Raw genomic sequence first — 69438 nt, forward strand, 5'->3', positions numbered from 1 at the left:
TTTGGTTTAAATAATTTACTTTTTAAGAAGTAAATTTTTTAAGAAATAACTTAGTTGAGTTTAAAAAAAATAAATTATTTTATGTGAAGTGAATAAAGGGTGAGTCTTAACTTATCAAACAAATTAAGTATTATAACCAAATAAATAAATTAAATTAAAATTTAACACTTTTTTGAAAATCTAAAGTTCTTTAGCTGAAGTAACCTCAATCAAACAAGACCTTAGAACCATAGGTTCAGGGCAAGGGATGTTCAAGGGTTAGGTGATTGGTGGGACCAAATGCTTGGATAATTTCTATATAATATAATAGAGATTAATTAGGGCTAAGGATATAAGTTATTGGGATGGGAGAAGAGGTGGTCCTTTTCTCACTTAGTTGTCACAACTCACAACTAGTTGGCTTTGTATATAAGACAGCCTTCATTTCTTTGTGTAGATGACCTTCCTAAGGTTGCCTGTCATTCATGTTTCTTAATCTTACTGTAAGGACCTGTTTGGTCCCCCTTTCTTTTTATATTCATTTTAGCTCAAATTTCTTTATGCAAAGATGTAAACAATCAACTATTACCTATTTTGAGAATTTAAAAGTCAACAACATGATTCAAATCTCTTTACAATCTCTTTTTGTACTCAAAAAATTATATCTCATTTTGAGAATTTTTTAATAATTTAATGTTTATTTTATAATATGAAATTATATATGTAAATATTAATAATTTTTTAAAAATATTTTTTATTTCAATTTTCACCATTATAATTTGTTTAATATATTGTATATGATAAATTATGCGTTTAGAATTGAAATCTTTTATTGTAAAAATAAAAAAAAAAATTGTAGTTAAAATTTTTCTTATAAATAGAAGATAATGGAAGGGGAAGCTGAGGATTAGAAATTCTTAATATTGAACTGAGCTTTTTGAGTTGATTTTAGAATTATAAAGTCTCATAAGTCATTAAGTTGTTTTAGGACAAGTCCAAACACGCCCCATAACTCTGCTGTTGTTTATATCATTTTGAAGTATTTTATGTAATTGTTTTCTGGGATCCATGGTGATGTGTAAGCTGGTTTGGCAATATTTAAAGAGATGAACAAGGAACAGAAGTATCTTTAGTCTTCAGTCTTCATATTGCTTTGTACAAGAGGAATGGTAGTGGTATGAGAATTGGCCTGCTTTTCTCTCTGTACCCATGCCTGATTTACCTTATTTTATACATCTTCACCTTCTCTCTCTAAAGTCTCTACTGTCTTCTTTCTCTCTCTTGATTGTTTGCTTCTTGAAGCCTCAATATCTAAGCCAGCCAAGATAGAAAGAAAGAAAGGAATAATACAAAAAGAAAGAAATCAATAGTGATGATAGTCACGTCCTACCAATACACACAAAAACCTTCCTTCAATCCAACTCTAAATGCCCACATAGAAATCTTGACCTTTCTTTCTCTTACAATTCCAAATAAAAATCAAGAATAAAAAAAAAACCCGAAAAGACTATTTCTTGTTTTTCAATTCTTTGAAACAACATTTTTTTTCTTTTCCCATAACCAACAATGACTGAAGTAATCCAATCATCCCCATCTCACTTCCCTTCTCCTTCAAGCTCTTCTTCCACCCCACGTGTCAACAATGATATCCCACACCAACAACTTCCACATAGCCCCACTAGACAACAAGAAATAGACCAAGAACAAGTACAAGAAGAGGAAGAGGAACAGGAACAGGAACAGGAAGAGGAGGATAGGTCCATTGAGAGGAAAATAAGGGAGAGAGAGAGGGATCAGCTGTCACTTCTTGAACTTTTGGCGGCTGCTTTTAGGAGGTCCGTTGTTGGGTGTAGTATTACTGCTGCTGGGAGTAAGGAGCTTTGCAACATGGAGATTGGGTTGCCCACTAATGTTCGGCATGTTGCCCATGTCACTTTTGATAGGTTCAATGGGTTTCTTGGCTTGCCTGTTGAGTTTGAGCCTGAGGTCCCCAGGAGAGCTCCTAGTGCCAGGTCAGTTTTGGAATGGAACTTGGGACATTTTAATAATTCTGGTTTCGGTTTTTGTGATGAATTGATTACTTTCTATGTTTGTTGAGATTTATGGTTTGGTCTGTCTTTTTCTTGAATTACTTGGGATGACTCTTCAGTCTGTCTTGAATTGTTTAGGAATGGGGTTGGGATTACAAAACCAATCTCAAATTTCAATTTTGTTTTCCTAATTGTCACCAAAATTTGATTGCTTTGCTATGGCCCCTAGTATTTCTTTTGCTTCAATGTCCAGCTTCCATACAGCATCAGTTATCCTTTTTGGTAGAATGTAAATTTGAGTTTATTTTTATTATTATTTTTTTTTATAAATTTGAGTTTATTTTTATTAATTTTTTTTAACAAGTTTTATTTAATGCAAGCTTTGGCAAAGCATGGATTTCCCATGCTCTTCTTCAGGCTCAAATTTGAATTTGTAATTATTGTTGCACCATCTTTCCCACTCGACCCCCCTCTCCTAAAATTTGAAATCCTCTAGTTATTGTAATTGCTTCATATCTTCCTTCATCTTCGTAATTAATATATCAGAGGAAACTTCTCTGTATTACCTTCATCTAATTTACAGTTTTTCTTGTTTTTGTTGATGTCTTTTTCGTTTGCTGACTTGCTTAATGCCATAGGGCCAAATCTTAATTTGCAGCTGGATTAGCATTATTTGATTATGCAATAATTAAATTGGTAAAATCTGTTGAAATTCATATCTGAAACCTTGGTTTTAAGTCACCTTCGGAGATTGAATATTGTCTTTCCTTGTAAACCATTTGTAATCTTGCGACATTGTCCACTTTCTCCCCATATCATGGCCAGCTCATACAGGATCTTCATTTGTCTGTTCGGGAAATACAATTCCTTCTCTGCTTACAATAAGGAGGCATTGTGATAATAATGAGCCATGCCTTCTTGATAACACCACTATGTCCACAACAAGTACTCGTCCGTGTTTGTCACACATTCTCACTTTGTTGAGTCACCTATCGATGTTCAAGAGGCTGTGAAATATATGTCTATTTCATGGACATAGGTGATTGGTTGACTTTTTCATTTCATGATGATAAATGACTACTGCTAATCCTTATATAATAACAGATACATCTCCCACATCAGCCTTCATACCGTAGAGTTCATTCATGTAGGTTGCACTAGAATAGATGTAGTTATTTTTGTGTGTTATTTTTTGTTGACTCGTTTTGATTTTATTTTCTCTCTAATGTCACAAGTAACTTGTATTTATGTATGTGCAATATATCATCAACTGATATAAATTTGTATCTGTGTATTGTTATAGAAAGATTACTAAGCTAATTGGATGTATTTCTATGTCTTTACAAGTATTTCAGAGATGTAGAGATTGTTCCTTCTGTCTGACTCAGTGTAACAGCCTGAGCTATTGTCTAGTATTGACTAATTGCCTCTTATCTGTAGTGCAACTGTTTTTGGGGTTTCAACTGAATCCATGCAGCTTTCTTACGACTCCAGAGGGAATAGCGTGCCCACAATACTCTTGAAGATGCAAAGACAATTGTATGCTCAAGGAGGTTTACAGGTATTCTTATGTCTCCATGTTTGCCAGCTGAAATTATAGAACCAACTAGCTCCTGGTGCTTCATATAACATCATTCATTTGGTGTGGAAGCTCATCTGTCGTGCACTGTTTGGTAGTTTGTAGGTTATGTGAAAACTCGGTTGCTAGTTCTTTTGGATAAAGAGAAAGAGAGAACTGAGTATATTGGTCTAGGAATTGTATAACTATCTGAATTGAAATGAACAGGAATCAACTTTTGAATTTATTGTACAGGCAGAAGGAATTTTCAGAATTAATGCAGAGAACAGCCAGGAGGAGTATGTTAGGGAACAATTAAATAGGGGAGTGGTCCCAGAAGGCATTGATGTGCATTGCTTGGCAGGTCTTATAAAGGTATGACTTGCTCTTCAAATACTGTCTTCTGAACAATGTCTGAATTAAACCATTGAAGATTGTGTTTTTGGCTTCAAAGTTCACCCTATGTGCTTTTACTCGAGTTCCTGTGAACTATATGTTGACAATTCACCCTGGTTGACATGATTTGCATTAATTTTGTATATTTGTAAATTTTGTAGGCTTGGTTTAGGGAACTCCCAACTGGTGTCTTGGACTCTCTTTCACAAGAGCAGGTAATGCAATCTCAGTCAGAGGAAGAATGTGTTAGGCTAGCGAGGCTTCTTCCTCCAACAGAAGCTGCTCTGCTGGATTGGGCAATAAACCTAATGGCTGATGTTGCGCAACTGGAACGTCTGAACAAGATGAATGCACGCAACGTTGCCATGGTTTTTGCACCAAACATGACTCAAGTGAGTGAATGTTGTAAATTGCCCAAATTTGTCAAATGTAATTGTCCCACTCCATGCACTGCATTGTGCTTATTTATTGTTATCCTAACCCCAGTAAGACTTATGTCAAAAATTGATAATATATGCATTCACCATCTTCCTGAAGGATTATCTGAGGGATAAGTGGAGTTACTGCTTGTCAAAATGTTATTGTTAGAACATACATCAAAATACTGATTTTCTTCAAATCTGTTTGTCAGGTCTTCTCCACTAAAATAAAGTTTGATCAAAATGTAGTGTATTGACGGCATTTAACCTTTTCTTATTGCAGATGTCAGATCCATTAACTGCATTGATGTATGCTGTCCAAGTGATGAACTTTCTCAAGACTCTTATTGTTAGGACACTTCGGGAGAGAGAAGAATCTGTTATAGAATCAGCTTCTGCTTCCAGCCTTGAGCCCTCCGATGAGGATGGGCACCAGAATTCTCATCCATCTTTTATGGAGGCTAATGACGAATTCATTGAAGGGGAGAAAGAATTTGTTTCTGAAGAACCCGCAATTGGGAGCCCTACTCAAACCTGTCAACATGATTGTACAACTGAAAGTGGAAGTCATATTTTCCTGACATCTATAGAGAACATTCCAGGAGTAAATCATTCTTTGGTTGATACTTGTCCTTGTGAAGTTGCATCTCAAGTAAATGCATTAACAAATGAAAAACTAGAGGGTGGCTTTGCAAATAAGAGTGGAAGAACTTCCAAGAACAGAACTGGCCAATCAAGTAATTCAAATATCAAAAAGGGATCCAAAAGTGTGACTGAGCAAGCGATGAAGGCAGCAGGACCTGTACAGAAGAGCAAGGGAGTTGGTATGGTAGGTAGTATAAATCCTAGGACAGAGCTGTTCGAAGCTTGGCGGTGAAGGGCTTCAATGTTACCAACCGATGAAACAAGTTGGCATGTTGTGTGTTTTCCTTGGGAAATATTGTGTATGATTTCTGAGTGTTTCTATATGTGTTTATGGGTGTTCATTAACCGTGAGCTGCTTTTTCACGTTTAATATACTTAAAACCTGTTCTAACATCCTCTTCTTCATAGGAGAGCATCAGCATCTAATCTTTTCACCTTCTTATTGCAATATCTTGAACACATAAGCTGAATTCCAGCTTTGAGCTGTTGTAGCTCAGTAGATGTATAGTATTTTTAATATTTTGACGAGTAGAGTCATCCATTCATTTGGTTGTGCAGAGACTATGCTCTTGGTGACAATATTGCAAGATCATATATACTCAAGATATACGTAAGCGAGTCTCAAATCTTAGGTTGCTTAATGACTCCACCTAAAAGGCGAGTTACTGTTTGTACTGCATGGAGAATCCTCGGTCGATCTTTATATTCCATTAATCGCACTGCAGGAATATTAAGAATATGCAAGAAACAAGAAGGATGGATGTAGGCTATTTCATTGGCAATTGGAATATTCAGAATATCAAGAATCATCGGACTTAGACATAAAGACATTATCTTGGCTAAATAATAAAAAAAATCAAATGTCCTTTGCCTGATTTACATCTGGGGGAGGTGGGTAAACTCCATCTTTTTAACTTCTTGGGAGAAGTGATGATGGTGATCTGTTTTAAATTAGCGTAGAGGCAGCGCACTACAATTCAAGACAGATATCAGTGGGCAAGTATCTCATGTAAAACAAGAAAAAATTGAATAGAAAAAGTAATCTATATTATAATTTTTTTTTTATAAAAAAAAATATTAATGATTTGATTAATTCAATAAAATGGAATCTACCAACCAACTTGATGCAACAATTTTATTTATTTATTAATAACACACAATTATAAATTAGGGATGTGTAGTTTGAATTATTTACAAGAAATTGAACTTAAATCAATTTTTTTAGAGTTAGAATTAAATTATTAAATTCTTATTTAAATTATTTTTAACTTATTGATCCGATTAAATAAATGAATTATTTTATGTTTTATTGATTAAATGGGTCAATCCAATTAAATTCTTATTTCTATAATGTGTCAATTGAACTATTTATGTTAAATTCAAACCTATTTAATTAGGTGGTGTCAAGTAGTTGGATTGTGTCAAGAATTGCCAGCTCTAGCTCATAACGTGGTCAGATCTTGTATGAAAGTGGGCCTGGGCTTTCATGAGAGAGAAGCTTCGAGTTGCCGAAAACAAACAAGCCGTGAATCTTTTAAGCCCAACCAGACGAGTGTAGAAGAAAAGGGCTTCTGCTTCGTTCAAATTTCCTTTTGTTTTCACCGTCGACAACCAACTTCCTTTCTAGCTCCAGCAAAACCAGCAACCTCAACGGTACTTCTCTACCTCTCCATGAATTTTGGGCTTTCTTTTCTTTTCTTTATATGAAACAAAGATTGCTTCTTTCTCGCATCCATCACTTCGATGTGATTGCTCTCAAAGCTCTCTTCTTCTCTCTGTAATTGTTGAAACTTCTTTGGGAATGTAATTTTCTAAAATATTTAGCTGAATTCAAAGAAATTAGTTTAATGATATTTTCTTGTGTTTGAAGTTTTCTTGTACTACCAAAATTAGCATTCCTTTTATTTTTTTCTGGGGTGATTCATGATTCTGTTAATCTTTTTTTTTTTCACCTTTAAATTTTTTAGGGAATGATGTAGTACATAGCCAGTTATGTGAAGTTACTGCATGTTCCCATCTCTGCTTAGAGCATATTCCCCCATGAAAATGCGCTGCTGCTTTCAAAGGAGTATCTGTTCTGCTTCATCCTCTCTGGTTCCTGTGCAGCTTCCTTCTCCAATGTATGTGACATGTTTTCTAATATTATATTCATCTCTGTAAATTGTAAATGCATCAAATGCTTTAGGACTATTCTGTAATTTAACGGGTATCTCAATGTATCCAGTTTTATGCTTAAGTGTACATTTTAAGACTTAAATCATTTGTGCTACATGGTTGAAACTGAGATGTGGTAGCTTTTGTACTGAGATTTTGTAGGGAAACTCATTTTTGGTATGTTTTGCCGGATCAAGTCAAGAGTGTATCGCTTTTAAATCAATACATGGGACTTCTATCTCCAATTGAGAAAGAAAATGTTCTATCCATGCCTGGACACCAGCTTCAGAAAAGGGCACTCCTAGCTCGTGCCTTGGTTCGCACCACCATTGCCAGATGTACTTGTCTGATTTATCCTTTCTTTCCTTATTTCTTTTCTGTATTGATAATCTTTTGTTCTTAAGTTGCATAGATGTCAAGAGCTGATCAATTCAATGATCTTACTGTTATATACCAACTTAGATGTTTTTAGTTATAAGTGCACATTTTCTGCTTGATGCTTCATCTGCTAACCAACAAGTCACTGACCTGATCATAGCGTGAAGTGTTTGTCCATATGCTATCTGTTAGGCAGACCTGAAAGCGTATAATTTTGCAGCTGATCATAGTCAATAACCATTAGTTATCCTTCAAAAATGTATACACTTTCAGTTGCTGATCCCAATTGCATTCCTACACTACTCTGGCTCATGCAGTTTTGATTACCTTTGATCTTTATGCTTCTTTAAAGCAATACTATACTTAAAAGTTGCAAGATTTACCAAAAGATAAGCTAAATGGAATTCTTTAGGACTTTCAATAAATGCATATGATGACATTGCAGGCTAATATAAAGTGCACTCAAATTTTATGTTTTACAATGAGTAGTGACATCGAATATAAATATGGCATATGAATCATTTGCAAATCATATTATCTTTACTGAAGTTGGCTTTGGATACAAACCTACAAAACTTCATTTTCACTTTTATTTATGTTGAAAATCAGTCTATCCATTTTCAATATCAATTAGACATTGTTTATCCTCAGGATAATCTATTGACTTGTAATGTTTTAGGAATTTGTGTATACGAAGATTATGTGGGGTTTTTGAATAATATTTTTCATTACTAGATCAGATAAATGGCCATGTTGATCCAAGATCTTTGAAATTCAAGAAAAATATACATGGGAAGCCTGAGGTTAGTTTGCCGTTCTTTCTTTCTGTTTTTTATTAGATAGATATGCTTACTCTCCATTCACATTTTTTTAATCTCGTTTTTATTGCTTGCATAACTTTGACGTTTTCTCATAGCATAGGTGGTGTGGCAAAGTGAAGATGGCTGGTGCCAACCACATTTACATTTCAACATTTCACACAGTTCTTCTATGATAGCTTGTGGAGTAACTTCAAATTCACGAGTATGCACTAGGACAATTTTACAATATTTTTTTTGCTGATGCAATGCCTTTTTACTTTGCCTAATTATTTATTTTTGTTTTCATTATTCATACTTCTTATTAAGACAGTAATGGGAACCTGTTTTAAATTGCAATTGTAGATTGGTATCGATGTGGAAGAGAAGCAACGGAAGATAAAAAACAATGTCTTAGCTTTTGCACGGCGTTACTTCTCTCTCCATGAAATGGAATATTTAAGCAGTATTTCGGACTCTGAAGTGCAGCACCAGGAGTTCATAAAATTATGGACTCTCAAGGTGAGCACGGTGCCAAAATTCTATGTACTTCACTAATATTAAGGAACATTATTTTGTGGAAAATACAGGAATGCATTCTTAAATAGTTACAATTCCCTGCAACATTTCTTAGATCTCATTCCTGATGCTCTATAGAATTGGAATTTGAAAGTTGCATTTGATATTTTCTTCTCTTGAGAGAATTTTATGCACCCTTTTTTTCTTTTTGAATTCTGTTCCTGTTTTGAATTTTCCCTTTTGATGGATATCATGTGTAGGAGGCATATGTTAAAGCTTTGGGAAAAGGCTTCTCTGCTGCACCTTTCAAGACCTTTACCGTTCAAGTAAAGACTGACTCTAAGAGAAGCTTTGTTCTTGCTGAGGATTTAGTTTTCGAGGTATGCCATGCATGTTATTTGAGCGTAGATCTGAATAAAAATTAAGAAATTATCGCAGAATCTTAACTGCTCAAGCTGATGTCAATGTTAAGAGGTGAAAAACTATACTGCTCTAGATTATACTTTTAACCATGGATCTTGTCACTTAAGCCACTGTTTACAATTCATTCTTAATTGTGCAATCAGGCATCTGAGATAATGGTAGAGTCTTTAAATGATCCCAAGAGCCTCACAAGCAGTTGGCAGTTTGCCCTATTAGAATTGGCCGGTTCTCATTATGCTGCTATTTGCATGGAAAAAGATAAATCCATCAAAGTTGGGATGAAAGTTCCAGTAAGATTAACCGCATGGAAAACCATTCCATTTGTTGAAGATGAGTGCGTTTCTGGAACAGATGCGGTCATGCCCATTGGAGGCTTAATCAAACTCTGATCATATGATTGCCCTTTTTCATCTTTATTTGTGGTATGTGGAATTGTGTTTCTATACTGTGGCACAGTATACAATTTCAAAGAAAATTTTCCTTTCTTTTTTCAATTAGCAAACTACCCCTTTTCCATATATTTATAACCTTTCTCCTTTTGCTATGCTGTACTGTCCTAAATTTTCTTCCCAAATTCTTAATTATTCGTCAGTTCTTCTTTGGCCAACATTTCCAATATAACATTCTGCAGATTGTCTTTATCAATGAAAAATTTTCTTTAAGGCATTTTCGTGTTTAAAATCCTGGAGCTGATTGCTGAGCAACTGGAGTTAGCAATCCCAAGGCTCAAACTTCAACTGCAACAAATTACAACTTTGAACCAGATTTGGCAATGTAAAATTACTTATATGTTAGTATCACCAATAATCTTTGCAAGAACATAATCCGTTCCTGAAATGGTGGAAGCGGGATGCATCCCTGACAACAAATTGATGATTCACAATTTTGCTGACCAACTTTATAAACAAATGACAATCTACACATATCCTAAGATTCTTTATCACAACAATCTCTGATCCCTCTGTGCTGTTCAGGAGCCCAAATGCGATTGCCAACTTTTCACTATGCACGCCCCTGCCATTTATCGATTCTTCAGTTCTTCTTTCTCGACCATTCTTGCTAAGCTTATCAAGATCCTTAAACAAAATTTCTAACTCATCTAACGTTTTGTATATTTCCTCAGTTTGAGGATGATTTCTATCTCCAGCGAAGAAGACGTGAACTCTCCCATTAAATTCAACATAACTACAGCCTGGGTCCTTTTTGAGGTTCCTCTTCTTCATCATCACTCTAACTCCTAATATCCCCTCCAAATTCCCAGCCTCGGTATATATATTAGATAACAAAACGTAGTAACCAATATTTGTAGGTTCGTGCTCAATGACCCGTTCGAAAGCCACCTCTGCTAACTCTACATTTTTATGGATTTTGCAAGCACCTAAAAGTGCTCCCCACACGGCACCATCAGGTTTTGCTGGCATAGATTCAATGAGCTCCCGAGCCTCATTTAGCTTACCTGCCCTGCCTAAAAGATCCACCATGCAAGAGTAATGTTCTGGACCAGGCTGCAATCCATACTTCCTCTGCATCATACCAAAATAATCAAATCCCTTGTCAGTCAGTCCCGCATGACTACATGCAGATAAAACGCTCACAAAAGCTGTTCCATCAGGTCTAATGCCAGTCCTGATCATGTCATCAAAGAGCTCAGTAGCAATCTCTCCTTGTCCATGCATTCCATACCCTCCTATGATTGCTGTATATGAAACTACACTTTTCACAGGCATGCCATTAAAGATAGCTCTAGCCTTCACCAAATTACCACACCTAGCATACATATTAAGCAAAGCATTGTTCAGTAATGGATTGGACCCAAATCCACAAACCTTTATTTGCTGTTCTATCTCCCGACCAACGCTATGTGCACCAAGATGAGCACAGGAAGAAAGAACCCCAACAAGTGTTATAGGGTCAGGAGAAACCCCAGTTGATTTCATCTCCCTGTAAAGATCCAAAACGTTGTTAGCAAGCCCATTTTGGGCGTACCCATTAATCATTGCATTCCAAGTGATCAAACCTTTTTCTGGCATATCGTTAAATAACTTTCTTGCAGAATCGATTTCCCCACATTTCACATACATTGTAAGCAAGCAGTTCCCAATAGACAAATCCGCATCGAATCCAAGCTTCGTACAACAAGCATGAACAGACATTCCCAGTTCCAAATTCCCAGGAAGCCCACATATTGGAATCAATCCCAACAATGTAACCCCATTAATCTCCACACCCATTTCTCTCATTTCGCTAAATAATGACACCGTCTCCTTAACTCTAAGGTTGAATGCATATCCAGATATCAAAGCATTGTAACAAACCATTAGCTTACTAGAATGGGGATTTTCATCAAATACTTTACGGGCATTGTCTATTAGGAAACATTTACCGTACATTGATATCAACGATGTCTGGACAAAGGGTTCAAATAAACACCCAGTTTTAATGACATGGCCATGGAGTTGTTTTCCGGTGGTAGGAAGAGAAAGGACTGCGCAGGATTTAAGGGCAAATGGGAAAGCGAAAGCGTTAGGGAAAGAGCCAGAGCGGAGCGTTTGAAGGTAGGTGAAGAGCGATTGGTTCCATGGCGATGCATTGGCGGAAGTGGAGGTTCTGGTGGTGGACGATTTGAGGTGTTTGTATAATATCGTCTTAATGGCCATATGTTGACATGATAGAGGCCGGAGCCGGAGAAACGAGCGAGACAGAATAAGCGAGTCACGTGAGATGCATATCTCGGCCGAGATATATTTCTTGCAAAGATGGGTAATAAAATATTGAGAAAAAGATTAAATATTTTTTAATTTCTATATATTTTTTTAGAAATAATTTCTTTATTTTTTTTTGTTTGAAACATTAAAAAATTTGATTAATACGAATATTTTCGTGCTCAAAGCTAAAATTAAATTATTTTTAAGAATGTTATTTTTTATATTTTGATAAAATTATTAAAATATAATTTTTTTTATGAAAATATCACACAAATAAATAGTCATAAATCATTATCACATAATTGTGTGATGGCTATTGATTTCGCTCTCGAGAGTAGAACTCAAATTTTATTTTTGAATAAGACATTATTGTAAGAGAGCACAATTCTTAAAGATAAAATGGATAAAAATAACAATTTTCATTAAAATTAAAAATGCTACAAAAATTTAAATGCTTTAATCATTTGGCTTATTTTATACTCTTTCTGTCTATAAAAAATAATCATATTTAATTTTTTTATTTTATCTAAAATTATTACTTACATTTAAAAGATTAAAGAGAATTAACTTTTTTTTTTAATTATATCCTTTATCTCTATAAAATATAATAAATATTTATATAATTTTTTAAAATTAATATTACTATCTCATTCTTAATTAAACTAGCTGTTTGTCACGTTAATATTCATTTCTTTAAATTTCTAAGAAAAGATATTAAGTAAATTACTAATATTTTTTTATGAAAAGAAGATTATTTAATCATTTTCTTAATTACCGTGAAAACTTTAAATATGATTATTATTTGTGGACGAAGGAAGTAATAGATTGAAGGATAAAGTTCAAGGAAAAAAAAATGTTCAATTTGTATATAGGTATGATATAGAAAATAAAATTGAAAAATAAAAGAAATTTTGAAAAAATATATGAAGTTAAAATAAATTAAACATAATCTTAAAATTTCATCCAAATACATGCGTTAAATTCATTGTCAATACAACTTCGATTTGATATTTTAGACTTAGAATTTGAATAAGCTAAAACAAATTGGTTTAGTTTAAAAGCACAGTCTTATAACTTTTTTTTTTATTGCTCATTCAGTATTGTTTTACAAGTTGCAGCACATAATTTTTAATAATTTTATATTATAAATTTATTTTTCAAAATTATTGACTTTTTAAAGAAAATTTTATCAATACATAACACAGTCATGTTGAAACTTTATTTTTCAAGATAAATTGTTAATGAAAAAATTTTAAATGATAGTTATTGTATATGCAAACAGAGAAATGTATTAATTCTTCAATGATTTTTTTTTTTTAAAAAAAATTGGAATAAACCCAATTCAAATTGCAAATAGAAAAAAAAAAAAAAAAGAATAATATCCATTAGAGAAACTATGGTGTCATTTAAGGTATGAGATCCTTTGAATTCAAGTATACCTTGGGAATAAAATGCCAGGGGACAATGATGATCAGTGGGAGCACTCATAGCACTTAGACTTGTCTGCAGGAGGAAGAAAGACTTGTCCTGCAGGAGGAAGAAAGTGAGAGAAAAAAGAAAGGGGTAGAAGTGGAAACACATCAAGAATAAAGATGGAAAAAGTATACAAGGAAGGGGAGAAAAGGACATAGGACCACTATTCCTAAGCAGTATTGCTTTCTTGCTTCAGCTTTTATATATTACATAGATACGGACAACTGAAAATGTTGAGCAAAACTTTTAACTTCCAGTATGCTGAAAATGCCTATGCCTATCTAGTTAAAAAAAGAAAAAAGAAAAGCTTATATCTATGTATGTACTCTTTACTGCCTGTGCCACATATTTCCATGCCCTCAAACCACAAGTCCAGTCGATGACCCAGAATTGCTGTGACCACCAAAAAGATTTGAGCTAGTCAGCTCCTCAAGTTTGCCACCATCTAAAATGAATACTCGTTTAGCCATCATAACTGTTTCCAACCGATGAGCAATCACAAGCACCTATTCACATATAAACCTAGTTAAATACATGTTCAAGCCGAAAAAAAAAAAAAGGGCAGCGAAAACATTAATGCTTCAACACAAAGCATGAAAAATCATGCTTAAGGTTTTAAATAAACAATTTACCCTTGCGCCAGGTGCAGCACCGAATTCAAGCTAATGAATGGCTCTGAATGTAACGACTGCTATGGTGATCTCATCAGATAAACTACATAATGACATTTTAATGTGAAATTCACAGTTTCTATTGTCTTCATGCCTCCCCCTTCCTCTCAGACGCTAGAAATCAACTAGGATTCAAATTCAAGATTAAGTTTCAAATGATGCATTAGAGAATTGGTTTCATTCCACTATAGACATCCATTATGATTACGAGTTTCTCATCAGATAAACAAACTGTAGGTAGGTAGCAGATTGTTGATACTAGAATGTTTGCACATGCATGGACAGGTCATTTTGGCTATAATATAGAAGGGTTGATTTTGGAAGAAGCATCGCTCAAAACCGGAGTTAGCAGATACAACATGCATAGACATCTGTGTGTCATGATCTGACTTAGACTTGGCTTAGTACTTAATTACTTATGATAATACTGCCATAACAGTATACCACAAAACTGAATCAGAGTCTTTACAGTGGTTGCTACATCTATTCCTCAGCAATGAAGAAGTACCAAGGAAGAAAACTGTATGTTAAGCAGATAGAATGAGCAGTGATCCTTACAGTATGATTTTCCATTAAATGCTGCACAGCTTGCCTCACTAATAACTCAGACCTGCTATCTAGAGCAGAAGTTGCCTCATCCAAAATCAGTATGGAAGAATCCTGATAGAGTGCCCTTGCAATAGCTACTCTGTGTATTTAAGTAAACGAAACAAGAGGAATAACGTTATTCTGAAAGTCAACTAGTCAACTGGTTGTATTAGACCAACTGGCAATTCATATGTATCAGAGATAGAATCAAGAGTTTGGATTAGAAGTTTCACCTTTGTTTTTGGCCACCGCTTAAACTTGACCCCCTTGGTCCAATATATGTTTTGTACCCTTTGGGAAGCATTCTAATAAATTCATCAGCATTTGCAATTCTTGCTGCCGCCTCGACCTTCTCCGTGTCTATTTCTGTCATCAGATCCCTATATCCAATGTTTTCAGCAACCGTTCCAGAAAAAAGTGACTGCAAAAACAAAAAGTTGGTTAAATGAACCACTTGGAGCTAATTCAAAGAATTACCAATTTACCATGTGTGTTCAACCACTGCATTTTCAAAAACATTTTTCATTACCAACCACCCCGAGCTATCATTACAACGAAATACACAAAAAATTTCAGTAGAACTTCAAAAATTGCAAGTCAAAGCTGGAAGCTTTCAAAGTCAACAGAACCAGCAGCACCATGTGTGTGATTGAAAACAAATATCCAGCTACTCTAGGTGCAGAAGTTTTTTTTACTTCTTACATATGAAAGATTAATAATGATAAGGAAAAAACAAAGAAAGAAAGGAACTCTGAGCAATTCCCACTTGAAACAAAAGAACTACCTGTTTCTCATTAAAATTGGCATCATCATGTTGAATAAAAGATATTGACTTCAAATCCATGCATCAAAGCTCCCCTCCTTTTTTTTTTAAATTTATTTTTCTCTTTTGGGAGAAGAAAAAGGGGTATTTAAAAAAAAATATTCAGAAAAGTTCAAAAGTTGCTCACTATATCTTGAGAAACCAAACCAACATGCCTCCTCAAACTTTCCAACCGGATGTTTTGAATATTTTGGTCATCAACAAGTATACAACCTGTTGACATGGGAGGATCAGACAATTGCATACTGTACTACTGTGAAAAGAGAGAGTTTTACAGCCAAACATTAAATGGTAAAATGATTATATTGGTTTAGAAATGAGTGACATTGTAAATTATGGCTCACCAGATAAAGGATCATAAAGTCGAAGAAGCAATTTAACAAGGGTTGTCTTTCCTCCTCCAGATGGGCCAACCAGAGCTACTGTCTCTCCAGCTTTAATATGAAGGTTCAATGAGTTCAAAACAAAAGGCCTATTGTCACCATACTTAAATGAGATATCACAAAATTTGATATCTCCTGTAACATTGGCCAGATCAACAGCATCTGGTTTCTCAATCACCTATATTAAGGAGTGAATTAATTTGAGATCACAACCAAACAAATAATAACTTACAGAAATAATGACTAACCATAACATAAATAAACAAAAGTGGCAACTTCCACCAAGATGTTCCGGCATTTATTGTACATTTAAAAATGACTACCTGAACTACATATTTCATCAGCAACTGCCAACTGCTAAATAAATGTATTAGTATCTTGACAACACATGATGCAGTTTTTAGAATGTGCAGTATCAGCATGGCCATGTAAAGCATGAGAGCTTTATGGACGTTCAAGAACTCGTAAAACGGAAGCGAAAACAAAAGTAAGAACACACACACACACACACACACACACACACACATACACACACAAAATAATGAGTAAAATTGTTTGAGTATTATGCATACCGACATATTTTTTTTTTTTTTTGGTTGCAGTAAGAAGCCAACAGTTTAAATATACTTCAACCACATAAAATTTCTGAAAACACAAAGATGTCAGAAATAAAACAAATAACACAATTAATTAGGCATAAAAGAAGGCTTAAATATCTCATGCAAGCAGGTATGTAACAGGCACTCAATTCAGTTGGAGATGGCAGGAAGTTTACTTCAGGGGAAAAAGAAATAAACTATAAAAATTAAAGTGAAAAAAAGAAATTCAAAGGACAATTTTCCTTTGATAAAGCAGCGATTTACCTTAGATTTAAAACTGATCAAATCAAACAACCGTTCAATAGCTGGTTCCCCTTGCTTCCACTCATTGTATGCTTTTCCAACATCCTGCACATTTCTTCAAATTCAGATATATTACTTTAAGACAGATCTAAAATAGACTGAGCACAATAACTCATAACCAAAAATTACCAGAAAGTTATCAGCATCTTATTAAAAATTATAAATGAACTTTTTCATCTAGTCATTGGAAAAATCCATATAAGAAGAGAACAATAAATTCCTCTTTGAATAATCTTCTGAATAGATGTTACCTGGATTGGCTCAATCAAGAAAACCAAAGATGTTACAAAAGAAACCAAGCTACAGCCATCAAAACAACCACGCGAAATCACCAGTGATCCACAACAAAGAGTAAATAATGCTCCAAAATAAATAATCTGTATGATCTGGGGGATAAGCGCCTTCATTTTCTTCTTTTTAAGATGTTCAGATAGGTCAGCATAAGCAAGCCTTTGAAACCTGGCACTCTCACATAGCTCTGCATTGTTTGCTTTCACAAAAACAATGGCTGGGAGGACCTACAACATAGAAAACACAAATGAAAAAATGTACTGGCCAACGAGAATTGACAAAAGAGGTGTTAACAAGAAGAAACATGCATAATAAATTTATAGAGTATATCCACTGGTTGTGTGTCTGTGCATGCATATGTGAGAGATTTCCACCTATATTAAATAATAGGATACCAGAAATAACACAAACAAAGAAGTTCACACTAATAACGAATGTATTTGAGAATAGGGTATGAGTTAAGCAATCCAAGAACCATATCAAATAGAGATTTTGGGTGATGAAATGGGTTATAGAATGAACCTCATTCAGGTGAGCTGAAAGAGTTGCAATGCTAAGATGTGCCTTCTTTGATATCTTACGAAGCCTTTCACCAAGATATGCAATAACAAGAGCCATACATGGTATTACCTACAGCAAGCAGGCAAAATTCAAGACCCAAGATCATATATATAGACACGCACATACATAGTAGCTGCAAAATTAATCCCTTACCGTGGCTGAAATCAGGGATAGGACAGGGCTGATAGCCCACATCTGTGTTGCCATAGCTGATAACTGCAGAGCGCTAGGCACAGTGGTCTGTGATGAATATTAACTGTTAGAACAAAAGCATATTCACTTTGTTGGGACAAGCTTTAACCAAGCCACAATCACCAAAATTGAATTACTTGTCCAAAAAAATAGCAATTAGTAACAACAGATTCCACTTATGTACGGGGTTTATACAAACAACTTCTATACCCGTTTAACGATTAGATTTGTAGTTTTTGGCCGTCAATAAACACATACAATATTTGGGGGCATAAGCTTGTTCCTAAAATAATCCTAACCCTTCCAAAAACCCAAAAATAAACACTTGCTCTTGCATCCATATACACAAATAAATTACTCACATTGAGAAGCGCATACAAAGTGTCAGCAACATCCGCAGCTTCAGCAGTAATTCTGTAAGCAATATCACCAGTTGAAACCCCACTCCCTCCCTCAAAAAACCCCAATTCCCTATGCAAAACCCTCTCGAAAGCATGAACCCTGATCTTATAACCAGCATTAAGCGCTGCCTCCCACAAAAGCGCATGCTGCCAGTACGTGGCAATCAGCTTGGCCAATAAGAGAGCAGCGAGCACCAGCCCCTCATTCCTGAGTGCAACGACATCGACTTTCCCAATGGTTGCGGAGAATTTCCCAAACTTTGGGACGAGGTTGGTAAGGGAGAGAACAGAGACGAAGCTGCATAGCCAGCCAAGAAGGATGAGCTTGTGCTGGGAAAGAACATAGGGTCTGATTGTGGAAAGAGAGTGGAATGTGTGGGAAATTGGATTCGGTTTGGGATTTTGTTGGGTGAAAGGGAGGAGAGAGGGAAGGTTGGAGGAATTGAGGGGTTTGAGTTGGGTGTTTGAAGGGAGTTTGAGAATAGGGTTATGGGTTCTGGAAATGGGAGGAGAGGAAAGGGGCTTTGGTTTGAGGTGGAAGAGACGAAGACGAGGGAAAGGAGTTTTCGGTTGAATCTGAAGGGACAATGCTTTCATATTGGAGTTGGAGCGAGAAGACACTAGACTCGAGAGGGAAAACGACGATTGCGCTGTTATACAGTTGATCAAACGAAATGTCGTTTCTCTCCTGTCGTCTCCTGTGATTCCTTTGCCGTTTAATCAAAAGACGAGTTCCATTATTTTATTATTATTATTTTTATCCTTCTAGCTCGATATTCCGACAAGAAAGAGATTTTCAGCGGATAAAAAAGCAGCGGAGACACTTACAGTAACAGAGCTCGGATATGGAGGCCGTAATGTCCTTGACCGTTGCATCCCGCCATTTCTTGTCTACCTGTTTCTCGAGAAACAACCACAGAAGCTTTAGCGTCTCGAAATGCAGGAGAACTTCCTCTGATTTTTGTTCTTCATGGACTGGTTCTTGCAGCGTCGCTTTTCCCTTTCTTCCACAAATTTGTTTGCTGTAAGTGAAGAATCACTGAACTTTTATTGTCTTTTTAGACTTTGTTGCGTTTATTCAATGCTTTCGCTGTAAACAGAGGGAGATATTGGGCTGGTGAATTGCAAGAGTGTTATTGTGAAAAGAGATTTTCGTGGCGTGGTAAAGGCGGAAATGTTTGGGCAGTTAACTAGCGGCCTTGAAGCGTCTTGGAGCAAGCTCAAAGGAGAAGATTTTAACTTGTCTTTTCATGGACCTTGTCTTCCTCAACTCGATGTTCTTTTTTTTTTTTTTTTTTTTAAATGGCTTCCCACTGGAAATTTGACAGGTCTTCTTCTCCGGGGACCTTCATAGTTTTGTCATTTAGCAACTCAATTTGTGTCGTGGATGTTAAATACATTGCAAGTAACCAAAGTCTGCTTTGGGAGACAGATTATGCATTGGCTGATTCTTAAGTTGATATTGATTTGATACTTTCGTGAATCCAACTGAATGTCTACATGGTTAATTGTAAATCCCTTTTTATCAGATGTACAGGATGTAACTTTCTTATTTTTATGTGAGACTGTTCTAAAAATCTGATCCTTGAAAAAGCTTTCTAATTTCTTGTTTATTTACAGAGGAAAGAGAGAAACCAGAATTGTTGGCAGAATCTCCTGCAAGGAGGAAGAGAATTGCTCAGGATTCTGGGAAAACAGAGCAGCAGGTATGTATGGTTGCTACTTGATATGGGTTTATATTCTGATTTTATTGTAGCTTCCCAGGGAGGTAGGGGAGTTCTGTACTTTTTTCTACTTGTAAATATTAGCTCTTCCCATGGAATTTAAAGTGTGCCTATGGTATTAATATTAGGTGAGTCAACTTGTTGCTCAACTATTCCAAATGCGTGTTCGTATGAAGAATCTGATGGGCGTAATGGAGGGTATTCCTGCTCTGAGTAATCTTGAGAATGCACTTAAAGCTGAGCAGAAGGTATGCGTGCGGTCACATACATTCTTTTTTCTGTGTGCTTGTATTCAACTTGCAGTGCAATGCATGTTTTACTGTAAAGTTCATTGGTAAAGGATTGTTGCTGATTGGGTAGAATATGCTAATTAATTATAGATAGGATAGAATGTGAATGCTGTTCAGTTCTTTTATCTTGACCCACTGCTATTAAAACCTTATTATTGCTTAAATCCATTATAGAGCTGGGAAATTTAGAACCTATATCTTGATACTTGTCTTCAGTCCGACACTAAGTTTGATTTTCTTCTTACACCAGAATAGATGTTGGCCCTTTAGTGGCAGACGACTGTTGGCCCTTACAGGACCATCAATGTGCGCAAAGCTCTATCAAGGCTAACACTTAGAAACCATTAATAGTTCCAAGGCTTTTGCCATCGTCAAAATTAGATGAGTTCAACTTCTGATCAACAACATTTTTGTCTGACATGAGAAAATGGAACGTCTTTATTTCTATAACGTAGCTTAGAAAAGAATATAGATTAGTGGATTATAAAGGACACTGTAGACACTAGAGTCTTCCCTCATAGGTAACATGCAATGCTGGTTTTAACGTATTTGAGTACTAGGCAATGGGCGTTGGAAGCATCAGTTTTCCTGATTTAGTTGGGTTAGCCTTTCAGAGGGTAGTGATATCTTTAGAGTCAGATTAGGGAGAATGAAAGGAAAATTTCTGATCTCCCTTGCATGGCATTCCTTTCATTGAGATAATGAATAACAGGAACAAATTGAGCAGAATTTCAACCTTACGTGTTCAAGTCATTTTATGCGCATAATAATTTATTTGTTTTTCATATTTTTTGGATTTCTTTTTGTAATCATTGGCATCTAAAATACCATCATCACATAAATTATCTTGTTTTTTAGGAAGAAGTTTTATGGAACTTGTGAACTTTTCCACTCTTTCTGTTTTGTTAAACTTATGCATCTTCTCTGCAATTTTTGGTATGCTAATGGGCCATAATAACTCGCTGGGTTATGTATTCTGTATGCAAGTGTATACATATTGCATATTTAGATTGCTTTATGCATGTGCTATAGCATAATCATTTGATGTTTTGGGTTTTCTCCTGGATAAGGCTCCTCCTGGTACTGCAAGAAGGAAGAGGAGGTCAGAATCAAGGAGGCAATTTGCAGACTCAGCATCATCAAGGCCAAGTCCTCGTGGTTTTGGGTCAAGAAATTAAGAGCTTAAGGTGGTGGGCTCTGGAACCATGAGTTCAAGCCAGCAGATCATAGACCTCAAATTTGTTACCTGCTTACGAATATCTCTACTATAAAGGTAGAGTTAAATGTTCCTTAAGCTATGATAACTCATTATCTTGCCATGTTTATTAACTATTAAGACCATGAATTTTGCCAGTCACCATAAACCGATACCATGTATTAATGTCTGTAAGTTGTTTAGGAATTCAACTGTATCATTGAGAAACAAAAACAGTAGATTTGTAACTGGTTGTTCAAGACTATGTAGCTTAAGATAATTTATGATTTTTTTAGAGCCAGTTTCTGTGGTTCTTAATGTTGTGCTTGATGATTAGTAACTATGCAAATCCAATCATTGATCAAAGAAGCCAAGCACCACTGTAATTATGCAAGAGAGCTTATTTCGCACGAGCTTTCAGCCATCTGATCAAGCAATTTCACTTGATCAGATGGATGTTATCTCATGTGCATGGTGTGCATCTGCGCACCAAATCATTCCATTCTACAAATACGATACAAATGTCTAGGAAACAGTTATTTCCAACAGATTTTCCTTGAAGTTCTAAACAGAGAGTCGTTGAGACCCATAAAACAATAACTACCTCTTAGCGTTTTGACATGACACTTGTAGAAACTAAATTATTTAAAAGCCAAGTTTTGTAGGTCTCTTTTTTTTTTTTTTTCCTCTCTCTTTTTCTTGGACAAATAAAGAAAGACACAAACCTTGGTAAAGAAGACTTTTGAAGTGAAAGAAAAATGGCAACAAATGTAGGTTCAGAAACCTCAACATTTCCTCCTGCTGATGTTGACAAAGAATTGCATCCTGGCCATAACAAGAAGATTGAAGTTGATTCTGTATCATCTGATATTGCTACTTCAAAGCATCTCAAGGTAATTAAAAAAGCAAAAACGCATATTCTCTGCCTTGCTTTTCTTTTCTTTATTTTTGACTTTTTAATATTTAGAATTCTCTCTGGTTTTATTATGTTCATACCAACATATTATACTTTCATCATTTGCATGGATATTTACAACGTTGGCATTTGAGATGCTTTGATATATGTCTTTGCTGTCAATAATCTCAAAAATAGTTTTATATCTCTAACAAATTGATTCCTTATAAATTTAATTATTTATCTTTTATATAAATTTTAAAATTAAATGAAGATATAATAAAAAGATATATTTAATAGTATTAATAACGTTATAACTTCGATACTTTTCAAAGTACTAGATATTGATATTAAAATTATATTTTAAATATATTTTAATAGTATTTTATAATTTATTTTTATATTTGTTTTAATTCACCACTAATTGTGATTACTCCAAAATATGCCCAAGATAGAAAGTGAATAAAAATCATAATTCAGTTTTACTACAATTGAGATGAATAGACTATGGAAAGTATTTGTTGTGTAGATTATCAGATCATAAATAAATAACAAAAACAAAAAAAAATTATCATATATGCATATACGTTCACTATGGATCTTTAGATTTCATGAGTTGCTAAATAAAACATAACTAATGAGTTTTAATTTAGTGGTATTAAAATTGTCTCTACGTAAACAAATACATCTCCTTTTTTCGTTCATACACTATTTCTGATCTTCTGTTTTTGTACTGCTAAGTGCTAATGTTCTTCAATTTCTGAGCAGATTTTGCAGCATACTCTTGCATGGCAATGGTGTTATATATAAACTTTTAATTTTCATTTTGTAGGAACAAGAAGAGGCTAAACAAAAGCAGAAGGAAAGGGACAAAAGGGATGCCATGCAGACGCTGAAAAAAACTATCTTAGTTTCAGCAGTCATTGCTGCTGTGGCCGGAGCAGCTTTTGCCATTACCAGAAAATTGAGAGAGAAGTGATCAACTTATTCTCCAACTGGCCTTCGATGGTGTCTGGCAAATTTTTTTTTATTAATATCTTCATTCTTTTTTTTTTTTTTCAAATTATTATGAGCTCATAGGCATTCACATTTCCACTTTATTATTGTTCCCCTAATTTAAATATGTTATAATAATGGAATGAAGCAATTTAGTAAATGGCAATTAATTTATGTGTTAATATTTAAAGAGAAAAAAAAAATCCTTATAAATGGTGCCAACCGTTACAATACGAGGAAAAAAAAGTCTAAATAAATAAATTTTAAAATTCACTCCAAAATGAAAAAGTAAAATGAAAACTATAAAATTAATTAATTAATTAAGAATAATGCATTTAATGTCCAAATTATTTCACCTGTCTATTTTTATTCATCCTCTAAGATTTTTCAAGGTAATTAATGAAGTAATTAAATTACATACTCTTTAATTTAGCGGATAAATTTTAATAATTATTTATGAATTTTTATAGTTATAATATTATAATTTTTTAACTTTAAAATGTAATATAAAATTTTTTAATTTTTAAATTTTACACATTAAAATTTTTCTATCTTCTAATTACTGATTTTTCAATTAGATGTTAATATAAATAGATTCAGCGTGGCGTTTAGTCAGCGTTTTTCTCTCATCTTTTATACAAAGCGTAAAATTATTATTTCTACATGTGAAAAATTATTTTCTCTATAAATAGGAGAAATATTTCATTTACACAGATTCAATTTACATATGACTTGAGAGAGGAAAAAGAAATACTAACTAAGTATCACATTAGAATTGTTAAATTAGTGTCGAACAGAAAAATGGGTGATTAGAAGTTAAGAGATTTTATTGTGTAAAATTTTAAAATTGAGGAGATTTTATATTACATTTTTAAGTTAATGAACTGTGGTATTACAATTATATAAGTTCATGGACGATTATTAAAATTTATTTTTAATTTAACTAAATTACTTTTTATCTTACATAGTTATTCCAATATCAATAATTCTATCTATATTAATGTGCCACTAAAAACCTTTTAAGGGAGAGGGTAGGTAGTGAGAAGATGAATTTTAAAAAATAATTATAGTAATTATGAGTAAAATTAAAAAAAAATAATTTAAAAAATACAGATAAAAATAAAATAAAAAAAATTAAAAGCAATAAATTACAGGTACCAAGTTGTCACATAATTGATCACTTATCACTAATTGAAAAAGCCACTAAATTTCAGGTACTTTTTTTTGTAATTTCCAGACATTTATATGTCGAGAAAAAGACTAAAAAACCCGCGCCCTCGCATTGCCATCGCCCATTGACTCTCTGTGTGCTCTTATCTTTCTCGAGGCAAGCTTCTCTGGACAATCGGGTAAGGCTCCGAACGCTAAATTTTCCTTTAATCACCGTTTGGTATCTGAGAAAACATCGAAATCTGAATTTCCTGTTTAAAATAGCTAATTAAGCCCTAACACAACTTTCTGTTCCGATCCATTTCTCGTCACTTTTGATAATTTCATATACAGAATATCTGAGATTTCATATGTTTTATATCATTTAGTTGGATTTCTTCTAGCCTATGGTTCGATGCCAGTGAAAGCGAGTTTGCAATTATGTTTGATGAGCATTTAAGCTATCTGTTTGATGTTATGCATGAAAGAGGGGCTAGGTTGAGATAGCTTTATGCTAAGAATTTATCTATATGGTGTGCTAGGCCCTGCCCCTTTCAGCTTCTTGTGTAAGAGTAGCCGGACAAGGGGTACTCATCAGCTTAATTGTCTGTGTTTTTATATTTGAATGAGCCCTTTTGTTTTAAAAGCAAAAAAAATTAAAATAAAAAAATCTGTTAGTTATTTGTATAGGCAGAAACAATCTTCCAAATAGAGCAAGGGAAGAGGAAAAATTATGATGGTATTTAAAAATCCTAGTTGGTAGAGGTGATTCATAAAATTGAATTAGGAGTCCATTCATAGCAGATCTGACTTCTGAAACTACTTTTAATAGATTTAATCTCATACACATTTGGAAAATATTGAGGTTTGACTTACTATGTCAATGTAAATATTGTTTGTGACTTTGTAGGGTATGGATACATCAAAACCTGCAATTTTTGTTAATGGAGGACTGTTGCCCATGCATGTGCGGAAGAGGGTCCGGACTGTCGTTCAGGTTATCGGATCTGATCGTGGAGCTGTAATAGGAAAATCAACAGATGACCAACAGCTTTCTGTTAAAGGCACCCCACCATCTGTTCCTCTTACAAATTTTGTTGAGGTTATTGGCATTGCTGACAGTGAAAAATCCATCCAAGCTGAAATATGGACCAACTTTGGGGACACATTTGGTAAGATTTTTTCTTCTGCATCATGTTTCTCCCTAAACTTGCTTTAAGTTAACTGGCTTGTCCCTTGCATTGCTTTTTCCAAAACAAATGTTTTTTGTGGCCTGTTCCTAACTGTTGAATTTTTTGAAGTGTTCATTCAAAATGATATTCATGCATACAAATTTGTAGCCTGGACTTGTATGCAAACACTACTCTGGTAACTTCTGATTGCTGTTTTACTGCATACTGCATGTTATGGGACTACTCATACTGACCAGCAGATGACTTACAAAAGTCCAATTATGTGGCCAGCAGATAACAATGAGTACTTGTATCCATAAGTGGGAAAAAAGTCTAATAACAATCAAACAACATTTGTTTGCTTCTTGGTGGCAATGCAAGTGATGTGTTTTAATGTTGAAATACTACTTGATCTTTGGGCATTTGCTTGTATTTTTCAGCTTATATAGGCTTCTGTAAATGCTTATAGTCTTCTTTTTTTTTTTTGGGCAGATACATATTCCTACAACCAGCTTTGTCAGCTTGCAAATGGTGAATGTCAGCTCTTGTTCCTCTGAGGTGTATTGGCTTTATTTGTAGTGAAGTTTTGAGGTGCTTTTGGTCCTCGATGTAACTAGATGTCGATGTCAATAAATTTGGCTAGTTTTGAATCTTTGGTTACTATTTTGGGTATTTCTTGAACCAATATTTTAGTTGCAAATTTGGCCCTTCAAAAACCTTATATTACTTTATAAACTTTCTTTCAAAGAGAGGCTTATAGTTTAATTAGGAAAAAAAAATTGTAATTAAGAATAAATTAGCATTTATTATTGTCTTTAATTTTGAGAGTTTTTCTTTCGTCGATCATATTCTAAAATACGAGAATAAAAATTTTCAATTTAATTTTTAGAATATATATATATATATATATATATCATTGTAACATTTTATTAATATGAAAATTTTAAAAATTTATTAATTTTAAAAAATAAAATCAATTTTCAATGATAATTTAAAATTTTAATTTTCAACTTGGTATACAGTGTAATTTTATATATAATTTATGTTCTTTTTCTTTTTCAAAATGATAATGGTTAAATTATTTGTTTGATGGTGTATAATTTATATTCTCATAATGATTTTAGTTGAATAATATAATAATTTTAAAAAAATTAATTTAAATAATAACATACAATTATTATTATTTCGAATTTATATAAAAATAAGCTCAATAATCATTATTTAAATTTTTTATCTAAATTTATATACATTTTATTGGAATAAGATAATAATGAAAATAATTTTAAAAAAATTAATTTAAATAATAATGTGCTATTACTATTATTTTGAATATATATGAAAATGAGTTTAATAATTATTATTTAAATATTATTATTTAAATTTTTAAATTTTTTATATATAATTAAATTAATATTATATATGTATATTTTAATATAAATATTTAATTTAAATATTATTAAGTTGATTCTTAAATGAGTTTGAATTTATATTAAATAAATTTTAAAAATAAATAAATAAATATAAGGTTATGAATATGTGAACAAATAGGAAACAGCTCAGACCGTTTTGGGCCTTTAGATTAGAATCAGAAAAGGGCACAGTGGCTTTCTCTATTGTCGCTCTATTCCAAAAGCTTAGGCCCGCGAAAAACCAAGAGCCGAAAGAGCTCTGCCAGAGGACTGGGAAAATTAGGGTTTTGTTCAGGAACGACCAAGTTACCTGATTCTCTGCTAGGTTTTTGCTAGACTTAGCATACCTAACCAGGTATTCTTTCTCTTTTTCATTGTTGTATTTTTTGCTGGTGTCATTGGGCCTCTTCTTCTCGTATTTCATTAATTGTTTCAAAATTTTGTATTGGGAGTCGAAATGATCTAATTAATTGATGGGTTTCAACTTTAACGGTTTGGGTTGTTTGGTTATATTGTCAATAGTATTGTGGGTGGTTTAGGCTGGAGTTTAATGTTTAATTATTTGTGGGTTCTGGGTGAAGCTGGTAGATTCATGTAATAAAGATGGGTTAAGTTTATGTTTGTTGGATTTTAATCTTATCCCTAGGCGGGATTATGAAGTGAAGAATTGGTTTACGGATTAGTTGTTATTTTGGAAGCACTTGTCTTACTTTAGAGCTGGAAAACTAGGATTTTATTGACTATTCCCTTTTATGCTATTTTAAAAAAAATAATACAACTCAACTCAACTAAGCCTTTATAAAAAAAATTTGGGGTCGGCTATATGGATTCGCTTTTTCCACTCTGAACGATTTTGAGTTAAATACTACTCTCCTCCAAGTCAATTTAGGTCTACCCCTTTTTTTCTTTCTATCCTCTAGCCTAATGTGCTCTACTTGTCTAACTGGAGCCTCCGTATGTCTACGCTTCACATGACCAAACCACCTCAATCTCCCTTCTCTCAACTTATCTTCAATTGGCACCACTCCTACCTTTTCTCTAATACTTTCGTTACGGACTTTATCTAGTCTAGTATGGCCACTCATCCACCTTAACATTCTCATCTCTGCAACTCTTATCTTAGATGCATGCGACTCTTTCAGTGCCCAACACTCACTACCATATAGCATAGTCGGTCGTATGGCTGTACGGTAAAATTTTCCTTTTAATTTATTGGGAATCTTACGATCACATAGAACTCCCGTGGCACGTCTCCACTTCAACCATCCGGCTTTAATCCTATGACTAACATCCTCCTCACATCCCCCATCTACTTGAAGGACTGAGCCTAGATATTTAAAGTGATTACTTTGGGACAGTGCCACTCCATTCAAACTAACTCCTTCCCTATCACCAGTTTGGCCTTCACTGAACTTGCAATGCATGTATTCTGTCTTCGTTCTACTTAACTTAAAACCCTTTGACTCTAGAGTACTTCTCCAAAGTTCTAGCTTCCTATTGACTCCTTCTCGTGTCTCATCTATCAGAACAATATCATCCGCAAACATCATGCACCAAGGAATACTCTCTTGTATATGTTTCGTCAGTTCATCTAAAACTAATGTAAAAAGGTAAGGGCTTATGGCTGATCCTTGGTGTAATCCAATTGAAATCGGAAAATCTCTTATGTCCCCTCCCACTGTGCGCACAATAGTAGTTGCTCCTTCATACATATCTTTCAATACTTGTATGTACCTAATAGATACCCTCTTTTGTTCTAATGCATTCCATAAGACCTCTCTTGGACCACTATCATAAGCCTTCTCCAAATCAATAAAAACCATTTGTAGATCTTTCTTCCCATCTCTATATTTCTCCATCAAGCTTCTAATGAGAAAGATCGCTTCCATAGTTGAACGACCAGGCATGAAACCAAATTGATTGAGAGAGATAGAAGTATCATGACGTAGTCGATACTCCACAACTCTCTCCCACAACTTCATAGTATGGCTCATGAGTTTAATTCCCCTATAGTTTGAGCAACTCTGTATGTCTCCCTTATTTTTTAAAATAGGTACTAAAATACTCTTCCTCCATTCATCAGGCATTTTCTTTGAGTTTAGAATCTTATTAAATAATTTAGTTAACCATGCCACTCCCATATCTCCCAAATACTTCCACACTTCAATTGGTATTTCATCGGGTCCACAGGCTTTACCTACTTTCATTCTCTTAAGTGCTTCCTTTACTTCTAAAGATCTAATTCTTCTAGTATAATTTAAAAAAAATAATGATAACAATAATAATTCTAATGTAGCTTATCTTGTTGTTTATAAGGAAAATGTGCACAGTACCTGGCCATAAATTATACGAATTGGATTTGGGTTGAAATCATTTAAGGAAAAAATGTTTGTGACTGAGGAGGGATCATTATGCCTAGTTAAACCTGTTTGTTTTATTTTCTTGTTAACTGAGTGAAGCAGTAGCATCAGAATTTGTCTCCCAGCTTGCTGTCTTGCTGTGTGTTAAAATTGTGCTTTGTAACGTCAATCACATTAGTTCAAATACTCATTTCTTATCTTTTGCTTTTGTCTTTTTTGCTTTTCTTTTTGGTGGATGCATTTTTCCAGACATATAGTTAAACAATCAACTGGCTGTTGTTTTTGGGCCACTGCCAGTATCAAAATTTCAAGAAATTTTCTGCTTCATTATATACATATATTTTTTCACCTGTTGAGCATCATCATCCTCTTGATTATCATTCGTAGTTCTCTCTTGCCTGTCTCTATAACTACTGTTGCTTTATCATATCCCGTAATTGATTATCATTCACATTGCAACTCCTTGGATCCATATCTTATGGAAAAAATTCAGTTGAGATTCTTATTCTGCAACTCCATTTGGCCTCTCATTTTGTTTCCACCTTTCCATACTTGTACTCTTCCTTCTGTGAATGCTTCTGGCTTCTGTGCTTCCTTCACAGTTGCCTTGCAAGCTTGTTTTCTTACACACATAAGATGCCGAGGACAAGAGGTAGTGCTGAGGCTGCTGATAAACCAGATGAACCTGAAAATCCTGTGGAATCTGAGGAGGGCGTTGACCTTGATGGTGACAATGAACAGGAGGAAGCAATGGAAGAAGAAGTTGAATACGAAGAAGTAGAGGAAGAGGAGGAAGTGGAGGAGATAGAGGAAGAGGAAGAGGTAGAAGAGGAGGTGGAAGAAGAGGAAGAAATTGAAGAGGGAGTGAATGAGGCTGATGCACAAAAAGGCTCTGAGAGTGAAGAGGAGGAAGATGAGGAAAAAAAGCATGCTGAACTTCTTGCACTTCCTCCTCATGGATCAGAGGTGTACCTTGGTGGTATTCCTCATAATGCCACTGAAGAAGATCTCAGGGGCTTTTGTGAATCTATAGGAGAAGTCACAGAAGTAAGTTATGCTGTCATTGTAAATTCCTTGTCTATGTTATTTATTTCGACAGACTAAATATGTGTATATGCTGAGAATAGGTAAGGATAATGAAGGGCAAAGATTCAGGTGAGGCCAAGGGGTATGCTTTTGTGACCTTCAGATCAAAGGAGTTAGCTTCCAAGGCTATTGAAGATCTGAACAATACTGAGCTTCAGGTATCAAAGTATTAGCCTGTCTTCCTATGAATGATGTTGGCAATGAATGCTATTTCAGCTATGTGCTGGAAATGCTACTTGTGTGCGTTTCATGCATAATTTCTTTTATGCATGAAGTCCTCTCTGACAATTTGGAAAATTACTTGAGCTTCTGAGTTCTGGTAGTTTGCCTTTCTTTTAACACCACTTCCTTTTTCTAGGGTAAAAAGATAAGATGTTCAACATCTCAAGCAAATCATCGGCTGTTTATTGGTAATGTTCCAAGAAACTGGGAAGAGGAAGATATGAAAAATGTTGTAATGAAGATTGGGCCAGGAGTAATTTCTGTGGAATTGTTGAAGGTTTGTGTGCTCTAAACTTCTACACTCACACATACATAGTTATGATCTTTCAAGTTGAATATTATTGCATTTTCATCATGGTGGTTCTTAAAGTTGCCTTGACATGTTGCTTATTAATTTCACCTCTTAATGGTAATAGGACCCACAGAACTCCAGCCGAAATCGTGGATTTGCTTTCATTGAGTATTATAATCATGCTTGTGCAGAATACTCAAGAAAAAAGATGTCAGACGCAAAATTTACACTTGATGATAATGCTCCAACAGTGAGCTGGGCTGACCCTAAAAATGCAGGATCTTCAGCTGCTTCTCAGGTCTTCATCTTATTTTTTAATTCTCATTTATCTTCTGTAATATTGTTTTTGCTTGGTCTGTCCTTGCATTAAAATGCAATGAAGCATAATGTGCTTGAAATGATTCTACTGTTGCTCATATTGCCTTCTTGGTATCTATGTGAATTACTATTTTCCGCCTGTAACTACCATTATTCTTTTTGTCATCTGGTTCATAGAGTTTGCTTGTGCTGTTGTATTAGGCAATGGAATATGTGTACTTGTGTGTTTTGTGCTTTGTGCCTATGGTGATTGCTTGTGGCCTGCAAATGGAAATAGAATTGATTGTGGATCATACCTTGGAATTGAAATATTGTGTTTTTTCCCTCCTCTAGTTAAAAAAAAAAAAAATGACATTTCTGCACTCTGGTGATTTCCTCCATGTAAGATGATTGTTTGTATCCGCAAGATATTGGCCTGATATTTCTTGTTTATTTTTTTGTTTTATTTGGAGAGGTTATTTAGTCATGATTTCCTACATTTTATACAGGTCAAGGCAGTGTATGTGAAGAACTTACCAAAAGACATTTCTCAGGATCGCCTAAGACAGCTGTTTGAACGGCATGGAAAAGTTATAAAAGTGGTTCTCCCTCCTGCAAAAGCTGGGCATGAAAAGAGCAGATTTGGTTTTGTGCACTTTGCAGAGAGATCCAGTGCCATGAAGGCATTGAAGAACACTGAGAAATATGAAATTGATGGTATTTTTCTCTCATTTTTATTATCTTTCTGTATTTGCTGATAAACCATCATGGTTCATTTGAATTAGTTCTTCTCTGGTTGACAGGCCAAGTTTTGGACTGCTCCCTTGCTAAGCCTCAAGCAGATCAGAAGTCTTCTGGAGGGACAAATTTGCAGAAGTCTGTCTTGCATCCAACCTTCCCACCCCGTCTTGGATATGGTTTAGTTGGGGGAACCTATGGTGCCCTTGGTGCAGGATATGGTGCTGCTGGCTTTGCTCAAGTAAGAGGATATTCTATACCTGCCTCACTCCCTCCCTCTCTCTCTCTCTCTCTCTCTCTCTCATATATATGTGCATGCATTTTTGAGTTGGTCTGGGAGTTATCAACACAAATTTTGAGTTGGTCTTTTTTTCTCTTTGGGGTAATACTAAGGAGTTGTGGACGAAAATAGTGCCTTATTTATTTATTTGAAGATGGAGAAAGTGACTAGTGGTCATTCCTATTACTATCAATAATTGGTATTATGGTCCCACAAAGTTCAAAGTTCGCATACTTTTCATCTATGGTCAAGATATGTACTTGAGAAGGATTAGTTTGTTCTCTTTGTTGGGAGGTTTACATTGTGTATACAGAAATTTTTGTTGCATCTATTTGCTAATACATATGGGAAAATCCTGCAGCAAGTGATCTATGGTAGGGGACCAACTCCTGCTGGTATGGCAATGATGCCGATGCTTTTACCTGATGGAAGGATTGGATATGTCTTGTAAGTGCCATTTTCTATATTTGTCCAGAGAAAGTCATGCTTTGTGTGTGTGTGTGTCTGCGTGCACATGCATGTGTGCTCCTTTTAATATCCCATGTGATTTGCATGTCTGCTCATTTTAAATCTCTTCGTATCATTTGGCTGTGTGATCATCGTCCTTCATTCAGTATTTGTTTGTTCAACTGTCTTTCATCACTCTGACATGATTGACATGCCCATAATGTTCAGAATACCGGTCTCTGTCTCTGTCTCTGTCTCTCTCTCTTTTTTGGTAGGGGGGATTGTATTCTTATGTATATGGTTTTCATGCGTATGTATTTTTGAAATGGGAATTTGAAAATGTGGATGAAAGCCCGCCCTTAGACTCTATTAGGCCTTGTTATGTCCAGAGCACAAATATGTCGATTAAACTTATTACATTAGTAGAAAGATGTTCATTGACAGGACCTGCCAGCTGAGTAATTTTCTGGCTACCAGATCTCATTTACTTGTTTCCTGTGTTTTACAATTTCATTCTTCTTTAGTTCTGGAGAATTATTTACTGCAAGCCATTTAATGTTGTTATTTTGGCTATAGGCAACAGCCTGGAATGCAACCACACACCCCTCCACCACAGCCTCGGGCTGGTAGGGGTGGTGGTGCTGGTAGCTCAAGCGGTGGAAGACGTGGCAATGACAGTAACCGTGGACGCAGCCGGTATAACCCATACTAATGTGATTGTCTTTTATTACAAGTGCAGAAGGAAAGAGGAAATTTTCCTTCTTTTGACTATTGAATAAAGGCTATCTGGTCGATGAAGTGTGCTTTCTACATATTATTAGATCCTAAAAGCCCTGCAATGAATTTAAGCTGTAGGCAGATGTGCTAAAAGGCAAAGGCTCTTGCACAGCTCAATCCATTTGCCTTTCGGTTTCAGGCTGGAGCTTGCTGGATAGTAGCCTGTCAATTAGTCTGTGAAGGTTAAATTGTACCTTTGTTAACTGATAGCTTGTTTGTGCCAAGACAGTCGATGATAATTAATTTTTATAATATTGGTTAAAGTAAGTTTTGATTCCTATTTTAGCTTGGATCAATGTCCTTAATCATGTTCTTGAACTTACATATATTTGATTGCTTTTGCATGAAATGTTGGCATCCTTTGGTTTTCCCTTTAACTCTTACCTAGCCTTGGGTTTCCATTTCACTCTTACCATGTGTCAACTACACAAATTGCCACTTCTAATTTGTGGTGAATTTTGCTTAGATAGCTTTTGCTTCAGAAGAAAGAAACTTGACTTAGGCAAGGCCCCAAGCATAAATCGCCTGAAAATTTTGGCCACAGGGCACGCTCTCATATAGAATTCCATCATTCGTATCTTCTGACTGCTTTGCGTATCTTCTGAAAACAGAAATGCTAAAAAAGCAAACATCAACTAAGCTGAAGCACAGAAAATAGAGGGGAAGATAATCTAAAGCGGACAAAATATTTCTATATCTGAAACGTATTTGAACAAATAACCGTATGGCCAAGGATATGCCCTAATGATCTTACAAAAAGGATTCAGATCCTAAGGTAAAAATTAGGTTGTCTAAACTGCATTACTGTTATCTTGAAGGTATAAATTTCACTCCTCCATTGCCTGAACTTTAACGCTTCGTGTACATTGAATCCATGCTACAACAAAGAGTGCTTCTTTAAAGACTCCTATTGCTCTTTTTATAGACAAACAATAGGCACTCAATACCTGCTCCACAGACCATAAGAAAAGTAAAATCAGTGCTTAAGAAGATTTTACCGTTTGTTTAAGATATTTCCAATTTAAAACTTTGAATATTTTTAAAGCCAGAACAGTTTGTGCAGCATTCTCACCAGATAGAAATTTTAACATGCAATGGTAATAGTCATTCTCTTTAATAATTTTAACATTCTCTTTAATAATAGTCAAAATGGTAATAGCGTGAATATAGATTATAGAACAATAGAAAAGAATGTGAATTATACTAGAAGGATTAGATCTTTAGAAATAAAGGAAACACTTAAAAGAATGAAAGTGGGTAAAGCCTATGGACCCGATGAAATACCAATTGAAGTGTGGAAGTATTTGGGGAGATATAGGAGTGACATGGTTAACTAAATTATTTAATAAGATTCTAAACTCAAAGAAAATGCCTGATGAATGGAGGAAGAGTATTTTAGTATCTATTTTTAAAAATAAGGGAGACATACAGAGTTGCTCAAACTATAGGGGAATTAAATTCATGAGCCATACTATGAAGTTGTGGGAGAGAGTTGTGGAGCATTGACTACGTCATGATACTTCTATCTCTCTCAATCAATTTGGTTTCATGCCTGGTCGTTCAACTATGGAAGCGATCTTTCTCATTAGAAGCTTGATGGAGAAATATAGAGATGTGAAGAAAGATCTACACATGGTTTTTATTGATTTGGAGAAGGCTTATGATAGTGTTTCAAGAGCTGTCTTATGGAATGTGTTAGAACAAAAGAGGGTATCTATTAAGTACATACAATTATTGAAAGATATGTATAAAGGAGCAACTACTATTGTGCGCACAGTGGGAGGGGACACAAGAGATTTCCCGATCTCAATTAGATTACACCAAGAATCAGCCATAAGCCCTTACCTTTTTACATTAGTTTTAGATGAACTAACGAAACATGTACAAGAGAGTATTACTTGGTGCATGATGTTTGCGGATGATATTGTTCTAATAGATGAGACACGAGAAGGAGTCAATAGAAAGCTAGAATTTTAGAGAAGTACTCTAGAGTCAAAGGGTTTTAAGTTAAGTAGAACGAAGACAGAATACATGCATTGCAAGTTCAGTGAAGGCCAAATTGGTGATAGGGAAGGAGTTAGTTTGAATGGAGTGGTACTGTCTCAAAGTAATCACTTTAAATATCTAGGCTCAATCCTTCAAGTAGATAGGGAATGTGAGGAGGATGTTAGTCACAGGATTAAAGCCGAATGGTTGAAGTAGAGACATACCACGGGAGTTTTATGTGATCGTAAGATTCTCAATAAATTGAAAGGAAAATATTACCGTACAGCCATACGACCGGCAATGTTATATGATAGTTAGTGTTGGGCACTGAAAGAGTCGTATGCATCTAAGATAAGAGTTGCAGAGATGAGAATATTAAGGTGGATGAGTGGTCATACTAGACTAGATAAAGTCCGTAACGAGAGTATTAGAGAAAAGGTAGGAGTGGTGCCAATTGAAGATAAGTTGAGAGAAGGGAGATTGAGGTGGTTTGGTCATGTGAAGCGTAGACATACGGAGGCTCCACTTAGACAAGTAGAGCACATTAGGTTAGAGGATAGAAAGAAAAAAAGGGGTAGACCTAAATTGACTTGGAGGAGAGTAGTACAACATGACATAGAAAAATTACATATTTCTGAGGATTTAACCCAAAATCGTTCAGAGTGGAGAAAGCGAATCCATATAGCCGACCCTAAATTTTTGGGATAAAAGCTTAGTTAAGTTGAGTTGAGTAATGTATTCTATGCAAAGTCCTTTAAGCACAATAAAATGGTTCCATTAGCCAAGATGTATACAGCAAGCACCAACGGGATTCAGTCCAGTGCGAGGAAGTAAATGAATTAGGATAAACAAATTATAAAAAGTATCATATGCACTTAACTGGAACATGTTCTGATGTTTTTCAGAGAGAAATTGAGAGGTCTTCAGGTGGTTCAATCCAAATATTCTCAAAAGGATCTTGCTCTCCCCAGTCATGACACTGCTTGCGAGGATAGTATCTACAGTCATCCAGAGAGTATGATATGCAACGCTTTCCAAAGAAACGAACTTTAGAGAAGTAGATACTGTTTCTCATTATTCCAGGGAGATCGGTTCTTGAATGAGATGATAAGAAACTGGCAAACAGCGTCACACCATCAAGGGTCTTCATCTCTTTCCACATCATTTGTGACTGATTCAACTTAAATATAATTGGGTTTCCATTACAACATGTATAAATAACTAAGATGTCTCCATTATGCTCTGACATAAATTTTCCTTTCCACCAATTTTTAGCAAAGAAATTCTCAGGGCATTTAGGTGGAGGCACAACAAGAACATTCCAAGTCCGTTCCACCGGGTTGAAAACACCTAGCCAACCTGTGAGACTTAGACAGTAAAAAAGTCCACTGCAGAAAACAATCTTGTTCCAAATACTACTAACAAAAGGCAAGCGATTTTGGTAATTAACAGTAACCCATTCGGTTGCCCCAGGATGACAAGTGCTGATAGCTACAATTGTGGGACTGATGTGCTTAACTGTAAAAACAATGCAGCTGGTAGATGTTGGCGGAGCAGAGAAGGCAACTATCTGATAAGTCAATTCAAATCTTGGCAGTTTGATCACTTGCTTAGTAAATGGATTAAAGAAGAAAACACGGTGTGTTCTGGGTCTGAAAAGCAACAACCAACCATCTTTAGTGTAACAAACTCTTGACCCATACAACTCTGGTAACTCAAGGGAATAGGTCTTGCGCTGTGCTGGGTCATAGAGCTCATAAAAATTCCCACATCTTGGAAAATACATAAGCCAGGGTGATTGGTTCACCACTCTGACAGAAATGGCAGCTGTGTGCCATCTCTTGCATACAACAGAGGCATGAATGTTATCCTCTAGAGTTAAACGGCAGAAGATCAGTTCCAGAAGTTCTGTAGGAAGGTCAGACCAAGTTCGTAATTCCAACTTCTCTCGCTTACAATTGGTTGTCACCCTTACACTATCCATGGCCACCATAGCCAACCTACAGTTGATCAAAACCAATGACCATAAATGCCAAACCAACCAAAGAAAAGTAATTTTAGATGGGCTTAGGAACTGAACTCAAGATCATCCAAAAAGCCTAGGGTCGGTCTGAAAAAGGCGCAAAGCCACTTTACACAAAAGCACTTCTTTGAAACATTTATTGAATCTTACTTTTACAGCCAATTCAAATTTGTTTTTTCAACAGCAGGCAACCCATTACATAACAATAAAATTAAAATAAAATAAAATAAAATAAAAATGAAACTTTAATCTCAAGAGCTACAGAGAGAAAACTCTTTTTGGAAAATGCAACTTTTGAATCAATATTGAATCCAGAACAAAGTATAGAATCAAAGTCAATAAAAACAATGATTGGAAAAATCTCAGACTCAGATACAAATATTCCTTGCACACGTATTAACTGCATGACAAGTGCATAACATAACCATATAAACTTGTCATTTGGATTTTCCATTCAAGCTCAGCATGCTTAAGGGGCAATTCACCACCATAAAGACCCTGTATGATAAAACCATGAACCCGTATCCATGCCAATAAAGTCAAACTAAGCAAATAAACCATGAAAACGAACAAACCCCAAAAAAAAGGTCGAGATATAAATTCATATAAAATCCTTATCGTTGCTTAACCTACATGTTAAATTCATATTCTTATTGCTAATACAGAATCAGTCAAATCAATAGCTCATAACCGCCGATGATAAAACTAATAACAAATGGGAGGAAAGCCCATCAAAGAGTTCAAATTTTGCCCCGAAGTTCAAAATTTCAAATTCATCCAAAGCATCATTTACATATCGCACCCACACAGTGAAACCCATTTAAGAACATCCATCAAAATGTCTCCTCTGGGTTCCAATTTCCCATAACTCAAGCTTCACTACCAACTAAAATCCCCAAAGTGCATTGCATCATAGTAAAACCCCAACGATAAAAATAGTCAAAACCCTTGAAATAATCAATTCACAAAACCCTAACTGCAACAAAACTCAATTACAAGCCAGTAAGAAAAGAAAGGGATAATAATTTCTCAGTTGAAAGTTAGAAGCAACAACAACCGACTTACGAATTCAGCTTTCTTCTCTTCCTCCCGGCCATTTTTGGTTACCAAATGAAGCAATTCAATTCACTGCACACAGAAAAAAATGGATACAAAGAGAGAGACTAGAAAACGAGAAGCAATCTACTACCACTATCACAATGAACAATTTAGAAAATCGAGGATGCACGTGTTAGGTATATATTATGATCTGTTGTGTCACTTCACTGTTTATTGCATTGACGTTAAGCCAGTGACGTTTTGCAATGTCAGTTACACAGCTAGCACCGGTGTAACGTGGCAATACATTACTGGCTGTTTAAAGAATAACACGTGTGGGTTTTCACATGGAATAGGATCTTGGTTCTGTACGGTAAAATTTAAACCCACGTTTGAAATGATTTTTACATGGGTCTTACGGTTGTCAACTTTTGACTCGTCGTCCATGTAGCAAGTCTCGGGCTAGTTCTGGTCCGACGTGAAAGTTCTAGTGGAGAGAATTGACTTGAGCCAAATCGCAAGGTATTGGTTTGGTTTTGATCTGATTTTTGGTGGTTTCAATTCGAATTGTAGTTTCAGTTTTGATTTGTTTCCGATTTAATTTTTACAAGACAAATTTAATAATTAAATTCTTTTTAAAAATAATAATTTGAATTGGATTGGACATTTAAGCAGAATGTCGTTTCAAATTATTTTAAAATATTTTTTAAATAATTTAAGTATTTAATTAAAAAATTTTAAAAATAATAATTTAATTAGTTAAAATTATTGAAAAAAAAGATATGTGATTAAATTTTATAGTTGTTAAGATGTGGATAAGGCTATTATTTTTAAAATTATTATAATTATATAGTTTTTTAATTGTAGTTTTAAAATAAAAAATAAATTATAAGTAAAGTATAATTATACTTATTTTAGGTAAAATTTTTAATTTATAAATTAAATTAAATATTAATTTATTTATAATTTCCACTTCTAAATAGATTTGATATAAGTTAAACTAAATACTCTATAATATAATAATTATAAAACTTATTTTTATATAAATTTGAGTTTATATTAATAAATTAAGATGTCAATAAGTAGAATACTCATAAAAATCATCATTTTCAAACTTAAACCCGATTAATATTTTTACTATATGAGTTCATTATAAACCTGATTATTTTTGTAAAAGAAAAATCTAAACTCATTTAATTTTATATATTTTTAATTAATAATTTACATAAAAAATATTTTTTAATTAATTTTATATTTTAAATAATCTAATAATTCTATAAAATATTTAAATTTTATTTATTTAAAATATAATAAATAAATTTTATAAATATTATTATAAAAATATATATTTATATTTAATTAATTATTTACATAAACGGATTTAGTAACAGGTATTAATACTTAAATCCGTAACGGTTTTATTTCTCAAATTTAAATTCGTTCCAGATCCGATTTTCTATTATCTAAACTCATCTCATTGGATTTAATCAAATCGGTTACTGCAAATACTTGGCCGTTGCTACCCAAGATGCACTCTTATACAATTGACTGATTCTGAAACAAACTTCACTGAAATTTATGGTTAAATATGCAATAAAAACAACTTCATATATGAACCTGCATTATTTATCAGAAGAGGATTTATTAATTGTGGAGTAGCAATGATGTTGCTGTCTAAAAAACTTTCTTTTTTTAAGAAATAAATTGGATTTCTATAGCACTCATAGCCAAGTAGTGTGCCAATAAATTAGCATTTCTGGAAACATAAGCAAAACTAAAACACAAAGTAGATTGTGATATATGCAGAGTATCTTCAACAAAAATGCCACGGATATGAGATTGAGGATTACATCCATTCAGGGCTCGGATTGTGTTGAGGCTGTAACTCTCCACTTGCAGACTTGTGAAACCGGCTGAGATAGCAAGCTCAAGATCATACTTAACTGCCTGTGCTTCTGCAATGTTCGGGTCCCATGAAGCTTGGAGACTTTTAGTTGCTGGCATCATGACAAGTGATGCTTCCAATTTCACCGGCTTCTTACTATTATCTTTTGCCACTCGACTTCGACTGATTTTGAATCGAATTACTCACAGATTTAGATATAATTCATAGACTAAAACTCATTGGTTAACCCATCTATGCTTTATTTGGAGGATTGTCTTTCTCTTGAAAGCCCTCCATGCTTATATGATGGGAATTCTTGTTGTTGCTTCCTAAATGCTGGAGCCAATGACCCTGCACTGTCCTCAATCCTACTTCATGGGAGTGATCTTTTTATTTATTTATTTATTCTTTCTGCTGGCATAGGATGAATGTATTGGTCGTGGATTCCATCTTATTATGATGTGCTTCTGAATTGTTGGAATCATTTCCACTCAGTGATTTTAGTTTTGGAGAAAACAAAAGTACGTGTTAGTGTTGCCTCCTGACTGGCATTAGATGATTTTATTATTCTCGCAAGAGTTTTTACGATCATCAGACGATTCTCACCAAATCGAAAAAGTAAGGAGTCGCTACTTTAATTTTGAGGGAAATTAAAGAAAATCATTTGTAAAAATAAAATTTATAAAAATCACTTCTAAAACAGAGATTCTAGGTTCGGGATCCATGCACGGGTGGGGAAGGTGTTAGGCACCCCACCTCGTCCCCTCAACAAGGGTAAGCAGATTTAACAATGTGCTCTTTATAATTTAAGATAGACGATTTTGGAGTTAGAATTATGATGTCGGTCCCTGTTATTGATAAAAGGAACGTTTGATATTTCCCCATTTTGAGTTACCCCAGAACACGAGTAAGTGTGATGGCCCTGAAGTGAGTTGAGGTTGTGTTTGTTTAATTTGTTATTTATTTATTAAGCTCCTCCCTCCTCGAATTAGGACTCTAATTCTGAAAAGGTGTTATTCGGTCCCTAAAGGTTCATAATGTATGAGGACTCTTGGCTCACATATTATGTGCCTCATCATTGGCATTCAAATAACTGAGGGTGCGGTGTGTATAATGGATATACAGAAACTAATATGGGTATAGACTTTCATTTCTTTTAATTAAGACTCTAATTCAAAAGGGATGCGATAATTAAAACTTAGAGAATTTTCTTCATTTTTGAGGAATCTCGGTTAATAAAGGAAGATCTCATCATCGGCATAATTATCCAAAAAATCTTTACCTATGTCGTTTTCTGTTAAATTGTTTAATATTTTGTAATAATGGTATTTATTTAACTAAGCCAAACTGAAGGGAGGACTCTCCCTTAATAATGTGAGGACCTTGAGAAAGACTTTCTATCGAGTCTCAATATAAAATTTGGGGTTCTTGGAAGGACTCTCCCATGAACCGATTACTAGATCATATGATAAATTTTGTCTGTAATGTTCTGTAAAAAATGCCGATGTTGTCTAAGAAATGACTCTCTCATAATCTCCCCTACTTAATACCGAACAAATTTATAAAAGTTCCAGACTAAGAAAAGGGCTCTCTCCCAGTCTCCTCTAATTTAATACCGTATGATTTTTATAAAATATAAATTACTGAAATTCTGGGAAAGGATTTTCTCTCAATCCCTCTATTTTACACCGATCAATTTTATAAAATGTGTAAGAATGAGCTATATTGTGATCTTTCTGATTTAGTGCCAGAGAATTTTAAAAGCTATGAGAATTTGAGAAAAGGACTCTCTTCCAATCCCTTTATTGTACTTCAAATATTTTTTTTAAGACTACAGGAATATCAGGAAAGGACTCTCTCTCGATCTCTCTATTTTGAAAGGTGAGTTAAAAAAGTCGCGGATGTTGAACCACACTCTTTGTCGATCCCCTTTTAGAGAGCCAGAGTAGTGCATCGTGTGCGTGATTTCTCGATCTCTTTATTATCCAAACTTTCTTGGTTTCTGATCTCATAACTTATGGTCCGAGCTCATCTCGGTTTCCAATCTAGTGACCTATCGCCTAACTCGTCTCGATTTTCGATCTCCAAACTTATTGTCCAAGCTTGTCTCGGTTCCCGATCTCCTGGTAATCATACGAACCTTCCTACATCTACCTAAACTACGATTATTTATCCCAATTATCTCCCCTTTAATCAGATCGGAACTCTCTATGTCATCACTTCCCTCCGTACTCCTTACAGTGCTTTTATGTCACCCAAACTTTTATTCTCATACTAAATAAAAATAAAAAAGAAAATAAGATTTTTTGGGGTGATGCGGACGTCACAAAAGAAAGCCAAGGGTGAATTTTTTTGTGAGATAAGTCAACCTAGTGTTATCTTATCCTGAAAGTTTGGCATGACATGGTATCTAAAAAGTCCTTATATCATGAACACAGATTAGTTATATTTGGAGAATGATAGGTAAAAACACTTACCTATGGAGAGCTGAAGTAAAGGAAGAGCCAGTACTGACGTCCCGCAAAGCTAAAACTGCTAAAGCTAGGGGCACAAAGTGACTGGAGTTGCCGAAGATGATGAAAATAAGATCTTGATGATGAGTTGCAATTGGACCTTCAAGATAGTGCACGAATACCGAGGAGATGGATTGCAATATTTGTAGCTCTAGTGATAAGATCCTTTAGAAAACTTGTTTCTAAAGTCTCCAGAAACCTTACGAGCTTTAGAACGAAAGGTAATAAGGCTATAGCAATATTTAAATTCAGAAATGTCCCCCAAGAATCACGATTGTCACCCCTTACTACAATATTGTATGCAGATATTTATAGGAAACGAAGGCTTCAAATGGAGAATTAGGATTTCAGTAAGATGAGATGGAGAGTCTGGATTCAAAAGGACATGATCCGATGTCTTTGAATTAAAGAGAATCAAAATCGAAGGTTAGAATTTAGTTCAGAATTTCTGTCCTTCATTCTCTAATCCAATGGTCAGGAGTCTTGCCTTACAAAATATATCCAAAGGTTGGGAATGAAAAGTGTCGAATTGGTTACTCACTTTTAATTCGAAGGTCCCAAACTCATCCTTACAAGTGAAATCTACGGTGTGAATTGAGGCGTCTTGGGATACTTTAACCGCTTGATATCCAACTGTTCGGGTTCGTCCTTACAAATGGGATGGATGGTGGGGATTAGATCGTACCCCAAATGCTTTAACGAACTTAGATCTGATTGCGGGGGAATTAACCTTATATATTAAGGGTCATGATTGAAAATGATTCTATCCTCTAAGTTTTCCGATCTTTATTGGTCAATTCTCGATTTACCCGATCTCTTTTTATGGTTGGCAGATCTGAGACCTCTTATTTCGATCTCTTAACTTGACCCTTTCCGTATCCAATCTCTTTTCGTTTCCTGATCTCTTTTTTTTTTTTTCTCCTTTGTATCCGACCTGTATCGGCGAACCCTGAATAATGAAGCATTAAATTCTTCGATTATCGATGAGTCGCTTCGAGTTCTGAATGTATTAAATGCCAAGGCTCTATATATATGCAGGCGCGAGGGAATTCTGCCATTCTCACACTCACACTCTTCCTCCTCCGGTGAATTTCCAATGTGCTCCTTTTCTAATTTTTATTTTTTCGGCGAGAATTCTTATCATGACAACCACCTCGATCTTTTTCCGATAGCCTTCTTCGCCCATCGCTTGAAAATGGACGATATTGGAGATCAGAGAACTATGAGAGTGTCATCTGATGATGGCAAGGGAACCAGACTAATTGACAGATTAGGGTCCAAAATGACTACCGGTCTAGCTTTTGATCGGCTTGCCGGTCCGAGCTATGGACCGATATCAGGCAAGGAGACTGCTAATTTCAATCTTGATATCAGTTGTCACAACTTACCCCTCTGTAAGGCATGACATGTTCCCGTATAATACCTAATGAACTACCAAACTTCACCTACCGATAATTCATTAAGTACATTACAAGGAATTTTAAAACTATTTTCTTGCATTTTAGAAGTGGTGAGCATTTTGGTAGGAATTAAAATTATTTATTCAGAGTTTAAATACTAGTAAAATTTTTTGTCCATTTTAATTTTTTCGCAACTTTTATAAAAATTTTGACAAAGTTCCATTTGTATTTGGAGAAAACAGTTCTTCAAATACCTAAAAAAAAGCACTTCCAATAATTTTCTCAACTCCCAACCTCCAAATAATCTCAAGTCAACTCAATTCAATCCACTTCAAAATAATTTCACAATCCAATCAAAGTTTATCATCTCAAAATATTTCATAACTTTATTCACAGTGCATAAAGTATAAAATTCATAAATACAAATCTTAATTTACAAAAAGAAGTTCTAAAAATAATATTATTACAATTTATTATACAACTACTCAACTTTACATTGATACATAAAATATTTCAATATTTACATCAAAATTAACTACAAGGGTATAAAACAATACCCGTACAAAAATATCAGTGTAGTCCTCAATATCAGTAGCAGCTCACTCTGCTGCTTTCTCCTTGCTCTTATCTGCGACAGCAAAATAAGCTATCGCTGAGTATAAAAATACTCAGTGGTGCACAATAAAAAAATTTGAAATACATTACATAAATCATTCATTGACAAAACACAATTTAAATATTGCACAATTAAATTTCACAATTTATCAAAGCTCATTATAGCAAAATTTTTGGGTCAAATAATTGAATAAATATAGTATTGCCAATTCATACACAACTTAAGCCATGACACAAAATTTTCGATCAATGCCGTGTTGTATACCACGACAAAGCAATCTACAACTCCACTAATCTAAATCAATGAGGGAAGTGGCTAGCTAGCTAATGAGTACTCATCCGATCTACAACCTCAACTGGTAAACCAGAGAGGGAGGAAAAATAATCGATCTCAACCCCATAAATGGGGGAATAATATGGTACTGTCATGCTAAGTGTGAATCCGAAATCAAATTAAAACAATTTATTCAAATATTGCATACAAAAATCAAATTAATTTCCAAAGTTACATTTTCATTCACAAAGTGGCAACACAAAAGTTCTTAAACTCATAATGCATACTAAATCCATTTTTCAATGATAAAATGCTTAAATAGGGTTTATTGTGCACAAACCTGACGTGAGTCGCCTCTAGGCCTTGACTCAGTCTCTTAGACCTTCTAAATCTTTTTCAGCTGAAACACACAGTTTTACAGTGTTTCAGTACCATAAATTAGCATAAATCCAAAAATAAATTTAACTTCACTTTTACCTAGCTCTAATGTGCTAAACTCGACGTTCTTGAAATTTTTGTGTTTCGGGGTTACTATTCACTATACTATTCAAGTCAATTTATTGACTTTCTAAGGTTTAATAGGTATGGGAACTCCAACTTCACCCACATACCACATTTTGGTCACCAAACTTGTTAGTTTTGGTCATTTTCTCAAAACTTAAGTCCTTTAGGCAAAATTACAAATTTTCAGTTTTGGTGCCTTAGGTTGTACTGTTCCATTGGTCACTTTACTGTTAAAATTTGGCAAAACTTTCTTCATAGAAAATGTTCCCTAATGTCTTCAGTTTATTTTCCTTTTTGAATCACTCCAATTGGAGTTTTGTAGCTCAAGTTATGGCCATTTGAACCATGGCTGCCGGATTAGATTTAACCCAAAATTCTGGGTAATTTTTGGTGCTGGCAGTTTTGGGTCACCAACTTGGGATGGTCAAATGACTTGGTTAATGGCATAATTTGGGTTTGTGTTACCCATGAAAGTTTTAGGTCTATATCTCATCTAACTACTAGTAAAATTTCAGGTCATTTAGACCTGCCTAGCTCAAGTTATGGCCAAATAAATAAATACTATTCATTTAGTCCATTTGTACAGGGCAGCCTGCAATTTTCTAACTTTGGTCAATTTGTTCACTAGGTTTTGGTCACTTTTTGGGCATGTTTCCTAAATGAAAATTGTGTCATTTAGTGTTTATTTTCATTCCCAATTAGTCTCATACCAATTGGACTTGTAAAATTTCATTTTTGGTCCCTCAAAGGTAACTTGGTCATGCTGCCAGCAGCATGACCATACTCAATCCGAATTTGGCTTTGATTCAAACACTTATAACACACTTAATTAGGTCACAAATGACCATTTCCCACTTCACATTAGGTCAAAGACACCGTTTACCACTTCCTCACATTTTTGTCTCTAACCCTAAGTGTCCCAAAACCCTAACTTACTAACTTGTTGCATTTAACCACATTTAAGCATACTAATCTCATTAGCACATCCATACAAACTTGTCTACCATTTAATTTCAATCAAAACTCAAACATATGCATAGTAACCCTAGTTGGCCAAATTTTCAGTTTGGTCCTTCATAAATGTTTTTATTTCATTTTAAGTTAAGATCTAAATTACCTACACCAAGAACACAAATATTAAACATAAATTTTCAATTTAAATTCACTAACCTTAAACTTTGAATTTCAATCTTCAATTCACCTCTCTTTCCTTCCTTCTTTCTTGCTCAATCCTCTTCTCAAGTGACTAAAACAAGTTTTTATGTAGTAATTATGGGAGAAATTGAGGTTTAGTAGGGATTTAAGAGCTTGAAGCAAGTTTTAATGGAGTTTTAACAATGGAGATGTGAGGGAGAGGCAGAGTGACAGGTTGAAGAAGACTTTTGTGTTTTATTATTATTTTTTTCTTTTCTTTCTTTATGTCTTTTGTCTTATGGAAGACCCAAAAATCAATTTAATTAAATTTATTAATTATAACCTTTATGGCATCATGCATGATGTCATGCATGATGTCATCTCCCTACACCTTTTTCATTTTCTCTCTTTTTTTTTATTTTTCTATTAGTTCTTTAATTTAATTTCTAATTCCAAAATTTTCTTTTCTCCGATTTTATTTGACAGTTAGGTCAGGAGTCAGCTCTCGGGGTCAATTGGCCAAATTGCCCCTCGCCGGTTCAATCCGGTTTGCAAATAATTCAATATTTCTTCTGGCTTCCTGACCTAATTATTTGACTGGCTTAACAGTTCCTTTTCATGATTTTCTTTTTTTCACTATGTTTATAAGGGTTCTAAGGACCGCGAAGTTACATTTTACGGTTCGAAATTTGAGTTTAAATTGACTTCGCAGTCGTTCCCAAGAAGGTCACCCATCGCTGTGACTCTCTGCTCGTTTAACTTCTTATGTTCTGTTTTTCTTATTTATACTTAATTAATTAGCAATTACTAATTATTTGTGTTTATGGCTTCTCTAGTTGTCTTAAGTATGGTTCTAATCCCCTTAATTATTCGGACCGACACCGGTCACCGGAACAGTGAGATCTACCAGGCTATGCAAACGGGGGTGTTACATCGGTGATAGCCTCTTGAAGTTCATTTGGCTTCTAACCATCTCAGGGGTTCCGACTGTAGCTCAGTTCTGGTTGATGACATCGACAATGACACCAAGCTTCTCGTAGTTTTTACCATAGTAGACGAGAGCTACCCTCCCGATCTCCATATATTTCTTAAACGGCATCTTAGGATTGGGAGAAGTCTGAATTGTGGGAGCGAGATAGGTAGAATGTAGGATGGGGTAAGGGTTATTTGTAATTGTTGATCTTGAGAGATTGCCCAAATGATGTAATTTGACCTTTTGGAAATGAAATGGACTTTTATTTACTTATTCTGTTTTTATTTTATTTTGTCTTTATTATTCGCATTACATTAATTATTTTTTCGATCTGTAATAATTGCATTCGATCTGATCTCTAATTGAACCCAAAGTCCACCCATCTCTTCCGCCTGAATCCCATCGCTATCTGCTCTGCAACCGACCTTACTTATCCGATCTCCTTCCCCTGCTTCTGGAACTTTCCCTTGACGCAAAATTGAAATGACCGGGTTTTCGCTAACCGATGTGTCACCTAAGGCCTCGCGCGCATTTATTTTGTTTTTATTTTATTTTGTCTTTATTATTCGCATTACATTAATTATTTTTCCAATATGTAATAACTGCGTTTGATCTGATCTCTAATTGCACCCAAAGTCCACCAATTTCTTCCGTCTGAATCCCATCGCTATCCGCTCTGCAACCGACCTTACTTATCCGATCTCCTTCCCCTGCTTCTGGAACTTTCCCTTGATGTAAAATTGAAATGACCGGGTTTTCGCTAACCGATGTGTCACCTAGGGCCTCACGAGCATTTAATGCTCGGACTAATATAAATAGGAAAGGGGGTAAACATTCGCACAATTATGCCATTTTCAATTTTTCCAAGCAATCCGATGCTCTATCTCAGTTTCTGCATTTTTTGGCATCGATTTATACTCTGGTAAGGGTCTTGATCTTTTTTCGATTAAATTTGTCATTATTGTTCGAAAATGAGTGGCACCAAAGGTCAGAGAGTTGCGAGCCCCTCTTCTGTTCACTTTTCATGGACCTCGAAAGAAGGCGATGCGACCGGGCCAAGTGGGCAATCTAAACCTATTATGGACATCATCTTGATCTCTAGTGAGCTAGCCTGGTCAAAACAAGCACAAGCTTTGACCACGCGGAAAGAAAATCTACTTGTGGACGAACTGTCATCGATCCTTGAGGACGCCAAACTCCAATCTATTAGCCAATAATACAATCTCCGGATCGACTCTTTCGAGCTAATTAGATGCCATAAGAGTCTTTAAGCCGATCACTTTTTTGACAAAACCGATCGGATCATGGTGTATGAAGAGTAATTAAAAGCAGGGTTTCGATTTCCCTTGGATGAATTTTATAAAGATATTATGAATTTCCATCGAGTCAGTGTAGCTCAAGTACATCTAAATTCTTGACAGATTATGGTGGCCTTAAGAGGTCTTTGCCGGGCTAAAGGACTTGAGCCTACAGTAAAGATTTTTACTAAACTACATAGGTTTGCTCAATGAAAAAATGATGAATATTAATTTTTCAAGTCAAATCAAACCGTGAACTCTCACCAATATCCTTTCTTTACTAAAAAATTGAAAAGATTAATTTTTCATACTAAGAAATAAACATCCCAATGATTTCAAGGGTGTTCCAAACGGTCACAATGAACGATTTAGAAAATCGAGGATGCACGTGTTCGGTATATATTATGATCTGTTGTGTCACTTCACAGTTTATTGCATTGACGTTAAGCCAGTAACGTTTTGCAATGTCAGTTACACAGCCAGCAAGGGTGTAACGTGGCAACACATTACTGGCTGTTTAAGAATAACACGTGCGGGTTTTCACATGCAATAGAACTTGGTTCTGTACGGTAAAAATTAAACCCGCGTTTGAAATGTTTTTTACATGGGTCTTACGGTTGTCAACTTTTGACTCGTCGTCTGCGTAGCTAGTCTCGGGCCAGTTCTGGTCCGAACTGAAAGTTTGAGTGGAGAGAGTTGACTTGAGCCAAATCGCAGGGTATTGTTTTGGTTTTGATCTGATTTTGGTGGTTTCAATTCAAATTGCACTCTTAGTTTTTATTTGTTTCCGATTTAATTTTTACAAGACAAATTTAATAATTAAATTCTTTTTAAAATAGTAATTTGAATTGGATTGGACATTTAAGCAGACTGTCTTTTCAAATTATTTTAAAATAATTTTAATGTTCAGTTAAAAAATTTTAAAATAATAATTTAATTACTTAAAATTATTAAAAAAAAAGATATGTGATTAAGGTTTATAATTGTTAAGATGTGAATGGTATTGTTATTTTTTAAAATTATTTGAAGAATTTAACTTTTTAATTATAATTTTAAAATAAATAGATAAGTCATGAATAAGATATTATTATTTATGGTTTATAACTTATTTTAGGTAATTTTTTTAATTTATAAATTAAATTAAATATTAATTTATTTATAACTTTCTGCTTATAAATAGGTTTGACATAAGTTAAATCAAACACTCTCTAATATAATGGTTGTAAAACTTATTTTTATATAAAATCGATTTTATATTAATAAACTATAGATGCCAATAAATATGATACTCGTAAAAATCATCCTACTCAAATTTGAACCCAATTAATATTCTCATTATCTGAATTCATCGTAAACCCGATTATTATTTTCGAAAAAATATCTAAACTCATTTAATTGTACACATTTTTAATTAATAATTTACATAAAAATTTTTTAATTAATATTTTATATTTTAAGTAATCTAATAATTCTAAAAAATATTTAAATCTTATTTATTTTTAATATAATAAATAAAATTTTATAAATATTATTAAAAAAATATATTTTATATTTAATTAATTATTTATATAAACAGATATAGTAACAAATACTTAATATGTAATATGTAATACTTAAATCCATAACCGTATTATCGTCAAACTTGAATTCATTCATAACCCGATTATATACTATTTAAAATCATTAGATTAAATCAAATCGGGTATTGCAGGTACTTGGCCGTTGCTACCCAAGATATGAACCCATATACAATTGACTAATTCTGAAACAATTTTCATTGAAATTAATGAAATTTATGATTAATATACAATAAAAACAACTTCATCTATGAACTTACATTATTTATCAGAAGAGGATTTATTAATTGTGGAGTAGTAGTGATGTTGCTGTCTAAAAAACCTTTTTTTTTTTTTTGGAAATAAGTTGGATTTCTAGAGCACTCTTGGCCAAGTAATGTGCCAATAATTAGCATTTCTGGAAACATAAGCAAAACTAAAACGCAAAGTAGATTGTGCTATATGCAGAGCATCTTCAACAAAAATGCCACGGATATGAGATTGAGGATTGCATCCATTCAGGGCTCGGATTGTGTAACTCTCCACTTGCAGACTTGTGAAACCAGCTGAGATAGCAAGCTCAAGATCATACTTAACTGCCTGTGCTTCTGCAATGTTCGTGTCCCATGAAGGTTGGAGACTTTTAGTTGCTGCCATCATGATAAGTGATACTTCCAATTTCACCTGCTTCTTATTATTATCTTTTTCCATTTGACTTCAACTGATTTTGAATCGAATTACTCACAGATTTAGATATGAAACTCATTGGTTCACCCATCTATGCTTTATTTTGAGGATTGTCTTTCTCTTAAGAGCCCTCAATGCTTATATGATGGGAATTCTTATTGTTGCTTCATCTTGTGATAAATGCTGGAGCCAATGACCCTGCACTGTCCTCAATCCTACTCCTTGGGAATGATCTTTTTATTTATTTATTCTTTCTGCTGGTATAGGATGAATGTATTGGTTGTGGATTTAATCTTATCATGATATGCTTCTGAATTGTTGGAATCATTTCCACTCAGTGATTTTAGTTTTGGAGAAAACAAAAGTATGTGCTAGTGTTGCCTCCTGACTAGCATTAGATGATTTATTATTTATATATTTCTTGTTTATTAAGAAGATCAGCATCCATGTGAAATTTGTTTAACTTCAATGATTCCTATTGTTTGAAAATGGTCATTTGCAGTTAAATTCTGCTAATTGTCTGTGAAGATGAAGAGGCAAAAGTTCAATAATAATAATAATAAAACCAAAATCCCAACTCTCAAATTTGGCCTAAACTTTAGCTGAAGAAACTCAACTAAACATCAATCACACAAATTGATACTTAATACTAGCATTCTTTAGTGCTGACAGGAGCTGATTTTGCAGGAGACTAATTCAAATCAAATACAGAGCAAGAGCAATTTTATATAGCAAGCATGGATTGATCCTGTCTAGAGAAGTAAATGAAATTACATAGTTGGCATCATGAGTAAAAGGCTTTCATTCACAAAAGATATAATCAACCTTGCCTCAAATATAAATTACATTGATATGTTAAACCAACTGATTAATATCCAGAAATACAAGCCAGAATCTAGCAAGGGAATGTATGTAACAGGCCTAAAACCCACTTTAGTACTCCCACTTCCTCTAATGAACAGAAAATAACATCATTAACAAATAATTTTCTGTTCATTCCTCTCAGAGGAATCAAAACCAATCAAGAATCATTGTTCTTGCAAGAATCATTGTTCTTACAAGAATCAAAAGTGGCAAAAATCCCACAATCTCAATACTAATTCAAGAAGTAAAAGAAAAGGTTAAATTAGCAACAAATAGGGCAACGTATCAGCCCATTTTCATTACACTCACCACATCTTACCATTTTCTTCTGCTCCTGATTCAAGATCTTGCAGCTTCCCTTACACTCCATACACATCACAAACCTTAAACCTGCACACACTTGGCACACTCCAGCAAGCCCTCTTGGAATCCCATCAAACAAAATCCCCAACTTGCCTTCTTCCTCCAACTTCACCACTTGATCAGCACCTCCAATCAACCTCCCTCTAACAAACACCAGTGGAACTTTCACTTCCTTTGTACCCATTAGCCCTCTTATCTCCTCCTTGAAGCCTGAATCCATTGAAATATCTCTCTCTATCATATGAATATGGTAGGAATCAATAATCGACCTTACAGTATTACAATCCTCGAACGTTTTTCTTATTCCTCGCAATGTAGTAGTATAAACCACAACCGCATTATCCCCACCTGGAGGGCATTTTTGTTCAAAAGAATGGAGAATAGACCCCAGTTCTCTTGCATTCTTTGACTTTTGAGGCCTGGGTGTTAGTGAAATGATCCTCTTGATTTGCCCTTCCTCTTCTGATAACTCCTTTTCGTACAATGCTACAAGCTCCGGATCGAATAAAGGACTGAAACTCCTCCTCCTTGAAGAAACCTCAGAATCGTCGCAACCAGCATTCTCTGTTTTAGCCCTGACTGGAGAACCTTTTACTGGATAACTCAATCTCAGAACCGCCTTACTCGATTGTCCTGAAGACTTGTTAGCTTTCAGAACTGGTCTCGGGCTAAACTCTGACACTCTCTTCACCTTATTTTCTTTCCCACCAAATGTCCTGGCTTTCCTTGGAGACCCAATTTGATTTAAGAACTGCAATGGGCTCCTAGCATCCATATCAGCAAACCCACGAAGCAAAGCCCTCGATTTGGGGCTTTTTTTGGGATGATTAGAAACTGGTACTCCTCCATCTTCAAGATCCTCCATGAGCTCCCAAGTGTTAATAACCTCGAGCTCTTCTCGAGGTGGCGATCTCTGCTGCATTTTCTTACCCTCCGAAACTATCTCCTTGCTGGGTTCTTCTTCTTCTGCTGCTGCATCTTGTTTTTGTTGCCGTTTTTCGTTGAAGTCGAGTTTGAGAGCACCGTAGGTTGAGGAAGTGAGAGAGACCACATGGTTAACACACTCTCTGCCGCCATTGTTGACGATGATGTCTTGATGGAGTTGTTTCCGGAAGAGTTTGGAAGAAACACAGCCCATTGATTGACTGATTTGGTGGGGTTTGCTCTGTTTCTTTCCCCTGGTAGTTTTCAGGTGGTCTTGCAGTTTTCAACAGAGACGTGGAGGTGGGCGAGTGGGGACGAGGGAGTTAGAGATTTCCCTTTTTTTTTTTTTTTTTGAAAGTTAAACCGTTAAGCTGTCCGCAACGGGCCCCAACGGTCGAATTTTTCGAATATATTTAGCGTTTTGTCAGAAATACCTCGTGAATTTTAGGTTTTAGTTATCGTTTGCCTCATTTTCTTGCTAAATTTCAGATTTGGCCCAAAACAAGTGTTTTAAGTCTTTGTACAATTAAAAAAAATTATAACTATATAATTTATTTTTTAAGTAGTGAATTTCCATAGGTGAACAAGAGGATAAGTTGATTGGTTTTCTTCTATCTTTAAAATATAAAGAGTGAACAAATCTAAGTTCAAGTTTACCCATTACATATTTGGACAAATTTTAAGGGTTGTGAAGTTATAATAAAATCATTCTTAAACTTAAAAATGTAATTTAAAACTCTTGAATTTTAAAATTTTATATAATAAAATCATTCTAATCCTAATTTATACAATTCAGAATAACAGTGACGTGAATAATTATTTATCCTTTATGTGATAGTAATAAAATTAACTATAATTTTCTTCACAGATTAATAATAAAAAGAATATCAACCGTATGAGATAATAAAATATTAAATATATAATAACTGATTAGAAGGACTCTGCATTAAAAAAATAGTAACAATCATCCACATTATTACTACTTTGAATTGTCCATATTTGTGTTATTTATAAATCCGTTATTGGGGCCCAGAATTTTACTGTGTAAAATTTTAAAATTTAATGAGTTTTATATTATATTCTTAATTTTAAAGATAAATCTATTATAACACCTAAAGTTCAAAGATGACTATTGAAATTTATCCTTACATATTTTAAGTTAATTTTTTTCAGCTATCCCTCAATTTTGGAGTTTGTTATATTTCTATCTTTCATCTTCATTATGTTATTATAAAATCTCTTAACTTAAAAAATATTACATAAAAGTATCTTATGCTAGAATTTCTTCATATCTCTTACTAATTTTTATGTAATGTTTTTAAAGTTCAAAGACTTTATAGTGACAAAATAAAGATGAGAGATGAAAATGTAATAAACTTTAAAATTAGGAATTATTAATAAAATTAACTCATATTTTGAGATTAATCACTTTTTTAGTGAAAAAATAGAATTTATCTCATATCATCTAATCCACTAATTATTATTAATTTATTGAACTTTCATTAAATCAATTAATTAATGAATTTCATAAGATTAAAATTGAAAAATTGCAGCCCATTAAAAAATATTGCCTATTTGTAAATAATTTTTTACTTTTTTTTAAACCTAATATTGTAAGAAGAATTATATATATAAATTTCATAAAATTTATTTAATTTAAACACTATGTAAGTAGTGTGTGTTATGATTTAAAAATTAATTAATTGTCAAAACAATCAATGTGATCATTAAAGAACACTGCATGCGAACTAGTGCATTGTCCTAGCTTGTGAGACTACAAGGAACCAATCCTCTTTAGGCCAAAGGGCCAAACTAATTCGCCCTATATTTAGTTAAATTTTTATTTAAATTAATAAAAAATTTTTAATTTAAGTTTGATTTAGGTCAAATTAAAATTTATGAATTAAATTTCTTAATTTTTTATTTTTAAATTAGATAATTAATTAAGAAATTTAATTTCTTAATTTTAAAATTAAAATTTTTTAATTTTTTTATTTAAATTTAAAAATTAAGAAATTTAATTTTTTAATTTTCAACTAAATTAAAATTTTTAAATTAATTGAAACTGAATTAAATTAAATTTTCTTGATAAATATGAAGTTGAAATTGAGTTTTAAACCCAAACTAATTCAATCGGAAATGTCAATGACAGGTGGATTTTGAAGAGGCTAAGGGCTATACATTTCTGAAGGCCCATGGTTCAATGTCTCGGTTAGGATCATCCCTTCAGTCTAATAAAACTAACGAGGCCCCTTTTCCTGAAGTGGCCATGACCGTTAATTGAATGTCCTCCGTTTATAAACAACTATAGATGGAATTGTTAGGAATTGCATGTCTTTTATGGAAATATATATATATATATATATATATATATATATATATATATATATATATATATATATATGTACACACACGCGGGAAGACAATGCATATTTCATATGCATCTTTCTTGTCTTATCACCGTAGTGATAATTTTTTACATTGACCAGTGGGGCCAATAGTAATTTTACACTAGAACCCAATGGGTATCCTAGGCCTTCAGTCCTTATCTTTTTTACACTAGCATCCAGAAGGGGATAGGCGGCAGAGCCAGTACATTATGAATATATATACATATATTTATGCAAGACAGGCGGTTAAACCAACCATATACATGCAAAGAAGTTTGTAATTTTATAAGAAGAATTGAATAATTTATTTCAAAATCTTATAAATTTTGTAAGTTTTGTACAAAGGTTTTGGAGATATAATTCCAGGTAGGACGTACAAAGGTTGCTCAGCACATGAGCTTCCTAAAATCTACTACAAGGAAGTTAAAAGGTTTTGTAAGTGAGGTAGAGGTAGGACATGACGGGAAGTGAATCGACATTCTTGCTCCTTACTTACCTCGGGGTGATCTTCCCTCCAAGTCCTTCTTTGGATTTTCTCGGTTTCTTGGATGCCGGAGAGAAATGGAATTTGAAAGATGAATTTGGAAGACGAAATTTGCCTTGAAGGGTGCCTCCTTATATAGAAGTGACCATGGGCAGGTTTGTAATTTTTTTAATTTTAAACAGTGTCTGCCACTTAACATCTTCACGTGTGAACAGTGCTTGAACAGTTCTTCCTATTGTTTTCATATGTGAACAGTAAAAGTGAATAGTGATAGGTAAACAGTATCCTGTAGGGTTTTGAAAGAAAGAAAAGTAAAAGTACAAAAATAATTACAAGAGCAGAATATAAAAGTTAAGGGAAATGAAGAGTGAAATGGATAATTTTGCCACCATAAATTTCTTTTGCCGGTCTTAATTTTTTTTTTTTTTATGATTGGAGTGGAGCTGGGACCACTCCTGTCAGCCTTCCATCATGTTTTGTAAATTATGTCATGTTTCTTCGTCTTCACTCATTTCTTCATTGGACCATATATTCTTCATGTTGTGTTTCAATAGAAAAGGGTTCTAGGTCTGGCAAGTGTTCATAATGGACAAATATCAGTGAATATGTACACATATAAACTAGCATATAGTCAGGATATTTATACCTATGCCAGTTGTTAACAGCAGTTCATGCTTTCCATCTGATCAAAATTTAAAACATTACAAACCTACCACTGGTTACTTCTATATAAAGAGACACCCATTCAAGGCAAATTTCATCTTCCAAATTCATCTTTCCAATTCTAATTCTCTCCGGCATCCAAGAAACTGAGAGAATCCAAAGAAGTTCTTAGAGGGAAGATCACCCTGAGGCAAGCAAGGAGCAAGAAGGTCAATTCACTTCCTGTCCTGCCCTACCTCTACCTCACTTACAAAACCTTGTAACTTCCTTGTAGTAGATTTTAGGAAGCTCATGTGTTCATCAACCTTTGTATGTCCTACCTGGAATTACATCTCCAAAACATCTTTACAAAATTTACAAAATTTATGAAATATTGAAGTAAGTTCTTCGATTCTTCTTACAAAATTACAAATTTCTTTTAGGTTTAACCGCCTAATCTGCATATATATATATATACACTCAATAGGCGGCAGAGCCAGTCCGTTATGAATATATATACATATATTTATGCAAGATAGGCGGTTAAACCAGCCATATGCATGCAAAGAAATTTGTAATTTTATAAGAAGAATTGAAGAACTTACTTCAAAATCTTATAAATTTGTAAGTTTTGTACAGAGGTTTTGGAGATATAATTCCAGGTAGGACATACAAAGGTTGCTCAGCACATAAGCTTCCTAAAATTTACTACAAGGAAGTTACAAGGTTTTATAAGTGAGGTAGAGGTAGGGCAGGACGGAAAGTGAATTGACCTTCTTGCTCCTTGCTTGCCTCGGGGTAATCTTCCCTCCAAGACCTTCTTTGGATTCTCTTGGTTTCTTGGATTCCGAAGAGAAATGGAATTGGAAAGATGAATTTGGAAGATGGAATTTGCCTTGAATGGGTGCCTCCTTTTATAGAAGTGGCCAGAGGCAGGTTTGTTATTTTTTAAATTTTGAACAGTGTTTGCCACTTGACATCTTCACATGTGAACAGTACCTAAACAATGTCTTGAATAGTTCTTTCTGTCGGGTGAACAGTGCTCGAATAGTACTTGAATAGTTCTTCTTATTGTTTTCACAAGTGAACAGTGACAGGTAAACAGTGTTTTATCGGGTTTTGAAAGAAAGAAAAGTAAAAGTGCAAAAATAATTACAAGAGCAGAATATAAAAGTTAAGGGAAATGAAGAGTAAAATGGATAATTTTTCCGCCATAAATTTCTTTTGCTAATCTTAATTTTTTTTTATTTATGATTGGAGTGGAGCTGGGATCACTCCTGTCAGCCTTCCATCTTGTTTTGTAAATTATGTCATGTTTTTTCATCTTCACTCATTTCTTCATTGGACGAGACTGATGGCAAGTCATCCTCCTTTTCATATTGAACCATATATTCTTCTTGTTGTGTTTCAATAGAAAAGGTTTATGGGTTTGGCAAGTGTTCATAATGGATAAATATCCGTTAATATGTACCTGTATAAACTGGTATATAGTCAAGATATCTATACCTATGCCAGTTGTTAATAGCCGTTCTTGCTCTCCATTTGTTGAGTTGAGTAAAATGGTCTTTATGATTACATGGCCAGTTTGGAAGAGGTAAAAATGGAGAAATTTTTGTATCCAGGTAAAAACAATGAATTGCTTGTTGAAGCTCTCCATTTGCTAATACTTTTAGGGGTGTTGAGATGATGTTTACATTGATTGGTTTTTTAGAAAGTAGAAGTTTTCTGACTTCTTGATGAACTCTATTCCCCAAGAACCTAGCCGTTACACAATCAGATTTTGTAATCCTGACTCCAGCTAACATTCCCCATTTAAATAGCTTTTTTGGATCTAGAAATCGAATTCCAGATATCCAGGCTGCTATGAAATAAGGAATACTGAAATCTAGGCCGTGCTCACAATTTAGATAGCAAAGAGGAGTCCTTTGAGAGTAATGGGGTTTTGAATGAAATTGCCATTCCCATGACCATCCATTGTGATTTTGCTGATTGTTCTTCGTAAAATGGAGACAGGTTTTGAATAAATTCAATTGCTCTTGTGCTCTAGATTGAGCGATGTTTTGTATGATCTTCTCAAGGATTTCTTGGGGAAGACCGTTGAGAACCCGTTGTCTGAATTTTTTAGAAAGACAACGGGCTTCAAATTTTTCTAAGGACCTATTGGCACCAAGTAAAGTAAAAAGGACCTCACCATAGTGATAATTTTTCACATTGACCAGTGAGGCCAATGATAATTTTACACTAGAACCCAGTGGGAATCCTAGGCCTTCAGTCCTTATCTTTTTTACACTAGCATCCAGTGGGGGTCCTAGGCCTTTGAATTCCTGTTTTTGTAAGTCAAATCGAAAATTTTTGTTAAAAATGCATGGTTCTGATGGACTAATTCTTGGTGCATGAGACTTTTGTAAAACTTGATTTTGTAAAAACTCAATGAATGATTGAGCTACAATGATATGACCCTTATGAATTTTAATTCTACTAAGGAGGTCAGCCACATATTTATTGGTTTCTTCGAACTCAATACAAAGTGCATTGAGAGCTGTTACTCCCAACCTTTTATTTTGTATTAGAGTCCAAAGATTGTCTAATAAACATTAGTGCCTTTCTGTGGAACAAATGCAGTTCTAGCTATATTAATTTTGAACTTCTGAGCAGAAGTTTTTGAAAGGACAATTGGTCCAAAGTGGACTAAATCACCGTTGTTTGATGATTATGCCATCTGCAAAAACTCACAGGCGTTAGTTTGTAACAAATGATAGTCAAGAAACTGTTTTTTGAAAACAAAATGGTTGAAAACAAAATGGTTTTGTAAAGAAATTGGGTTTTGTAAATACTGTTTTGTTTCCTATGCCAAAACATTTATTTGATTATCAAAAATGGAATAAGTTTTGATAATATTCAAATTCTTTGTTTTGGGTTTTTCAATAAAAGGAAATACAAGATTTTGATTTCTTGTTCTAAAAGAAATGCTATCATAGTTTACTCTGTAGGGAGTTATCAGATTGATGAATGGTGTCCCTAGGATAACACTATGACTTATATTTTTTATTAGAACAAATGAAGTTTTTAGAAGAAGATTTGAATTTGCTATTGAGGCATCTGTTTTGTAATTAATTTTAATTTTGGAATTGTTTGCAGCTGAAAGTTTTTCAATAGGTTTTTCTTAGAATTTCTTTGGAACAATATCTTCTTTAATACAATTCAAATTTGCACCTGTATAAAATAAGACAATTGTATCAATTCTGAAATCTTTTGAAAAAACTATCAAAATCCTAATCAAAAACTATCTCATTGCAAATAAAGAGAAAATCTTTTATAGGTTTTTCAAGATTTTGAATTTTCATATTATCCTCTTCATCTTCTTCGAGTTCTTCATTGGTTTGTTTTGAAAGTAAGTTTTGAATTATTTCCGAGTCCTGTGCTTGTCTTTCTCTAAGGTGTTCAAGCTCAATTTTGATGGCTTTTACCACTTCTTGGAGGCTTTAGACTGAAATAGTTGATTTGAAGTCTTTTTTCTATCTAAAATGGCTGTGAGATCATATGGATTTTTTTTCCCACAAAAGGTATATTATAAGGGTTTTGTACTGGTTTTTCATCAAAAGATTTTAAAAATTTTCCCAAAAATTCTTTTTGTAATTGAGGATCTTCAACTTGGGTAAGAATTTCTAAGAGCAACTTTTGATTCTTTTGAAAGGACATTGATTTTAATTTGGGTTTTGTAAACAGTTCATTTTCTATTTCAGAATTTGAAATGGATGATGAACTTGTAATTAATTCATCAATTTGTAATCATTCTTCATTCTCTAGGAATTCAGAAGAACTGAACTCACTTTCAGTTTTAATTAGAAGAGCAATTACCTTATTAATAACTTCTTCCTCTAATTGTAACTTAATTTGCAATAATTTGTAGTATTACCTTTTTTACCATATTTATGGCAAGTCAAATTTTTAAATTTTATTTTGGAATTGGGACTAGGTTTACTAGTCTTTTTTGAATGTTTTTTGTAGTAAGGGTCTCTTTTTGGTTTTAAAGAGGTTTTGTATTTTTGGGAAGATTTTTTGTAAGATTTTCTGCTACAACTTTCTCAACAGTCTGGAGTAGGATATTTTTGTTTCTATTTCAAATTGTTTGCAAAAAGATCCTAACTCTTGGCGAGTTTTCTTCATTTCCCATTTTACATGTTTTTGTAATTTCAAATCCTAACATTAATCTTTCTTTTTGGGTGCGACTAATTAGTTCACCATAGGTTAATTGATTATACGGGATTTGGTTCCCAAAGGCTTCCTTGATTTTATTTCTAACCTTTTCTTCTAAAAGGGTTAGAAGTCCTGCAAAGAATTTTTCTTTCCAAAAAGGTTCATTAGAGTCTTCTCTAAGCATTACCCTAGTAAGAAAAATATTTTTATAGTATTAAAAATCACTCAATTTTTTGCATCTAAGGTTTGAAAGGAGGTGGCTACTTTATCTGGGATCACCTACGAAATGTAAAAAAATTGTTACAATTAAGGTGGCTACTGTATCTAGGATTGGATGGCCTAACTCATCAAGAATTGGCGTACCATCTTCTTGAGTTTGTATGGATTCTAGAATCTCAAATTTTTGTAGGTTTGTGAGATGATAATCCCACCATCCTTTGAGCAGAATCCTGTAATGAGGAGTTTAGCAATAGCTCTGTCTGGGGTTCCAGTTTGAGTTTTGTAATCATTTACTGCCATGGCCATTTGTTGGAGTAAATTTAAAATGTTATACTCAGACATACCATCTATGTTCCATTCATAGATAGTAGAGGTATTGAATTTAGACGTGGGTTAAAATTTCAGGTCTATTTTCTATGCCTAAATCTGCGGCTGTTATTGGAAGGGGTGTTGCTACCCTCGGCTAATAAAGTCTATTGATTTATAAGGTTCTTGAAGACTGAATTTCTTCACTTTGCACCGACTGAGCATCTAAATCTTCCTCAATTATATTGACACTTCTTTGGGAAGTTTGAGGTGTTTTAGGCGCTACTGGAGTAGAAGTTGGAGCTTCTAGTCTAGCTTTCATGTCTCTTAAAGTTTGAATGAATTCAAAATTGTTATTGTTTTGTAAATCTTTATAGCTGTTTTTGGAAACTTGAAATGGTTTGAAGATTAGGGTTTTTAGTTTTGTATCAGGCTTAGTTTCAATCTAAGAAATTGTAGCCTGTTGAATTTGTTCTATTTTTTGTAATTGCTTACTGATGGTATGCAAATGAGCATTTGTAAAGTTATTCTGTAGAATAATGTTTTTTATATTTACAGAATCATTTTCATTTGAAATTTTGTAAGGGGTTGCTTCTACTGTTTGGTCTAAATAATGAATTTTTACCTTCCTAAGAGGAGGATGTTCAGATTGTATTTTTCTACCATCTAAAATTTCTCATTCAAGAGTTTTATTTCTAACAGTGACAGGGTTTATAAACAATTTTTCTTCTGTTTTCTTTAGAAGAATTTTTAGAGCCTTAATGAACTCTGATTGGTTGTCTTCTAACTCCTGTTGTTTAGGTTTTCAAACTAGATCTGATCTTTTGAAAGTTTTTGAAGTTTTGGAAAATGGATATGAAATGTTATATTGTTTAGCATACATCTCAAACCAATCAAAGAAAAGAATATGAACTTTATGTTGGTATATAAAGTCATAATATTCTTTTTAAATTTCTTTCCTTTGATCATTGAAATTTTTGAAAAATTATATTTGCTTTTTATGATTTTTAGCAGAGTAAAAATCATCATGCAAATATTGTTTGTCTACTTCAAATTCTTTTTCAAGCACAGTAAGTTCATGGTTTATATTTTCTGTAATGTTTGAAAAAGTAGGTGAAGTAGGTTCTGACTCTGTTTGGATTTCAACCTGAGCAGACTCATTTTGTAAATTTGTATAAACTAGATGGGGAACATTTGTAGACTAATCTACATTTTGTAAAGTAGATCTAGGTATTTCTAAGGTAGAAAACCTAGAAGAGCTAGGTAAATCTGAGGTGGAATACCTAGGCTAAATATTTTGTATTTCTATTGGTTTTGTAATAGGCAAACTTATGACAGAGGGTATACGAAATACTCTTTCTATGTCTATTGTACTGGATGTCTAAGAATCATTTGAGAATCCAAGGCTTCTGTTAAAGCTAATGCTGACTCATCCATCTTCATACTGGGTGATTTACCTTAGTTGAACGTTCGGCTCAACTAATTTTGAAGATTCAGGTTCCATTGTACCTTCTAAGATCCATTCTTCTGGCAAGTTTATGTTTTTTCATTGGATTTCTAACAAAAATTTTCAATTTGACTTACAAAAATAGGAATTCAAAGGCCTAGGATCCCTACTGGATGCTAGTGCAAAAAAAATAAGGACTGAAGGCCTAGGATCCCCACTGGATTCTAGTGTAAAATTACCATTGGCCCCACTGGTCAATGTGAAAAATTATCACCATGGTGAGGTCCTTTTTACTTCACTTGGTGCCAATAGGTCCTTAGAAAAATTTTGAAGCCCGTTGTCTTTCTAAGAAATTCAGACAATAGGTTCTCAATGGTCTTCCTCAAGAAATCCGCGAGAAAATCATACAAAACATCACTCAATTTAGAGCATAAGAGCAACTGGATTTATTCAAAACCTGTCTCCATTTTACAAAGAACAATTAGCAAAATCACAATGGATGATCATGGGAATGGCAATTTCATTCAAAACCCCATTTCTATTGCACCTCGGAGCACTCTCAAAGGACTCCTCTTTGCTATCCAAATTGTGAACACAGCCTAGATTTTAGTATTCTTCGTTTCATAGTAGCCTAGATATCTGGAATTCGATTTCTAGATCCAAGAAAGCTATGTAATCATGAAATATATATATATATACACTCAATAAGTGGCAAAGTTAGTTCGTTATGAATATATATACATATATTTATGCAAGATAGGTGGTTAAACCAGCCATATACATGTAAAGAAATTTGTAATTTTGTAAGAAGAATTGAAGAACTTACTTCAAAATCTTATAAATTTTGTAAGTTTTGTATAGAGGTTTTAGAGATGTAATTCCAGGTAGGACGTACAAAGGTTGATTAGCAGATGAGCTTCCTAAAATCTACTACAAGTAAGTTACAAGGTTTTGTAAGTGAGGTAGAGGTAGGGTAAGATGGGAAGTAAATCGACCTTCTTGCTCCTTGCTTGCCTCGGGGTGATCTTTCCTCCAAAACCTTCTTTGGATTCTCTCAGTTTCTTGGATGCCGGAGAGAAATGGAATTAGAAAGATGAATTTGGAAGATGGAATTTGCCTTGAATAGGTACCTCCTTATATAGAAGTGACTAGGGGCAGGTTTGTATTTTTTTAATTTTTGAATAGTGTTTGCCATTTAACATCTTCACGTGTGAACAATGTCTTGAATAGTTCTTCCTGCCAGGTGAATAGTGCTTGAACAGTTCTTCCTTTTGTTTTCACATGTGAATAGCAAAAGTGAACAGTGACAGGTGAACAGTGTCCTGTCAGATTTTGAAAGAAAGAAAAGCAAAAGTACAAAAATAATTACAAGAGCAGAATATAAATGTTGAGGGAAATGAAGAGTAAAATGGATAATTTTACTGCCATAAGCTTCTTTTACCGTTCTTAATTTTTTTTTTTACAAGAGATTTTATACCTGCGAATAGGTACCACAACCTTCTTCATTATCATCTCCTAAATCGATTATAGGTTCTGAATCAGAATCGGCTATAGAGGAATTGGTTCTGTTTTGCAATAATTATTCCATTATTGCAAAATATTCTTCATCATTTTTAGCTCCCGCTAATCTAGCCATGGCATGTGATCGTTGGGCCAAAAACAACTGGTTTTGTACTAGATTTTGTGACGAGACTTTTTTTCCTTAAGCCACTCTTTTATTTCTTGGTTTGTAATTGCTTCAGAGACATTGAGTGAGTCCCACCATTTTACCTTGAATCTTCTGGTAATGGAATTTAGTCCATCTTAGGGCCGAAATTTGAAAAACCAGATGAGAACTCAGGGTAAAAAAAATTTTGAAGAAAACAAGAGAAGAGGCAAAAACCTTTTCTCTTTGGATGAGGGTTTGTAATGGGTTTTGAAGAGGTTTAAACTCTTTGAGATTTCTGATGTAAGAATTTCAGGTACTGCACCAAAATACTTCCACCATTGAGCAAACCATGTAGGAGTTTTAGAAGGATCAAATGTTTTTTAAAAATAGAACAGCCATGAAAGAATATTCTTGTGGTTTTGTATGAGAAAGGTATTATACCATGCTTGTTAGTAATCCTAGTAATTAAAATGTTGGCAATGGTTAATCCTGTTCTAGAATGATAAAAGGAAAATTTTTAGTTTTGTAAGTTCTTGCCCTCAATCAAAAGGATTAAGGATGTTTTGGATATGATAAGTTGAATAGCCGGATCAACATGTTTTCTTTAAGTAAAAATGTTTGAATTTTGTTAAGCCAATGAATTCAAGAATTGCCTGGTAATAGGATTGGGTCTTGGTAAGATCCCATGGTTTGTAATGTCATCCTTTTGGAAAAGCTTTTGAAATTGCAATAGAAGCGTCTTGATGTAAAAATTCATCCTCTATAATCAGAACATTTTGAAAATGTGTTTTTGTAACCTATTATGAAGACTTCTTTTTTAATTTTATTTGGGATAAAATTATTTAAGAAGAATTCAGTTGGGAAAGACTGTTTTGAAAATCGATTTGTAAAACATCATTTGCTTGAGAAATGTTTTGAGAAAAGGTTTTTTGGGAGGAAGATTCTCCTTTCTTAAGGGTTTTGGAAATGGGTTTTATAGATTTACCTTTCTGGGTAATGTTTTGTAAGGCCTGAAAAACTTCAGGAGATTTGGATAGTGATTCTATCCATTTTTGAATCTGGCTATTAGTTTTTGGAGCCTGAGACTTTATGTATTTTGTATGATCTTCTTCTTCTTCTTCTTCTGCTTTGGCTATGTCTGCCCAAGTTTGTATAGGCTTTGCAGAAGAGATAGCTGGTTTTGTAGGGTTTGGTTTTGTAGCGGCTGAGGCTTCAACCTTGGTATTTTTCTTTTTGGGCATTGGCCTGTTTTGAAGAAATTTTCTGGTTAGAAAGTCTGGGATGGAATTTGTATCTCCTTTTATAAATTCAATTTTGAAATAAAAAATACTTAAAATTGCTTGCCATCATGCAAAAATCTATTTTGATGCAAGATTTTGAACATCTTTTTTGTAAAACTTCTTTGGCTGATTTGCAATCAATTCTAAGCAAAAATTTTTTATTCAATAAATCACTTTGAAATTTTTGTGTGCACATGACAATTGCAAGAATCTCTTTTTTAATTGTAGAGTATTTCTTTTGATAATCATTCTAATGTACGGAATGGAATTGAACTATTTGTTCATTTTCGTTTTGAAATAGTTTTAAAATTCCTCCATATCCTAACTCTGAGGCGTCTGTTTTGACTACCTGCTAAATGCAGACAAGAAATGGTTTGGACCTGTTGTTTAATATGACGGATCACTTCAGTGTCATGATTTGTCCACGGAATAGGGTTTTTCTTTAACCTATCATGCAAGGGTTTTGCTAGACGGTTAATATTTGGACAAAAATCTAAGACATAGTTCAGACTACCTAAGAATCTTTGGAGCTGAGTTTTATCTAAGATTTTGTCAGGGAATTTATTTGCAAATTCTAGACTCCTCTCTATTGGAGTAATGGTTCCTTGGGAAATATAATATCCTGGAAACCTACCCCTAGTTTGGAAGAGAGAAATCTTTGATTTTGATACGGCAAGGCCATTTTGTTTTGTAATATAGAAGAATGTTCTTAAGTGTTTGAAGTGTTGTTCAATTGACTCTGAAAACAGAAGAACATCATTTATATAGACTATGCAGAATTTTGAAAATGGATTAAAAATCTCATTCATAATCCTCTAGAACTTTGATGGAGCATTCTTCAAGCCAAAAGGCATGACCTTCCATTCATACTGTCCAAAAGGAACTGTGAATGCAGTTTTGTGTCTATCTTTTGGATCAATTTGTATTTGCCAAATTACTAATTTGATATCAAATTTGGATAATGCAAAATGAAGTTTTTGTAAAAGATCTTTTTTGTTTGGAATTGGATATCTTATCCATTTTAAAGCTTTGTTCAAAGGTTTGTAATTTATTACTAATCTAGGAGTGCCTTTTTCTATTTTTGAATTTTTATTTACATAAAAAACTGCACAACTCCAGGAAGACCTAAATTCTATAATTAATCATTTTTGAATGACAATGTTGTTCCAGTTCAGCATTCATTTGGATAGGTTTGGCTTTTGTAGGTATCTGTTTTTCATCGAAACCATTTTCATATGGCAAATCTACCATATGTTGTTTTCGATTCCAGAAAGGATTTGGTAAATCAAAGCAAATTTCCTTTTCAACTTGGGTATTGAAATAAGAAATTTTCTTTTTTACCAAATCATTTTGTAATTATTTTTCAATTCTTTTTAAAGAAATATCTTGCTGTAAATGCTGCAAGTGTTGCTTTTTTCCCTCTATTAAAACATTAATCTCATTATTATAGATGAAACAAGCTTTTATAATACTGAGATTCCTTGTTTTTGGTTTCGTAATGAAAGAGAAAATAAGAGTTTGTTTTGTAGTTTTGAAAGAGATATTATCATTGTTAACGTTATAGGGAGTTATCAAATTAATGAAAGAAGTCTCTAAGATTATGCTATGATGAATATCTTGGACAATCACGAATGATGTTTTGAAAAGAAAACCACTATTAGCTATAAAGGCTTTTGTCTTATAGCTAATAGTCATTTTTGAATTATTTGCTGCTGAAAGTTTTTTAATAGTTTTTTTTTGAAATTTCTTTGGAACAATTATTTCTTTAATATAGTTTAATTCTGCACCTGTATCAAATAAGGCAATCGTATTAATTTTAAAATCTTTTGAAAAAATTATTATAATTTGTATTAAATATTTTCTAGAAGTAATCTATTTGAGAATAAAAAGAAAATATTTTGGAGGTTTTTGAATTTCCAAACTATTTGGTTGCTTTCGAGTCTTGTGCCTGTTTTTCTTTAAGCTGTTTAAAATTTTCAAAAATGGCTAGAAAGATTTACAAAACAACATATATGTGTGTGTGTGTGTGTGTGTAAAGCTGAGAGATTTTTTTCTTGCTATTGTCACGTGACATTCTAAATTTTAATGCTGCCACATGACATTATAAAGTAAGAAAATTTTTCCTTGCTATTGCCACGTAGTATTTTAAACTTTAGTGCTGCCAAGTGATACTTACTATATAGAAATTATTATATTTAATAATTATAGTAATTAATATAAGTAATTATTAACATTACTATTATTATTAAATATCTTTACTATTACCATTGTTACTATAATTTTTATGGTTAACTAATTAAAAATATTGGATATATTTCAATAATTTTATAAATTTCTCTTTTAATGATTTTTAAATTTTAATTATTTCTATATCTTAAAATTAAGAAAATAATTTAAAATTATACTATAAAAATAATCACATAGAGTTAAATACTTTGTTCTCTCTCTCTTTTTTATATATTTAATAAATTTTAATTTACTTTAATATTATTTTTATTTGATCTTCTAAATTTAAATAATAAAAAAATATTAATGACTAAATATAATTGACATCATTATGAGATTTCTTAATTTTTAATTTAAAAATGTTAATAACAGTTACTTTAAAGGAAAGTGAAATATTTTTAAACACATTTACTGTAATTAAATTTAGTGTTTAATTGCTAATTATTTGGCAACTCAAGATATTTAATTTTAAAATTCAATGAATATTGTCATTACTATCTAATTATTATTACAATTGAAAGTTTAATTTTTTTAAAAATATCTACTCCAAATTAGAACCAAACATATTTAAATTTTTGTGAGAAATTAATGATTGAATTTTATTTAAAATATATCTAATTACTAGCAGAATACCCGTGCTATATATATATATATATATATATATATATATATATATATATATATATATATATATATATATTATTTTTCAATTAAAAAATTTTAATATTATTATTTAAAATATTAAAATTCTAAAATGTTAGCAATAAATTTTCATTAAATAAGTTAATAATTGCTCTCAAATCAATGAACTTAATAGCTATAAGTTTTTTTTTTAATTGCCATAAATTATTCTTCATATATAATAATAATAATAATAATAATAATAATAATAATAATAATAATAATAATAATAATAATAATAAAATCATTTTAAAATAATAAAAA

General features: G+C 33.7%; 8 protein-coding genes and 1 long non-coding RNA gene across 14 annotated transcripts; 5 read left to right on the forward strand and 4 right to left on the reverse strand.

Moving 5' to 3' along the window:
- The first annotated feature begins 886 nt into the window (after window positions 1-886).
- LOC110640252 (rho GTPase-activating protein 5) lies at window positions 887-5572 on the forward strand. The gene is made up of 5 exons (XM_021791487.2): window positions 887-1991; window positions 3450-3570; window positions 3823-3942; window positions 4125-4355; window positions 4666-5572. The coding sequence occupies exons 1-5, from the start codon at window positions 1546-1548 to the stop codon at window positions 5257-5259; spliced, it is 1512 nt and encodes a 503-aa protein (XP_021647179.2). The 5' UTR covers window positions 887-1545; the 3' UTR covers window positions 5260-5572.
- Window positions 5573-6503: 931 nt separating this feature from the next.
- LOC110640257 (uncharacterized) lies at window positions 6504-9792 on the forward strand. Of its 2 annotated transcripts, XM_021791491.2 has the most exons (8): window positions 6517-6680; window positions 6995-7147; window positions 7344-7519; window positions 8295-8362; window positions 8481-8582; window positions 8723-8878; window positions 9136-9255; window positions 9442-9792. In XM_021791491.2, the coding sequence occupies exons 2-8, from the start codon at window positions 7035-7037 to the stop codon at window positions 9685-9687; spliced, it is 981 nt and encodes a 326-aa protein (XP_021647183.2). In that variant the 5' UTR covers window positions 6517-6680; window positions 6995-7034; the 3' UTR covers window positions 9688-9792. The 2 variants fall into 2 exon arrangements, with proteins under 2 accessions (XP_021647184.2, XP_021647183.2); XM_021791492.2 differs by lacking the exon at window positions 8723-8878 and having other exon boundaries at window positions 6504-6680.
- A 216-nt stretch (window positions 9793-10008) lies between these two features.
- LOC110640258 (putative pentatricopeptide repeat-containing protein At3g11460, mitochondrial) lies at window positions 10009-12066 on the reverse strand. The gene has a single exon (XM_058147414.1). The coding sequence runs from the start codon at window positions 11953-11955 to the stop codon at window positions 10096-10098; it is 1860 nt and encodes a 619-aa protein (XP_058003397.1). The 5' UTR covers window positions 11956-12066; the 3' UTR covers window positions 10009-10095.
- A 1501-nt stretch (window positions 12067-13567) lies between these two features.
- Window positions 13568-18954, reverse strand: LOC110640248 (ABC transporter B family member 29, chloroplastic). The gene is made up of 10 exons (XM_021791480.2): window positions 18250-18954; window positions 17849-17935; window positions 17657-17764; window positions 17095-17361; window positions 16805-16888; window positions 15903-16119; window positions 15686-15771; window positions 14969-15156; window positions 14706-14835; window positions 13568-13982 (listed from the first exon to the last, which is right to left on the reverse strand). The coding sequence occupies exons 1-10, from the start codon at window positions 18883-18885 to the stop codon at window positions 13836-13838; spliced, it is 1950 nt and encodes a 649-aa protein (XP_021647172.2). The 5' UTR covers window positions 18886-18954; the 3' UTR covers window positions 13568-13835.
- Window positions 18955-19059: 105 nt separating this feature from the next.
- LOC110640249 (uncharacterized) lies at window positions 19060-23554 on the forward strand. Of its 3 annotated transcripts, XR_009148981.1 has the most exons (7): window positions 19060-19312; window positions 19389-19530; window positions 19617-19798; window positions 19909-19994; window positions 20141-20260; window positions 21373-22390; window positions 23225-23554. It is a non-coding gene; the product is annotated as an uncharacterized LOC110640249 (long non-coding RNA). The 3 variants fall into 3 exon arrangements; XR_009148983.1 differs by having other exon boundaries at window positions 19061-19312; window positions 19389-19791; XR_009148982.1 differs by having other exon boundaries at window positions 19066-19312; window positions 19389-19994; window positions 21373-21575; window positions 22272-22390.
- A 1034-nt stretch (window positions 23555-24588) lies between these two features.
- LOC110640231 (replication protein A 14 kDa subunit B) lies at window positions 24589-26360 on the forward strand. The gene is made up of 3 exons (XM_058147415.1): window positions 24589-24737; window positions 25448-25709; window positions 26202-26360. Exons 2-3 carry the CDS (start codon window positions 25451-25453, stop codon window positions 26264-26266), a joined length of 324 nt encoding a protein of 107 aa, XP_058003398.1. The 5' UTR covers window positions 24589-24737; window positions 25448-25450; the 3' UTR covers window positions 26267-26360.
- Window positions 26361-27309: 949 nt separating this feature from the next.
- On the forward strand, window positions 27310-33902 carry LOC110640228 (heterogeneous nuclear ribonucleoprotein Q). 2 transcript variants are annotated; one of them, XM_021791457.2, is made up of 9 exons: window positions 27310-27473; window positions 30081-30525; window positions 30606-30722; window positions 30923-31063; window positions 31203-31376; window positions 31885-32092; window positions 32179-32354; window positions 32755-32840; window positions 33417-33902. In XM_021791457.2, the coding sequence occupies exons 2-9, from the start codon at window positions 30115-30117 to the stop codon at window positions 33550-33552; spliced, it is 1449 nt and encodes a 482-aa protein (XP_021647149.1). In that variant the 5' UTR covers window positions 27310-27473; window positions 30081-30114; the 3' UTR covers window positions 33553-33902. The 2 variants fall into 2 exon arrangements, with proteins under 2 accessions (XP_021647149.1, XP_058003399.1); XM_058147416.1 differs by having other exon boundaries at window positions 27311-27473; window positions 29728-30525.
- A 382-nt stretch (window positions 33903-34284) lies between these two features.
- LOC110640229 (F-box/kelch-repeat protein At1g57790) lies at window positions 34285-38849 on the reverse strand. 2 transcript variants are annotated; one of them, XM_021791460.2, is made up of 3 exons: window positions 38692-38849; window positions 36484-37603; window positions 34285-34564 (listed from the first exon to the last, which is right to left on the reverse strand). In XM_021791460.2, exons 1-2 carry the CDS (start codon window positions 38721-38723, stop codon window positions 36505-36507), a joined length of 1131 nt encoding a protein of 376 aa, XP_021647152.2. In that variant the 5' UTR covers window positions 38724-38849; the 3' UTR covers window positions 34285-34564; window positions 36484-36504. The 2 variants fall into 2 exon arrangements, with proteins under 2 accessions (XP_021647152.2, XP_021647151.2); XM_021791459.2 differs by lacking the exon at window positions 34285-34564 and having other exon boundaries at window positions 36357-37603.
- Window positions 38850-52281: 13432 nt separating this feature from the next.
- On the reverse strand, window positions 52282-53984 carry LOC110640232 (uncharacterized protein At3g28850-like). Its single transcript, XM_021791463.2, has one exon. The coding sequence runs from the start codon at window positions 53866-53868 to the stop codon at window positions 52630-52632; it is 1239 nt and encodes a 412-aa protein (XP_021647155.2). The 5' UTR covers window positions 53869-53984; the 3' UTR covers window positions 52282-52629.
- Window positions 53985-69438: the final 15454 nt, after the last annotated feature.

This window comes from Hevea brasiliensis, chromosome 5, assembly GCF_030052815.1.
Source record: "Hevea brasiliensis isolate MT/VB/25A 57/8 chromosome 5, ASM3005281v1, whole genome shotgun sequence".
Classification (NCBI taxonomy): Eukaryota; Viridiplantae; Streptophyta; class Magnoliopsida; order Malpighiales; family Euphorbiaceae; genus Hevea; species Hevea brasiliensis.

What these genes read in the sequence shown, in the direction of transcription:
- LOC110640231 (XM_058147415.1), top strand. Translation starts at nt 25,451, where the DNA reads ATGGATACATCAAAACCTGCAATTTTTGTTAATGGAGGACTGTTGCCC. An exon ending in CAACTTTGGGGACACATTTG is followed by an intron (nt 25,710 to 26,201) that starts GTAAGATTTTTT and finishes TTTTTTGGGCAG; the next exon opens with ATACATATTCCTACAACCAG.
- LOC110640228 (XM_021791457.2), top strand. Translation starts at nt 30,115, where the DNA reads ATGCCGAGGACAAGAGGTAGTGCTGAGGCTGCTGATAAACCAGATGAA. An exon ending in TGAACAATACTGAGCTTCAG is followed by an intron (nt 30,723 to 30,922) that starts GTATCAAAGTAT and finishes TCCTTTTTCTAG; the next exon opens with GGTAAAAAGATAAGATGTTC. An exon ending in GATCTTCAGCTGCTTCTCAG is followed by an intron (nt 31,377 to 31,884) that starts GTCTTCATCTTA and finishes CATTTTATACAG; the next exon opens with GTCAAGGCAGTGTATGTGAA.
- LOC110640232 (XM_021791463.2), bottom strand. Translation starts at nt 53,868, where the DNA reads ATGGGCTGTGTTTCTTCCAAACTCTTCCGGAAACAACTCCATCAAGAC.
- LOC110640252 (XM_021791487.2), top strand. Translation starts at nt 1,546, where the DNA reads ATGACTGAAGTAATCCAATCATCCCCATCTCACTTCCCTTCTCCTTCA. An exon ending in ATGCTCAAGGAGGTTTACAG is followed by an intron (nt 3,571 to 3,822) that starts GTATTCTTATGT and finishes TTTATTGTACAG; the next exon opens with GCAGAAGGAATTTTCAGAAT. An exon ending in GCTTGGCAGGTCTTATAAAG is followed by an intron (nt 3,943 to 4,124) that starts GTATGACTTGCT and finishes TAAATTTTGTAG; the next exon opens with GCTTGGTTTAGGGAACTCCC.
- LOC110640257 (XM_021791491.2), top strand. Translation starts at nt 7,035, where the DNA reads ATGTTCCCATCTCTGCTTAGAGCATATTCCCCCATGAAAATGCGCTGC. An exon ending in TCGCACCACCATTGCCAGAT is followed by an intron (nt 7,520 to 8,294) that starts GTACTTGTCTGA and finishes TTTCATTACTAG; the next exon opens with ATCAGATAAATGGCCATGTT. An exon ending in CTGAGGATTTAGTTTTCGAG is followed by an intron (nt 9,256 to 9,441) that starts GTATGCCATGCA and finishes TTGTGCAATCAG; the next exon opens with GCATCTGAGATAATGGTAGA.
- LOC110640229 (XM_021791460.2), bottom strand. Translation starts at nt 38,723, where the DNA reads ATGGCCGGGAGGAAGAGAAGAAAGCTGAATTC. An exon ending in AAGAGAAGAAAGCTGAATTC is followed by an intron (nt 37,604 to 38,691) that starts GTAAGTCGGTTG and finishes GATCAACTGTAG; the next exon opens with GTTGGCTATGGTGGCCATGG.
- LOC110640248 (XM_021791480.2), bottom strand. Translation starts at nt 18,885, where the DNA reads ATGAAAGCATTGTCCCTTCAGATTCAACCGAAAACTCCTTTCCCTCGT. An exon ending in AGCGGTGGCCAAAAACAAAG is followed by an intron (nt 14,836 to 14,968) that starts GTGAAACTTCTA and finishes TTAAATACACAG; the next exon opens with AGTAGCTATTGCAAGGGCAC. An exon ending in ATTTAATGGAAAATCATACT is followed by an intron (nt 13,983 to 14,705) that starts GTAAGGATCACT and finishes ATATGTGAATAG; the next exon opens with GTGCTTGTGATTGCTCATCG.
- LOC110640258 (XM_058147414.1), bottom strand. Translation starts at nt 11,955, where the DNA reads ATGGCCATTAAGACGATATTATACAAACACCTCAAATCGTCCACCACC.